Source organism: Protopterus annectens, chromosome 1.part1 (genome assembly GCF_019279795.1).
Source record: "Protopterus annectens isolate FY-2018-M chromosome 1.part1, PAN1.0, whole genome shotgun sequence".
Taxonomy (NCBI): Eukaryota; Metazoa; Chordata; order Ceratodontiformes; family Protopteridae; genus Protopterus; species Protopterus annectens.
In genome coordinates this window covers 1155418850-1155490938 of record NC_056726.1, presented here as the reverse complement: position 1 = coordinate 1155490938, position 72089 = coordinate 1155418850, and positions in this window count along the sequence as shown.

Below are 72089 nucleotides of genomic sequence, written 5' to 3'. Positions count from 1 at the left end.
CCTCTTTATTAAGGGAAGGAAGAATTTGTAAAACTTTACGTTTTGCTACATCTAAGAAGAACGTCTTTGCCTTTGTCTACAGTCATACTGCTCTTCTTCAAGAAGCATGGAAGACCTTTAGGATTCTGGTGAAAAAACAGTTAAATTGTCTCATAGTTTCATATTAAATGCATATGCCAGTAGGTTTCTCAGCCCATTAAAAACAGGCTAAAACACAGATGGTTGAAAACATCCTACTTCCCATAAATTCCTATAGTGTTTTCTGACAGATGTTAGCATTTTACTAGGTGTAATAAAACTTGGAAGTTTGTTCAAATATACAGGAATTCTCTGACTCATGCGATTATCTTGGGTGATAGCTCTTTTGACTTCTACTTTTAACTAACTATTGTGAAATCTCACTAAAGAGAGAGTTGATGTACATTCAGTGAAGAATTCTAGAAAGAGTAGGTTCTCGTCAGCTTTATACATAAGCCAAATGTCTTCTTATTTGTCCTTGAAGCAGTGACAGAGGCTCAAATCATAGTTAATAATGGAAGGATTAGAAAGCAGTAGGTTGTCTCCCTATACCATGCATTTAGATTCATACTCCAACACTGACGTAACAGTGCAACAAGGGAAATGAGAGAGCTAGGCTCCTCAGGCAGAAAACTGTGAGTCATTAAATCAAGGTCTAATTGTGAGGGGAGGCTGTTTGGTGGCTTAGTGGTACATTTCCAAGATCCAGGGTTTGACCCAGGCCTTGGCTCACTGTGTGGAATGTATATGTCCTTTCCCTGTCTGTGTGCAGATTAATAACAAACCACACACACACACACACACACACACACACACACACACACACACACACACACACAAATATACAGTTATATATTAATACACATATTGATATACACATATGTGTGTGTCTGTATATATATATAAGTATGTATACACACACACACACACACACACACACACATCTGTGGCAAGTGTTCAAACTATAAAAAGTTTAAATGTTAACACTTAGAAAAAAAAATGTTTCAATCACAAAGACTCATAGGTTTGTGGGTAAGTACTCTTGTAGGCCACTTTAAACCTCCAAGTTCCCTTTTTGTACTTGAGTTTACCTATCCTGTTTGTTTACAGAATAGCCTTACCCATTCCCATAGGTTCATAGGTTCATAGGTTCATACTAGGCTATCTGCCCTAGGGCATTTATAAGCCTAGCCAGAGTGTGTTTGGCTTTCGCCCCCCCTTGGAATGAGTATACTGTGCCCATTTTAAGGTTTAGTATACTGTACCTCTGTCTAACAGTGACACAGAAGTGACCCCCGGGGTAAACCTACGATCTCCCATCCACTCGTCAAGATTTCTCTTGAAGAGAGTCAGTGAGGGGCTCTGCCTAACATGGACTGGGATTTTATTCCAGAGTGAAGGGAGCCTCTGGGTTATGAATCTGTCCTTCCAGCATGTCCTATTTATTTCTGTGTTGAGGTTCAAATCTCTCGCTCGTGTAACTCTGGTGGATTTGGATTTTCTGAGGTGGAGCATGTCCATTAATTCCGGGTTGGACATGGCCTTGTACGTCAGGCATAGATCGCCTCTGAGTAGGTAGTATGCTACTGAGTAGAGCTGGAGTTCCTTTAGCTGGGCAGCATATGGCATATTTTTGAGTCCCTTGATCCTCTTGATGAGGTACTTTTGGGGTCTTTCCAATTGCTGCAGGTGTCGGGTAAGGTACGTCCCAAATGGGGCATTGTACTCAATTATGGGCCTGATGAGGGAAGAGTAAAGGGGCACAATGACCTCTCCCGATCTAGATGTTAATCCCTTCATGATAAGTTGGGCAATATAGAAGGTCTTTCTAACCACTTTGGCAATGTGAGTGTCAAACGAGAGGTTACTGTCAACTTGGGTCCCTAGGTCCCTAATTACTTCTTCCGTACTTAATGGATTACCACCTATGTGGTAATTTGTGGGCACTTTGTTTTTCCCAAAGGGTATGACTATACACCTTTTGGCGTTTAGTTTAAGGCCATGGCTCTGGCACCAGTTTTCCGTTTCTATGAGACCCTTTTGAAGGATGCTTGTGTCCGCTGGAGAATCAATTATGGCGCCCAGTTTGCAGTCATCTGCGAACTTGGTCAGCCACAATCCTCCCATGTTAGCATGTACCTCAGAAAAATAAATACCGAACAAGAGAGGTCCCAGGACCCAGCCCTGTGGGACGCCACTTGTGACTGGTTTAGAGTCTGACATGGCTCCAGCAGTTCTGACCTTGTGGGTTCTGTCCTTGAGCCAGTTTGCAACCCATCTTATGACATAGGGGTTTATATTTAAGCTGGAGAGCTTGTCTATGATGCTCGAGTGGGGTATTGTGTCGAAGGCTTTTGCAAGGTCAAGGTAGGCTGTGTGAACTACCTTACCCTCGTCAATGGCCTTGGTGACTGTTTCAAAGAAGTCGACCAGATTCAAGAGGCAGGATCTGCCCTTAACAAAGCCAAATTGGGTAGGATCCAGTGTCTGTAGGTCCCCAAAGTCTTTGTTAATGAGTTACATAATGATCCTCTCCATAGCTTTGCAGACCAGGCTCGTCAAGCTTATGGGGCGGTAGTTTCTAGGGTCCATAGAAGCACCTCCTTTGTGGAGTGGGGCCACTGTTGCTGTACACCATTCTTTGGGTACATATCCTATCCCCTATGTCATAAGATGGGTTGCAAACTGTAAAAACATGTCTCTTGTAATTTGTGTGTATACTGATCATGTCTAAATAACTAAATGTGTCTGTAATTTTTCTTTGTGGAGCTTTTCTCCCCGGGCCTCTGCTGAAAAAGGGCCTTTTCGGCTCAGTCAGACACCCCCAGTTAACAAATGTAAAATAAATAAATATCCTGTAGTAAGGCTGAGATTAAACAGCTGCCTTATGTGTGGGTTTAGCTCTTCTTGGAGTTCATGTAGTATGCAACCCGGGACACTGTCTGGTTCCATTGATGCTGTGTTTTTAGCTTTGGAGAGGGCGGCTCTCACCTGGGCATCTGAGATGTCAGGGAGGCAACACTCTGCTGGGATAGATATTTGTCCCTTTGGGGGGGGAGGGGGAGAAAACTTTGCACTGAACCTGTCTGCTAGTATGTTGCCAATGTCTGTGGGTTCAGTGTATTTTTTGTTATTTTGGACTAACTCTGAGCATATCTGGGAGTTTCCACTCAGGTTTTTAACATAACTAAAGAAAGCCTTGTGATTATCTTTAGTGTCTTGTGCAATTTTTCTCTCAAAGTTGGCCTTGGATGATTTTATGAGTGATCGTAGTTTTTTGCTAGTACTGCTCAGAGATGCGTTCGCTTTTATGGATTTTGCTCTATCATGTAGTAGCTTCCTCCTTCTGTTGTATAGCATATTAATGGCTGGGGTCCACAAGACAGGACGCCTGCCTTTGGGGGAATGGGTCTTGGTTTTATTTGGGATTGCATGATCCATGCATTCCTGTAGGTGTCCATAGAATGCGTTTATAAAGGATTCAGCAGAGTCGGCTGTGGTTTCCACTGGCCTGGGGGCCTTGAAGGATTCCATTTTGGTCTTAAGAAGTGTGAAGTCAGCTTTTGAGAAGTTCTTCACTGTGGTCTTCTGTGCTGGCGGTGGGGGCAGGATGTGGATTTCCAGGGAGATTAATTTATGGCCCGAGCTTACCAACGAGGGTATACTTCAGGTATGGAGCATTGTGTCCCCATGTTTGTGATGATCAGGTCTAATATGTTTTCCCCTCTTGTGGGAGAGGTGACTAGTTGTTCCATAACATTTGAGTTTATGAATTCTAGGAACCTTTGGGCTAGGGTACTGTGGCTTGAGTAATGCTCCCAGTCTATGTTTGAGTAGTTGAAGTCCCCCAATATGATGGTGTTTGGAGAGACCTTCATATTCTCCAGTGTCTTTAGGAAGGCCGAGTGGGGTTCCTGAGTTTGAGAGGGTGGTCTGTAGCATGCTACAAACTGGAGGGCGGTTTTGCCCACTGTTAGTTGCACATGGATGGTCTCCGATGCTTCGTGCATTGCCACTAACCTGGAGGTGTGGGTATCCTTGATGAATATGGATACTCCCCCTCCTTTTGTGGTTTGGTCCAAGTTCTGGAGCCAAAAAGCATGATATGAGGTATAACCTGGTAGTGCTGGGGTGCTCTCTGGAGCCTTGAATCAGGTTTCTGTCACTGCACAGACATCGATGTTCTCCATACTGAGGAGGGTTTCGAGAGCGTGCATCTTGAGGTTTAGACTTCTGGCGTTGAGCAGCATTACCCTTAGTTTCTTTTTACTCGTGTTTTTTAGGGAGGTGGGTTTGTCTTTTGAGCCTTGCCTAAAAAAGGCACTATGGGGGTGGCAGGAGCCTTTGCCAATATCCAAAAGCCCAGGGGTGACAGGTGCAAGCCGTCCCTTGCGAAGCAGCGTGGCTTGTCGAGCATGTCATCCCAAGCAGACAGACATTGGATCCCCTTAGAATGACACCAATACTTAAGCCAATTGTTAAAATTGATCATTTTGTCTTTGTACTGTGGCATCATTCTTGGTGAGGGTAAGATGCTGCTCAAGGTCAGGGTCATACCGGCCTGGGCTACATAATCAGAGAGCTCCTCTATGTCTCTTTTCATGTAGTCCAGGAAGGTACGTCTCAAGTCATTCACACCAGCATGGACAATGACTGAGTCATATCTGTACTTGCTTTGGAGTGAGCTGAGTGCTTGTGTTATGTGGCGGATTCTACTGCCCGACAGGCAGCTTACTGTGACCTTTTCCTTGTTCAGCCTGGTGAGTGGGACATCAGTGTGTCTGACTATAGAGTCACCTATTACAAGTGTGTTAGGTATGTTGTTTAGCCTTAAGGGCTGTGACTGTTTGGCATACTGACTTTGTGAATTTTGTGTTGCATGTGTTTTGGTTTGAGGTAGTGGTTGCTTGGATGTCTGCTTTGGAGGTCTCTGTTGCTTTGGTAGATTTTTATTTAGAGCCACCGAGTATGTTTTTGTGTGTTTATGTGTTTGGTTTGCAGTTGTGGTAGGTCTATGTGAGACTGGATTTGTGGTGTGTGTGGTTTCCTTCTCCTCCTGACTGGTTGTGCCAGTACTGAGTCGAGAGAGCTCAGCCTCCAGTTTGGGTATATGGTTGCATCTCTCACATATATTTGTATTTGTTGAGAGGAGGAGAGGGTTGTCTGTGTACTTGAGGCAGTTGTAACATTGCTTCAGGATTCCCAGATTCACCAGCTGAACTGGAGAGGAAGCCAGCAACTGTCCCTTCGACATGCCAGAATAGTATAAGGAACTGCTAAGAAACTGAATCAGAAAGGACCTATAGGGGATAGGGTACTCAAGGGGATTTTAGGAGGATGTAGTGCTTTTTTAGTTAAAAAGTGCTTACCTTATACAAAATGCCTATAGGAGCAAGTGCGGGGTTTTGAGACTGAGAATAGAATGCTTAGCTTGAGAGTTAGAGCAGTTCTAAGGGAAAAAATGAAGAGCAGACCTTGTGGAGCCGGGAATAGTTTAAACCTGATTAAACGGAGTTACCCGATGCTGCGCTATGCACAAATTCGCGCAAAAGCGCGCTAAAGCGGGCTTTATAGCAGGGGGTTAGAAAGAGCTAGGAAATGGCCCAAAATGGCCAATAAGCTACAAATTACTGGGCTGGAACCACTCCTTTAAGGACAGATAGGCTGCTCAGAGCTCCCCACTCCCACTGGTGAACAAAGAAGCTTCCTCTTATCCAAACAAGGATATGGGCAACACAGGAACTATGATACAGCCCAGAGATCAGCAATACCTGAAGACTGGACTATTCTAGTTCAGTAAAGGTGGGAAACAAGGATATTTTTTTGTTTTTTTTGTTTTTTTTTTACAAAGTAGCAGAAAATAGATACAGTAACAACAGTAAATGCTTTAAATCGGCAGAGGCACTTGAGTGTGTAGCCTACCACTTACATTAAGCAAAAACAAACTTTAAAGTGCAAAAAAGGTCAGGAAAACAAACAACAATGCAGTAAATCAACTTTGCAGAGCTTATTTAGTTGTAGAAACTCGCTTTTCGGCGAGAAAAAGCAGTCGGAAATAAGTAGCCAAAAAAATACTTATAAATCAATGGAAAGTCACTCTTCCACTCGCTGCTGCTTGTAGAACTCTGCAGGACACCACAAGGACCTGTGCTGAGTCAAATACAAGCGCAAAAGTGCTCCAAAGCGGGCTTTATAGCAGGGGGTTAGAAAGAGCTAGGAAATGGCCCAAAACAGCCAATAAGCTACAAGTTACTGGGCTGGAACCTATGGATGGGAAACATGGTTGATAATTATATATTACCCCTAATGAGAATAACTTTGATCATCCCATAAATAATTTGATGGAACCCAAACATGGGATAAAGCATTTAGCAGCTACCTCTGTCCATTAGTAGTACAGGGGCAGTCCTAGGGTAAGTTTTCTGTTTCCCATCCATAGATCCAAGCCGTTTTTTGTGGATGGGTAATCTGTTCCAGAACAGTGCTATTCTCCTGCCAAGTTGTTCTGTTGATGTTGCAGAAGAGGTTTAGATCTGTAGACTAAGCATTTCTGATGCAATTTAATTTGCTGGTGTGCAGTAACTCCATCAGTATTGGACTGAAACCAAAGCACTTCAAATCAAAAAGATTCAAATTAAAAGAAAAACTGTTTTTTTTTTTCACAGTGGAGCAAGCCCCCCCCCACCCTCGTGCATCCCCTCAACACTCCCTCCTTAAATTTATCAATGCTGAGATGACCCTACAGTGGTAAAAGGGGAAATTCCACAGTCCTCACTGTAAAACAATCTTGTGCTTCAAAACACCAGTAACAATAACAACATCTGTTTTTCTGCTCTTCAGATCAGCACTTCAAAGTTCTCTGTATATATCTATATCTATATCTATAGCTATATCTATATCTATATCTATATAGATAGATATAGATATATATATATATGCAGATAGATAGATATAGATATATAGTTGATCATGTTAAATGTCAACTATACCAAAATTAAAAAGAAGTACTTTTGCAGGAGTCCAAGCCTTTTTATTCCCCCAGTCCATCAAATATACTATCACAAAGATCATATAACTTTTGAAAAAAGATTAACTTTCTTTACCCATACAGTTCTGCAATCTTAGTATTAACATTGCCTTGGCTAAAGCACAGAACCCATATGGTGCATGCAGTATGACCCTTATGTGAAAATATGAACTTATGCTGGGGACCCTTTTGTTTGGCATTAACTTTTCTGATCTTCAGATTATGAACCAAAACCTTTGCCTAACTAAGGTTGCTGATGACAGTAAAATGGGAAGCAGATGCCATATTCTGACTGTCTAAAAAAACTCCAGCTGTACTCTATGGCATATCGTCTACTCAGAGGCGATCTCTGCTTAACATACAAGGCCATATCAAACCCTGAGCTGTTGGACATGCTCCACTTAAAGAAATCCCAATCCCTCAGAGCCACACACTCCAGGGATCTAAACCTTGTCATCACAATGAACAAAACATGCTGGAGGGATAGGTTCCTGACCCAGAGACTCCCCATACTCTGGAATAGACTGCCCATACATGTCAAGCAGAGCGCCTCATTGGCCCTCTTCAAAAGGAACCTTGATGATTGGATGGGAGATAGGAAATTCACCCCGGGGATCATGTCAGTCACCCTGTTAGACAGGGGTCCAGAGAAGTAAATATTGGTGGAAGAAATATCCAGGGAATTGTTATGGCTAGGCTTGCAGAGGCCCTAGGGCCAATAGCCTAGTACCAACCTATGAACCTATGTACCTAAGTCATCCCTTGATGCATAAGCCCTACAGCAATAACTTACATTTCTATATACATGCTGTGCTAATAATGAGCTCAAATGTTAAAAAATTCAGTTCTGTTGTATTTGGAGGCTGCTAACTTCTCGTCTACAACACAGACAACATCCCACTCAAAATGGAAAACACTGTTAGAGATCTTGGAACTTGCTTGATAACTCCCTTTCTTTTGATTATCATGGTCAGGAAGTCCTTCTGCTCAACACTGCTGACTGCCAAGAGGAAATTGGCTGCATATAATGAGGTCATTGTCCCTTTATCTTCAGCATTCATTGGGCTAATTATCGAATGCAAAGCCCTTTGACACATACCTCAACAGGCGCATCAAGCAGCTAGATATGCCTGAGAAATTCCTAACTAAGAAGATCACTGGATTAAAAACCCTGACTTATCAGGGTAGACTGGAATCTTTGTCCCTATTGTTATCATCATATGGACTCCAGAGAGAAGATCTGAGCCATTAGGGATCCAGTGTTGTGTGACCTCTTATACATCTGCAGATCAAATAGCTTCAAAAGTAACCAAACCAAGGATCTAAATCTCCACCAGAAGATAAAAAAGGATAGATAGGCTCATCACCCAGCATCTTCCTTACCTCTGGAATAGACTCCCACTGCATATTAAGCAGTGTAACACATTACCATCTATCAAGCAGGAACTGGATGATTGTATGGGTAGTCACAAAGTCATCCCTGGCTTGAGCAGCTTGGCCCTTTTTGAAAGAGGAGGTTAACACTTAGGGTGCTGACTGGCAAGGAGTAAATCGCATATGACTCAATTACATTGTGTTGCCTATGAACCTACAATCCTATTGGATACTCTTCAATTTAAATGGGAGTCAATTAAATTAGATTGATTAATCATATTTTGATAAAAAACTAGTGTGATTAAATCTACATAGGATCATAGGCCCTCCAGGGCAAATCAGTCCAAGGATCATTAAAATGCTGCCATCATCCACTCTCATTTTGCACATCTTTCCTCCAGAAGGGTGACATAAAATAGGCCCAGTGAGAATCTGAGGCTAGCCATCCTATTATCAAGGTTTGTCATAAAGGTGCTGAGAGTTTCATTATGTTTAATACAAGATGACTATGCATTTTAAGAGGGATCTGTCATGACAGAAAGTAGTTTATTGGTCAGTGAAGATTTAAATGCTCAGTATAGGTGTTTATGGCAGACAGCTTTGTGAATATATATAGAACATCAAGGGGACAGGGTCCATCATTGCCCAAAGTCCTAAATATAGGTCACCATGGAGGAGTCTGTAAGATACAAAGTATAGCAATGGGGATTCAAATCTGACTTTGTAGCTACTGGTCTACAGTCCCGAGATAAGTTCACCCCACCTCATAAAAATATACTGGTTGATTGTCTATTCTAAACTGTCCATACATTATTATTTTGATATATTGTTTTACAAAAATACCATTAAATCTGTGTTTGTGCAGAACCCATCCATGCTGAGTGGATGAGAGAAGGTTTTTATCTGTTAAATGTTTAATAATTGAGAGTGAATATTTTTCTTGGAAATTTTGAATAGAGGTGAAAGAACAGCAATAGAACTGTAGGTGGAAAAGTCATTGGAGTTACAACCTTTGCATAATGGCAAAATATTATCTTTCTTTCTATACAGAAGAGCTTATGGTGCTTCTAGTTAGCTATTTAGTAGGATGCAAACAGTGTTTACCAGTGCATCTGCAGTAATTCTGATATATTCTGCTTGAGGGCTGTCATTGATAGATATATTAGTACTAGGTTAACTGCCCTTATGAGCCATTTTAAGCCTAGTCAATTACCCCATGTGAGAATAAAACCCTGCACCTTCAGTGTATAAGGTAAGCACCTTAACCACTGTGCTAATCTCCCTTCTACCATGATAGAATAGTACTAGGCTAACTCTCCTTGTGGGCTATTTTAAGTCATGCTAATTATCTCTTTTGAGAATCAAACCCAAAACCTCATGCCTATAAGGGTAAACACCTTAACCATTACACCAACCTCCCAACCATTGCCAATCCCCCAACCCTTCACCTGTGATGTTTCTGATGATTGCTATTGAGAATGGCTTGAGAAAAACAGTGGATAGTTTATCAACAACTATGTTATAAGCATTAACAGTTATGGTCCAGTTTCCAAAACAATGTATATTTGATATAACATGCTGGCTAGAACTTGCAAGCTAGTCCACAGCAAAGGACATTCTTGAAGAAGCTTTGAGCATAGCATATGGAAATCAAGAAGTTTTCAAACCTCTGCTGACCCATATAATTCCAACAAGGTGTTCGGAGAAATTGCAGACTGATGCTAAGTTTTCTTACAATGCAATTAAATATTTGTGGCACGTGCTTTAGAATCCTGGTGTCTCACTGCAGTTGCCTTGCCAATACAGCTTAAAGCAGAATATTTGGACAGCAGACACAACAGCTGTACTGTACTAAATATGCAGTGCTGCTACAACAGCTTGTATAACCAAACAAAGCACCATTCCTACCATTATCTGCTGTGCAGTTGCCCCCCCCCCCCCAGGTATACATGAACAGGGGTATTCACATCTGCATTCTAACAATGCACCCTTCTCTAACTGAGATACGTGAAGAAATGTTGCATTTAACTTCTTTTCAGTATCAATCAGCTAAATTAAAATCATCCCAAAGAAATTTAAATATCCTTAGCTTCAGAAAACATACTGACCACCCATAAAGAACAGTTGACTCCATTCATTACTCTTTATCTGTCCTTATTGACAGATCCATTAAGAATCACTATATATCCATTATATATATATATATATATATATATATATATATATATATATATATATATATATATATATATATATATATATATATATATATATATAAAACAACCTATATATATATATATATATATATATATATATATATATATATATATATACATATATCTTAAGGAAGCAATTGTATATAATACTGCTATATATATATATATATATATATATATATATATATATATATGTGTGTGTGTGTGTGTGTGTGTGTGTGTGTGTGTGTGTGTGTGTGTGTGCGCGTGTGCATATATATACATATAGATATATATAGATATATATATATATATATATATATATATATATATATATATATATATATATATATATATATCCTAAGGAAGCAATCTTACATAATACTGCTTCATAAAGGGGCAGCTTGTGACCAATTGATGTGTCCAAGTCTATATCATAGCACATGTCAGCAATACTTTGCTAAGTTTGGGTAAACCTGGCTAGGCATAAAATGACTCTTGGGCAAATAGACTAGTAACCACCTATAAACCTACAAGGATGGAATAGTACAACTATGCAACTACAGACCTTTCAGAATTGTACCTCCACTCTCCAAATTCTTAGTGAAATGTACCCGTAAACAATACCTGGGATACTTAAACAAAAAAAAAAACCTTCAAGCAAAAACCCAACACAGCGGTAGACCTAATCATAATATCCTATCTGCTCTACTCACTTCTCTAGATCATATTTATAAATCTTAAATCAAAGTGACTAAGTAGGAGTCATATTTCTAGGTATTTCTAATACCTTAATCTCAAATAGACTCAGCTCTGTTAACTTGAGCAAGACATCAGTATTTTGCTAGTCATTTCAGCCAAAAGACAAAGTCTCCTTAATGGCAAAAGACAACATCTCCACATCTGCCTATCACTGTAAAATGCATCTATGGCTACCCTGGTGCAATATGCTGATGATTCCTTCTTAATTGACAAGTCCGAACCAAACTGCTCAGGGTTATGCAGTTTGCTTTCAATAGATTAGAGCAGTGGATAAATTTTCAGTTCCTACTAAGGCCAAAAAAAAGTAAATTAAACTTCTTCACAAATAATGAAACTTGAAATAAAAATGTGATTTTTCCAATAAAATCACTTAATAACACAAATATTGGTTCAGTCAATCATACTAAGCTCTTACTGTAATTATCACTAGTAATCTGAAGTTTGATAAACATATAGAACATGTCATTAGCAAAAATAACCAGAAAATTGGATGGTTACTTAGGTCTAAATCCCTTATTCTTCACCATGTTCTACCAACTATACTACAATCATTTATTTTATCAACCCCTATCCAAGCCTCTCCATACCTGGCAAATATGCATCTTACCTAAATAAATAAACTGTAAAATAGCAACCATGCAAGATTTGTACCTAATGCTCCTCATAAAATACATCACTTTCAAGCATTACAGAAAAGTCAATGGCTAAACCTATAAACACAATATTTCTATCACAACGAGAACTTGTATATGCCATACTAAACAATCGAGTATGTGTCCAGCCTTAATATATGTTAACAGCAGATGTTGCTCTAAAAGACCTTATATTCATTACACCTAACCTCACAAACCAGGCTACACTATATCAACCACTCTTTCTCCATCTTTGAGCATACAATATGAGAATCCCCCACCACCACCACCACCTAAAGGAACTATACGCCCCCTCCATCTTCAGAACTGAACTTAAAAAAAAATTATCTGTACCAAATCAAACTGTACTTGCAACCAAACAGGCCACATCATACCAGGGCCTCTCAGCTTCTAGCATTACTCTTTTATTTATTTATTTATTGACATTTGTTTACCGGGAAAGTCTGATTGGGTCCAGAGTCTGCACTTTTATTGGAAATCCAGGAAGAAAAGCTCCAAATACATCAGAAATAAGATCAAAATCTAGTCAAGCTCCAAATACATTAAAAATGATTAAGATAACATCATCAATTCTACCAGGATAAGAGTTTACAATTTCCACATCACAGCACAATCTCGGCCCTCCTGGCTTTCACCAATACCATAAACAACAACCGTAACAACAATTATATCTCTTCTGCCCTCTTCTTTGATCTGTCTAAGGCATTCAATATGGTTGATCACTAACTTTTGTTGCACACCCTGAAAACCTTCTATCTAGATTCCAAAGCCCTGCTTTGGTTTAAATCCTACCTCAGTGGGAGGCAGCAGGCTGTTCGCTGGAAAGACAAGCTCTCTAATCTTCTACCAAACACCCTTAGAGTGCCACAAGGCTCAGTATTATGGCCTCTACTGTTTTCCATCTTTATTAATGACTTATACACTGTCATCCCAAACGTCAGCTGTATCCAATACGTTGATTACTCTTACCTGATTTGCTCTTCTACATCTCCTTCGGAACTGAGGTCTGCTACCCAGTCCACCTTTAATACCACAGAAAACTGGGTCTCTGAATGTCACCTGTTATTAAATCCCCCCCCCCATAAAAATGCTGTTTTTTTCACCTACACAAAGGTCTGCTGCTTTTACCTTCTACATTAATGCAAAGGATGGCACTGTTATCTCCCCCGACCCCTCTACAAAACTACTAGGAGGCACTATTGATAATAACCTAAAATTTGACTTGCATGTCAAGCAATTAATCAAGAACATCAATAAAAAACTAGGATCACTGTAGAGAATAAAAGCCTTGCTAACCCCTCCAACCAGGATTGCCATAGCCCGCACCCACCTAATCTCAACTCTTCTATATGCCTCCCCCGTTTCTCTAATCTAAACAAGTCGGTCCTAAATAGATTGTCATCCTGTTACAATCACATTGACAGGTTTGCCACTGGCCTGCCATTTAGGACACACCACTGCATTAACCTCAAACAGCTTGGGTGGCTAGAACTTCCCAGTCTAATCCAATACAACCTTTTGACTATAGCTAACACAATTCTCTATAATCCAGATAATACACCATCCCTAAGAAATATTATCACCCCTCATAACAATCAGAGACTGCTTAGATCTTCAAACAAATTACTAATTCAGACAATCAAAATTAACAATACAGCCGGGGATTCCCTCTTTGCAAACTCTGTAGGCAGAGTTTGGAATCTCCTTCCAGCCAACATTACTTCGCTCTCCTCCCTTTGCCAATTTAAAACCAAACTCAGACAACATCTGGCACTAAACTGGCTTTGCCACTGTAACAAACCTGGTTAACCCGCCTCATAAATGTATATAATATATTACTTTCTGCCTACGTATTCCCCTGACTTAAACCAGGGATAACTATACCTGTGAACTTGCCTATCTCATTTTTTTTCATGTATTCTCTGTAAATAATTTACCTGTAATTATGTCTACATTGTTATATTTTTGACTCTGACTACCTTGGAGCTTTTCTCCCCGGGCCTCCTGGTCAACAAATGTAAAATAAATAAATAGTAACAGCTATAGATAAGAACATTACTTCACAGAAGAAAGAAAACACATTATTTAGGTAACAAATCTGGAGAAGTAGATGTGGCAAAATATACAAGAGATAAATATATGACTATATACTTCAATAGAGAAATTAGTTAGATGTCAGTAATAATATAAGATGATTATTGAAAGAAAGGTGGTATGATAAAGATACAGAGACAAGGAATACTAAAGTGCTTTGGAAGCAGTGAAAGTAGTGAGGTTGTTTTCAACAACTAACACTTCCTAACCATTCCCTCACCATCCACTGCCCTGACTCTCATTACCCCATAGCATTTCACCATCCCCTGCCCTGACTCCCATTACCCCACAGCATTCCCACCATGATATAAAACTGAAATCTAATCACATGACTGGTAAAATTTCCATTCCATTTCTCCCATAATTGCTGCTACATCTATTAATTTCTACTATACAGTATTTGATATACATTGCTAATATCTGTTCTGTTTTGATATGAACAACTTTGTATTCTTCTTTGTGAATTATTTCACCTGGTTATTACCTGTGAATGGTCAGCTGTGATGAGCGTAGCACCCCCGTAAACAAATGTAAACTAAACTAAAATAAAATAAAATAAATGAAGTTGTCAGTACTAAACTCAAAAAAAAGATTTGGAAAATAACTTTATTCCTTCACTATAGCCATTAAATGGAACAGGATTCCTAGAGAGGTAACAGTAACCATTACCACAAAGTTCATATTTCATTTCAAGCAACAGCACAAGCACATTGTCCTAACATTGACTAATCTTAGTTTCCACTCTTCCAGTATTATTTCACTAGCCCACTATGCTCACAACTTTAATCCAACCAATGACATCATTTACTCACCCTCTTTACTCATTATACTCATAAATATATTCTGATTTTATTTTTATTTATTTTTTTATTTTACATTTGTTGACCGGGCTAGTCCAGCTGGATATATGTCCATTTTCAGTGGAGGCCCGGGGAGAAAAGCTCCACAAGTTAAACAACAAATACATAAGGACAATGATATTTACAAAGACATTAGAACTATTAATTAGAAAGTCACACAAAAAAATGTCAAAAAATGAAAAATGTCGTGAATGTACATTATAAGCAGTATGTGAACACACTCATTCTATAAAAATTACACACAAGGTTTAAAAAAGTAGTCTGGTTTAGTTGATAAAGACTGACACTATATACATAGGTACATGCCCTAAATAAGATAAGTCATGAGAATCATGCTATAATGGGAAGGGTTAGTTGTTTAATCTGGGTTAGCACAGGGGCATAGCCAGTGTGATTTGAGGTAAGGTTTAAGTTTACTTTTAAATAGGTTATCTGAGGATAGTGAAGTTAGGTGATTGGGGAGACTGTTCCAGGTTTTACCCACTGTATTACAGAACAGAGTATCCCCTGCTGAGTTATTAGATTTAGATATTTGTACTAGTAGTTTGTTAGATGAGCGCAGGGTTTTGAGATTATTATAGGGGCTGACCAGGTAAGTGAGTATAGGAGTATTTTGTGGGTGGTACAGGATCTTGTGGGCTACAATTACTTGGTTGAATAATATTAGGTTTGGCAATTCAAGCCAGCCTAGTTGATTCAAATTGATACAATGATGGTTTCTATAGAAGGACCCTGCAGCAAATCTGGCAATATTGTTGTAAGAGGTAGACAGCTTATTCAGAGCACTTTTACATAATTTGGTATAGATAAGAAAGGCATAAAGCAAAGTAGATATAAGGTGGGTGCGGGCAATGGTTATTCTGGCTAATGGAGTTAGAAAGGGTTTGATCCTGTAGAGGGAACGTAATTTCTTATTAACTGTTTTTATAGTGTTATTGATGTGAGGCTCGTAAGAGAGGTTATTATCAATTAGAACCCCAAGTCGTTTAGTGGTAGTATCAGGAGATATAATAGTTCCATTACTAGAGGTTATGGTAAAGTTAAGCGGGAAGGTTCTACGGGTGGGTGTGAATAGTAGCATTTTTGTTTTCTTTGGGTTTAAGATAAGATATCTATGCAGGAGCCACTTTTCAACTGTATTAAAGGTTTTTTGGGTTAGGGATTGAAGTTCTGATGGGGAAGTGGCAGAGCATATAAGTGTGGAGTCATCTGCGTATTGGATGCAGGTGGCTTGTGGGATTACAGAATGGAGGTCATTAGTAAAGATGGAGAAAAGTAAAGGTCCCAATATGGATCCTTGTGGGACTCCTAGGGTAACTAGAAGGTGGGAAGATAAGGTATTTGCCCATAGTACAGCCTGGTTTCTATTATTTAAGTAGGATGGAACCACTGAATTGCAAGATCATCCAATGACAGGTTTCTGAGAGTGTTTATGAGGAGGTGATGGTTGACCATGTCAAAGGCTTTCAACAGATCAATAAAGAGGGCTGAGGATAGAGTGTCGTTATTACGATTTCTATTCATATGGTCAGAAAAGGATAAAAGAGCAGAGGTGGTGCTATGAAATGGTCTAAAACCATGTTGACAGTTGGCTAGTAGATTTTTTTCAAGTAGGTGGTTTAACAGTTGCCTGTGAATACATTTCTCCATTATCTTTGCAGCAGGGAATAATATGGCTATGGGCCTGTAGTTGGAAAAGTCCTTGGAAGCACCACCTTTATGCAGGGGGATAATGTGGAAGACTTTCCAGATGGATGGGATGTATCCTTCAGAAATGGTTCTATTAATGAGGATGGATATGGGGTAAGCAATTGCTTTAGCTGATTTTTGCAGGTATCCTGCAGGTAGTTGATCTGCAGAAAGTGTGGCGGGTTTAAGCTGCTGGATAAGTTTACAGACAAGGGATGTGGGAACTGGTTGAAAATGAAATAGTAGAGAGTTATTGATCATGGCAGTAGTAGAGCATGTGATGCTAGGAGATAGTTGGTTGGCCAGGGATTGAGCGGTTTCTGTAAAGAAAGTATTAAATGAGTTGGCTATTTGGGTAGGATTATTATGATTAGAGCCAGAGGCAGTGGGAGTGCAAGAGTGTCCTGGGTGTAGGAGGTTATTTATGCCTTGCCAGAATTTTTGTGGATTTTTTTGGTGGGTTTGTTGAAGATGGCAGTAGTAGTTCTTTTTATCAGACACTATTGCTTTTTTTGTTTCATTTCTTAGCTGCCTAAACTTTAGGTGATCTGTTTTAATTTCTACTACAAATTTCTGTTTGTCTGTTGCTTTTTTTGTTTCATTTCTTAGCTGCCTAAACTTTAGGTGATCTGTTTTAATTTCTACTACAAATTTCTGTTTGTCTCCTTGAAATTTTATATTTCACTTATTAACAGTCTAACTTAGTTTACAACATGCATAACAAATGTTGAATTAAATGTATGTTCTGCAATTACTTTTCTATTTCAAACTAATCCGTTCACCAAATGTTGGATTATCTGTCTGCTATCTAGTATAGTAGAGATTTTCTAACTAGCCCTCTACTGAATAAGGGTTTTAAAGCTCATCTGGATTATCCCAGTCAATAAATGGAAAAAATAAATAATCTGCACTACATATGAGTAATCTAAAAGCATGAAAAATGCACATTTGTACAAATGTCTATCAAAAGATAATTGAGCACCCGTAAATGGGCAGCTACTAGCTGTAACACAACCACACTGCACATTGAATCTCACATGACTTTTAAGAGAATTAGAGTGAATGATGTGAAAAGTGTTATGTAGAGCATTGTATATCATACACAACATATTTGCATATGCCCAGGATTAACAAATTGGTCATTGTAGGGGACAAATGTACAGCAGAGAACATCATTCCCTGAAGGTTGAAAACCTTACCCATGGAATTGCAAGAGTATCTGTCCCTTAAATATCAATTCATGTTGCACAAGCCAGGTCATGTGCTGTGTTACCTGGTTTCCAACATCTGTGCCAGAACAGGCAACTCCTGATTGAGCATTAAAAATTATTGCGTAACTATAATTATATGTTGATATGTTCAGCACAAATGGACCTAGTAAATTTAAAGAATGTATATCTGATTACCGCATAGATGAACCCTCATGCGTTATATGGGTTCACTTTAAAATCCCAAAATCCTAAAATATTGAATTTCAGAATCTCGAGTTCATAAAGCCGAAACCTTAAATTCCCGAAACCCCTGAAGCGAGAATTTTAAAATCGCGAATCCTACACTAACCTTACACCACACACATACACATACAAACACCTTCCCCCCACTCACAAACACACAAACCTACACTACATGCAAGCATGGGGGCAAGCCCCCCTGCACCCCCCATGTGGGGGGCTGCTCCCCCTACACCCCCTACTTAAATATACTAACTCCAAGGTTGCACTACACAAACACACAAAAACACTACCATACAAGCTACATTCCCCTTGCACACACACATATCACAGTAACAAAACACACTGACACACACTAAAGCCCCTAATCAAAACCCTGAAACATAAATACTTACCTGAATCTCCAGCTATCCATTCACACAGCGCAACACCAGAAGCGCTAATTCAACATCTCCGGACTTCACGATTTTGAAATTCGTGCTTCTGGGGATTTGGAGTTTTGAGATTTCAGCTTTATAATCTCTGGATTTATTTATTTTATTTTATTTATTTTACATTTGTTAACCTGGCTAGTCTAACTGGATACATGTCCATTTTCAGTAGAAGCCTGGGGAGATAAGCTCCAAGACAGAACAATGAAAAACAACAACAGAACAAATAGGTAACATCAAACAAAAAATCATAATTACAATGCATATTACAGGTTAATACAGTAACTTCGTCAGTGCTGAGTACAGGCATAATATAGCATACTGGTACACTATGTGGTGTTCTAGAAGGAGATAGTATTGTGGTCAGTAAGGAAGGAATCATAGTTTATGAGTAGAAAGGGTAGGTAGAGCAAAGTATGAAGAGACACATAACTAGTCAGGGTTAGTACAGGGGCATAACCAGTGTGTTCTGAGGAACACTTTCAATTTGTTTTTGAAGAGTGATAGCGAGGGAAGTGAGGAAAGTTCATTAGGGAGGAGAGTCCAGGCTTTTCCAACAGTATTAGAGAAGAGGGAGTCACCAGCCTTGTTGTTTGGTTTAGAGGTAAGTACTAGAAGTTTGTGAGAAGACCTTAATGATTTCAGATTTTTGTAGGGAGTGATGAGTGTGGATAGAATAGGAGTTTTAAAAGGTTTGTAAAGAGTGTTGTGGACTATAGATAGTAGATGGAATTTTAATCAGGTTTTGTAGTTCCAGCCATCCCAGCTTCTTTAAATTAATGCAATGGTGGGTTCTAAATGAGTTGCCTGTAGCAAATCTGGCAATGTTATTGTAGGACATTTCCAATTTGCTCAGATAATGAAGCAGCTAGCGAAAAACAATCAGCTGGACTAATTCCGGGTGGTAGGATGGAATAGTATAGAGGCTAGAAAGGTATCTGTGGACAGTAGAAGTGGAGGGAAAAAAGAGAGGACTAAATAGCACTTCGGGGACTACTGATCTGAAGAAATTGGGGTAAGTAGCTGGTCATGAGAGAAGGGTAAGAGGAGATTATGGCTGGAATAAGGGTGCCACCTAGTGAACAGTTCAAGTATTGCAGACTTGTATGAGAAGGAGTAAGTTGGTAGACAGCAAGGAACAGTATGTGTAAGACAAGAGGAGTATCTATGCAGGTAGGAGGAGAGAGGTAGTGGAGATACGGAAGAGGGGGGATTAGAGGCTGTTGGCTGTCCTAGCTCAGGACTGGCTTTAACACTTGTGCTAGTGGTACAATAAATAGAAAGTTTTTCTTGTAGGAATTATTCAGCAGACATACTTTACTGGGTTCCTTGAAAGAGGGATTGTAGGGTAGTTATGCAATGAGGTGACACGCTGATATTTGGAGAGGGTTCTTTAGCTTCCTGCTGACTAGCACTGGAAGCACAGGATGAGTAGGGTAACTTTTGGAGGCAAAAGAGACAAGGTAGAAATGAGAAACAAGAGATATCACAAAGCAGAGGTATAAATACTCAGAATAACACTAACCATTCCCAGAGACAAATATTTCAATATCCTGTATACATTTCCAAAAACCTAAGAATATTAAATTAAATAATCATTCACATGGGAGATTAGTTCTGGTTAGCAGTGAAGCATTTGGGTTGGGAGAGTGGCCTAATGGTTACAGTGTTTGCCTTGCAAACACAAAGTGCAGCATTTGAGTCTCACAAGGGACAACAGGCTAGGCTTAAAATGAATTGCAAGAGCAGTTAGCCTAGTACTAACCTATGAACCTATTATCAAATCTTTGGTAGCAGCAATGCAAAACTTTATAATGCAATAGGTATGTGCCCCCCCCCCCTTTTTTATAGCAGTATAAATAAAGAAAGCAGTTAAAAACAAATTCCACTTCTGAAATTCTGAGATTCTGAAATTCGATATTTCAGAATTTTGGGATTATAAAGTGTTCCCACGTTATATAGCCAGTCATCTATATCATACACTGAAACCTTTAATATTTGCATATTGCATGCTTCAGTACCCGCAACGGTCTCTTAGTTATTGCGAAATGTATTCCTCAGTCAGGAATGAATGGAATGCGAATAAAAAGAATTTCTAACTTGTTGTTATTATTGTTATTATTATTATTTATTAGTTAAAAATTGCTAAATAGATGGTGGACTGAATAACACGAAACCTGATTTTCTTTTTGTCATTATTATATGTTTCTATCTATAAAGACAATTGTTTGGGGGATTAATGAAGCCTCAGTTTCATATTATTTTATTCTGCAGTTATGACATTTTCATCTGCAGCATCTCTCTGCCATGAGCAATATATTTGTGTCAGCATGTATACTATATCCTTATGTGCTGGGACCTTTATATCCTGTATATGTGACTCAGTATCTTCACCAGCTTTACATGTTGCCCTACACCATACTAATTCCTTTGAACACAGAGACTGATAGGAAGATATTATCCCATTGCATAAGTAATGTAATTTATCTGCGTGCCATATTGTGAAATGTCATGATTTCATTACACCATTTCTTGGATGCTTGGGACAGCATCTATAAGAACACATAGACATGCTGTTTGATTATGTATTAGGCAGTTAAGTGTACATTGCACTGAAGAATTTATAAACATTTGATAGTCTCATTTATACACGTCACTAGCACTATCAAAGGCCTGGGTCAGCTGTTCCTCCTTGGCAGGACACTTATGCTGTGCAACCCCAAATTTTTCAGACTTGAGTACGTATGTCAGGGAACTGCCTTTTACCAGCTGCTCAGATAGATTGTTATATGGAATGGAGGTCCACCTTTCAATCATAGCATAAACACTTAAGAGAACCATGCCAAGGTTGGGTTGTAGGCTCTAGTATATTTATCAAAATCTTTAACCTTCCAAATGTAAAAACTTGTTTTTTTTTAATGACCACGTCCAAGAGGTAACATAAAAAAATAATTAATGCTAAACAGGTTGCATTGTTTTGGCAGAAAAAAATAAAATTATACTGTTTTAGTATATAATAAAAGCTTTTATTGTTGGCACAAAGAAGCTTAGTCACAAGGCAGATGAGCACTGTCTGAATGTAACATGTAATACCATGTGCTTTTATGCACTTGCTAGCAAAAACAAAAAATTTTTTTTTACAAAAACAAAAAATCTACATCTTTAGAATAGTTAAATGAAAAATCACAATAAGTTACGGCTGTAACTCCATTGGTTCATTTGTGTGGGAGATCAAATGTTATTGGACAAAGAATGCATAACAACTATTCATACCTGGATCACTGACCTTCCCAGCTGCAGGCTGATTTTGAGCACTGCATATATATCATGGACAGTACAAGAGTCATAGTAGTCTCTGACTTTCCTGAGTATCTCCCCTGTAGTCCAGGGTTTGATTCTCTCAGCTTCCAGCTGTACTGTATGACTTTCAACAAGTCACTGAACCAGACAGTGCACTCAGATTGCATATCTAAAAAGTGATGACATGGAGATTTTTTTCTGTTTTGTAAATGGAATGCCTAACATTTAGAGAAATTGTTGCGGCATGGGTGGAAAACATAACATGTTTAGATCAGCATCAGTTTAAGTCTAGGTTATGTTTAGACTGCCAAAATCATAAATACTTATAAACATCTTATAAAATAAGTATGGATAATGCATTTGAATATTCTGCATCACGTGTGGATTACTGATATGATCTTTATACCTTACTGGAAGTAAGATACTTAGTAGAGTATATCCAAAAACTACAAAAAAATGAGGTGTAATTTATTATAAATAACAAAACTGCAAAACATGTTATATGTTAAAAGCATTTTCCAGTGTTAAATCACCTGCACCCCCTACCACCCCTACACCATTATTTTTATATATGTTAACCCAATTATCCAAGACAAAGCAGTTTCAGACCTAATATATATATTTTTCTTAAATGCCTTTAGATTGCTGCACTTCTAAGGATCACACTAACAGTCCCTAAATGTACAACAAGAATCAATTATTTTTTCATGTTTCAAATAAAAAAATAATTGGTAAGTAAGGTGATTATATATGTAACCACTCAGAGTAAGTGGATGCCATCTCTGTTTACATCCATGGAAGTTGTCTATCAAACTTAGGGTGGGTTTGGCATAATGGTAAGGATCTGTAGTTCATAGGTATACAGTACAGTGTTCAATTCTGACCTCATGTAATTAGCTAGCCTTTGAATGGCCCTTCAGGGCAGTTAGCCTACCATTCACCTAAGAAACAGACTAAGCTTTTAGGGTGTCTGTAATTTCCTTCTAACTATAGTCTACATAATTCAGCATTTGTAAACCATTTATTATTTAGCTTCAAAGTATGAATGGGAGATAGGAAATTCACCCCGGGGATCACGTCAGTCACCCTGCTAGACAGGGGTCCAGGGAAGTAAATATTGTGGGAAGAAATAGCTAGGGAATTATTATGGCTAGGCTTGTATAGGTCCTAGGGCCGATAGCCTAGTACCAACTTATGAACATATGAATTTAAAGATTGTTTGTGTAATATCTGATGCAATTAAACAGTCAGACAAATTTCAGCATTTGAGTAAATATTTAGTCCAATTTATCATGAATTTGCAAAATATACAGACTGGATCTCTAAATGAATAGCTTATGAATAGCTTCAACAATATTTGTTTGGTTTGATTGCTGATTATGCTAAGAAAAAAAAACTGAGGTCAATACGTCTTTTTATCTTTTAGAAATGGGTTTAAAGACATAGAAATTCAATGAAAATCATTACTAGACCATGCCTTCCTTATGTGGAAGTGAACTGACCTCCAGTGTTAAGGTCGGGGATGATATGTGATGCGGTTCAGTAGCACATCATCACATATGTTAACAGAACAAGGCTGGAGGTCAACTTATTTTGCCTCTGTCACACAGGTGGCAGGACTATGTCAGCTATGAGTGTCATAGGATTAAGGGTTCAGAAGCAGAAAAATAGGTAAGAGAATCCACCTTAATGGAGAATGAGGTGTATCAATCCATGAACTACATAGCATGAGAAACTTTCATGGTTATTCTGTGGGAAGCTTATACACTGCATGCCTATTAATCAGCTGTTTATTGGCCAGTAACATCTTCTCTTAGGTGCTACTCTTGACATGCATTCATTTCATCTTACTACTGGCAAATTAAGTTCAAGTCCATCTGTAATCTACAGTCAGGGAGAACTATGAACAGAGATCGTATTTGTTAAACACAGCACTGGAAGTCTGGCTGGCCATTCTTAGTTTCAGACTGTTGAATCAGTGGTCTGTCTCTACATTCTATTTATTTACTTGGAATTGTTCCTTCCACGCTGATGTTACAGGGTGGCAGACAGGAGCAGGATCTACGTGGATATAGCTGCGGCCTTTTATATATATGCAGTGGGATGTTTATTAGCCTGCCTGCTTCTTACTATACAGTAGGCTGTGCAGAGAATAGACAGCTGTACCACACACCAGGATTTCAGTTTATAGATTGTGAGTTTATAATTGTACAGCCACTCTGTTCACCATTTCTTAGAGCTTTTTTATAATTCATGCCATGATGGCTTGCTTACTACCTCATTTGCATGTACGGTTTTGCAAGCCTTCTTTGGAATTGCTCTTTTTACAGTCCTACTGCAGCTGTGAGGAAGCACCTCTTCCCAAGCATAAACTATTTTAGAATGCAGCCCTTTACCTGTATATCCCATCTGCATAAACCCTTCCATTCTGTTTCACAGATGTTAATAATTTCTGTTTAATGTGCTACTTAACATGCAGAATCTCTTAACCCTTCAAACAGATTATCCGTAGAGATTATTCTGCACATATAAAATGCTTATGATTTTATTTTGCCTGTGTTTCTTTCCATGCTGCAAGACATCTGTTTTTTTTTCTTGTGTTACTTTCTCCTTCTCATTATCACCCATAACTTTTCTGTGCCATCGCCACTTTAAAATCCCTTTCTTTACATTCCATATTGATTTTATACTTCTCAATTCCTAATACTCTTTCAATCAGACATTCCTATAGCATAACCAGCTTCACTAACAATCTTTCTAACTACAAAAAAGTTGTTCTTCCTACAATAATTATTTAGAAGTATCATGCACTCTGCTTCAGTACTGCAGTGGTGGAGCTGCGGTAGCGTTGTCGCCTCACAGTAAGACGTTGTCCTGTTTGATTCTCAGTTAGAGTGTCTTCTGGGCGGCACAGTGGTGCAGCGGTTAATGCTGTCACCTCACAGCAAGAGGTTCTCTGGTTCGATTCTCGGCTGGGGTGCCTTCTGTGTGGAGTTTGCATGTTCTCCCTGCATTCGCGTGGGTTTCCTCTGGGTACTCCAGTTTCCTCCCACATTCTAAAGACCTGCTTCTAGAGCATTTCTCCCCAGGCCTCCACTGAAAACAGGATCTGTGGAACCTAGTCAGACTTTCCCGGTCAACAAATGTTAAATAAATAAAATGAAAAATTCTGTGTGGAGACATGTGTGAATGGGTGTACCTTTGTTGAAGGTTGTGCGTCAGAGCTGGCAACTCGGCACGTAAAAATCTACTGCCAATCATTAGCGGACCGGACTTCCGCTGTGGCGACCCCTAACTGGGAAAAGCCGAAAGACACACATGCACTCTGCTTCAGTAGCTCTCGAGCACCACAATTATTAACATGTCAAAATCAGGAACTAATTCATCATATCTTCTTAAATACTGGAAAAGGTAAATTCTGACAGAAAATCCACCACTGTTTTGCATATGTGATGAACACATATTTTAAGGCAGTGGCTTTATTAACTTTCTTTCCCACTGCCATATAATCTTTATTTAAATCATAATTAAAATCCCTTAAACATAGTACTTCCCAATCAAATCAACTTCTACACACACCATTTATGTAGCAAGGTCACGTTTAGTGTAATTGTCATTACACACCAGGAAGAGCCAAAATGTGTTGCATTTTGTCTCACTTCTCTTTCTTCTCCAAGTTTGGGTAACAATGGATGTTTATTTTATTGATTTATTTTATTTTACATTTGTTAACCAGGATAGTCTGACTGGACACAGGTCCATTTTCAGCAGAGGCCCGGGGAGAAAAGCTCCACATGTGGATAGTTAAATAAGAGTTAAACAGTAGCAGTTTTATACAGTCACATACAGATTCCAGTACAGAATTATAGGATTATATGCATACTTGGAATACATGCATACTTAAACTTAACATTGTAGTTTTCTTGTTCGAACTTAGACATGTTTAGTGGTACAAGGCTGAAAAAGGTAGCATGTCATTCAGTAGTACAATACATATGAAAATGAGACTAAGTCTGAAACATTGACTATTTTATAGATAGCCAGGTAGTGAAGAGAGTGGTGAGCTGGTTAGTCAGAGTTGGTACAGGGGCACAGCCAGTGACTTTTTAGGAATTTTTTGAGTGATGTTTTAAATTGGTTAATAGTCTGGTTTGCTGTAAATTCGGCAGGGAGCCGATTCCAGATTGTTCTAACAGAGTTGCAAAACAATGAGTCACCTGCTGAGTTTTTAGATTTAACAGTTTGTGCCAGTATTTTGTCAGAAGACCAGAGAGTTTTTAGGTTACTGTAACGGTTAATTATATTTTTTGAGTGTGGGTGTTATTATAAATATCTATCTGTCTATCTATGTGTGTGTGTGTGTGTGTGTGTGTGTGTGTGTGTGTGTGTGTGTGTGTGTGTGTGTGTGTGTGTGTGTGTGTGTGTGTGTGTGTGTGTGTGTGTGCGTGTGTGCGTGTGTGCGTGTGCGTGTGTGTGTGTGTGTGTGTGTGTGTGTGTGTGTGTGTGTGTGTGTGTGTGTGTGTGTGTGTGTGTGTGTGTGTGTTTATATATACAAGAAAATTAGTTACCCTGCCTTTTTTTCAAACATTGCTTGGTTCAACAAATGCTAGGAGTGTTTGAGATTGTCGAACATTCAGATAGTTGAACGTTCAATATCTGAAATTGTTGTTTCTTCTAAACTGGTGACTGGGGATTGGGAGGAGATTAGAGTGTGTACGTGCATGTTTGGGAGTTAGGATTGTGGTAAGGGTACAGGTATTGTATATTTGCATATGAGTGTGTGCATTTTAGAGTTAGGGTCAGAGTCAGGTAAGGGATTACATTTTATGTTTGTAGTGCATGTTTGTGGGTGTTTGTGTACCTGAGTGTGTCTTGTGTAGTGGCAGCATTACTGTATTTTTCTTAAGGTACAGTGTCGGGTCAGGGTTTGGGTGGGGACAGGGTTAACTTTAGCCCACATTACTGAGGTGATGCAGTGGGGCAAAGTTGTATGCCATAAAAGAGACAGACAGTTCCACACAAAAAAATAAGAAATTGAATTTCTAAGCATTCTAAGCATTCTTTCCCCAACTTCTTTCCTATCTTTAATGTTCTACTTCTTGTCTCCATCACTGCAGGATTTCTGTGTTCTCCCTATTTCTTCTTAATTCAGCACTATGTCCGCCCTTTCATCTTACCCTTTCCTGAACTCTCATTTAGCATCTTTGCTAATTGTTGCTAGGGTAGATCTCCTCCTTCCCCCTTATTTTACTTTGTTCCACTTACTGTCTTCTGCTGCCACCTGACAGTTGACCTGGATTTTGGGTAAACAGATGTCATGAATTTGCACCTTTTATATAACTGTTGTCATTCTTGTAGGGTATTTTTCCCAACTTCCTATGTTTCATCTCCTTTATTATTTTTCTTGAGGTATTCATATTGTTGATTTTGCTATCTGATTTTGCTTACTTTTTCTACTTCAGACCATTGTAGTAGGATTTGTCCTTTGGTTTTGGTCACTGTTCCTTTGGTGGGTTTCTCTTTTGAGGCTGACCACACAGTTGGTGCTACTGTACAATTGGAGGTAAATGAAGAGGTTCCTCTGAACTGAAATGTTTAAATTCTGGACCATCCTCCTCAAGGATTATTCTAAGAGATGATGCATTTGATACTCAAGCATTCTCATAATGTAGAGTAAAACTATGAAACTTATAATTTCCACCATTAAGACACAATAACAACCTATCCCCTTTGAATGGTCAATGAAAAGACCATCTCAGTGGCTTCTGGTTATGCTCTTTCTCTACTCAAGGTTACCTCTAACATAAATAACCCTCTACCCAACCACCACTTTCCCATATTTTTCTCACCCACAAAAGTCAAAGTCAAGTTAAAGTCAAAGTAAACTTTATTATCATTTAGATCTGAATATAGTGCAGCTAAACAAAATTACATTGCCTCATTCCCAGTGCAAAAAACATGCATACATACAGTTACTATTTAGTAATACTCAAGAAACATACATACATACCTTTATTATTTAGTAATACTAGGAGACACACTTAAAGACATTACATGTATAAAAATGTGCCATTTAGGGTAGTGCACAAGTAGATACTGGATGAACTTAAATTTTCATGTTACCTGTGAAGCAAAAATATTGCACAGATTACAGCATTTGGGCCTTAGTAATAAACAGCGAATACTCAATGGTAAATAAAATATATGTAGCCTAAGTGTCATGTAACAACTGCTATACAATTAGCTCATAGGATCATAGGATCATAAACAGTTGTTAACTCTACAGTCCACAACTAACATTCTCATCCTTATAACTTACTACTTTCTGCTCTACCCTGTAAAGAATACATTACCCTAAAGCAACCTAAATAAGTTGTCTAACTCCCACTTTAATGCAGGCATCTATATGCTTGCTCATGCATATGCACATTTACAGTACCAATGCTTGCATATTCTATCTCAACACAGCATTGTAATTGCACCAGTGTGACTGTACTGTACCAGTATAAGTGAACCACTGTTAAAGTATTCTTTTATTCTATGTGCTTTTATGTAATGTGAACCAGTCCGATGTGTTACTGTTCATAATTTTCTAACACTGCACACTAATGAGACTAATGTTTCATTTACCTGTGCTAGTTTCCATTTCATCTTGTATTATAAATGATATTGTAACAATGGAGCTTTTCTGCATGGACGTCTGCTGACATGGGGTTCCTGACCCAGTCAGACTCCTCTGGTCAACAAATGAAAAATAAAAGCAATAAATAAAATAAATAAAATAAATAAATAAATAAAATAAATAAATAACAATGACATTTAAGAGTGTGCATCATGAATCCTATGTTTTTGTAATAAAATAAAAGTACAAAACTGAACTGTGTTTTTGAAGTTTGTCATCCAAGATGTCACTAGAAAACAATCATAAGAGTTATGAGGAAGTAGAGTTATGAGAATTATAGCGTTATGAGGGAGAAATTATGAGAGAAAATCTTATTTTATATATTGTATATGTCTTCCTCTTTTTGTATTTAGAACTTTTCTCCTCGGGTCTCCTCTGAAAATGGGCTTTAGCTCAATGGGACCAACCAGGTTAACAAATGTCAAATAAATAAATAAATTATGACCATAGATGAGAATACGCATCAACATGATGAACAAATTGAATATTGCTCATGTATTTGTACATTTGTTACCCACATATTCAGTGTGACAACACGTTCAAGACAAAGTAAATGTTACATTTCTAAAGTATTTAGTAAGTAGTTACAGTGACAGTGGCCATTGCTGTATAAAGAAAACTTGGAAATTATGGAGAACACTGGAACATGACCCACACTTATACAAGGTCTGATGTTCTGCATAAATGCCCCTTTTATGCTGACACACAACAATATGGTCACTGTCACAAGTAACTCCTGCGTAAATGCTCCAGAATCAAGCCAAAACTTTAAAATGTGAGAAATAATTGTAAAGAGGAGACACTAAGTAACAGAAACATTCTTAACGTTCTTTGTGTTTCCTATACAGGCCATACCCAGACAGTTTAAAACAAATGTTTTTATGGTTGGGGCATAAAATAAGCAAGGCAGTGGGTTAATAATTAACTTGGACATATACACAATGGGGCAGATTCAATAAACCCTACATGGTCTGCTAAGAACATATGCTCATCATAGCATGACACACACATGATAGGGCATTGTTTTGGATTCAGTAAGTGACACTACACATCCTGTAGAGCTGCACAAGCACAGCAAACACTGTGGTATGCTAATTACAGCATAAGCAGCTGAAATGTATGCTAATCAACCAATCCAAGATGGAGGAGCTATTCAACAAGCTATAAAAGCAACCATGTAGAATCAGTGCTGGTCTTCCCTGTGAATTCCAGAACCTACTGAAATACAGCCGCAGAAAAGAGTCTCCATAGAAAGAATGTTAGGGGCTGTTGTTGCTTTAATACATGTCGATGTGCAACAGGTTGAAGTCTATGCTGATGCTGTTAACAGACCACAGCCAAGAAGGAGAATAGTTGTCAGAACCCATTTAACTTATCACAATCTGCATGAGGAGGAAATTGTAGAGTGCTAAAGGGTGGATAGAGGCACAATACAGGAACTCTGCAACCTCAACTCAGACCAAGGGCAAGCCAAGGAGAACCAATCACGGTAGAGACAAAGGTATGTGTAGCACTTAGAATTTTAGCTACGGAACATTTCAGAGACCAACAGGGGGCATGCTGGGGGTGTCACAGGCATCAGAATCCAGAATCCTCCATCAATTCCTGAATGCTATGCTCCAACATACCAGTGACTGCATATATTTTTCCCATACACCTAAGGAGAGGGCCACAAATATGCTGGAGTTCTACCCTATAGCATACTACCCTTAAGTACTGGGTGCCATAGACTGTACACATATAGAAGTCAAAGCACCACCTGGGAAACAGGAAAGGGTGTACATAAATAGAAAGGGCTTCAACTCTATTAACTGCCAAGTTGTGTGGAATGCTAGGAGAATCATCTTGAATGTATGTACTGGCAACCCAGGCAGTTACCATGACTCACATATCTGGCACAACTCCCAACTGTATGGGATGTATGATGTCCTCACTCTGGACCATTAATCAAGGAGCCTGAATCCTCACCACTGGCACAGGAAAGGGACATTCACTTGGAACAAAAATGGTTATACCCAGTATTTCCAGATACAGCTCTCTACAGCAATCACAATTTCCCTTATAAGTACACAGGAACACAGTCAGTCCAGGGTCTGGGTCATCTCTTTCTCTCTCTCTCTCTCTCTCTCTCTCTCTCTCTCTCTCTCTCTCTCCAGATCCTCAGTGAGCCTCTCCACTGGCACAGCTGTAGAGTTGAGTCCTTAATCGAGTATCCAAACCAAAACCTCCAGCACCCTTTCTGTGAAAGCAGCTCTTTGTGTCCCTGCTCCAAGTCTCTGACACACACACTCTTTAAGATTTTATTTTCACACACACACACACACACAAACACACACACACACACACACACACACCTGGGAAAGGCTGGCACAGATTTACTAGCTATGCCCCCTTCTGCTCAGACTATAAGGTAGTTACACCACCACCAGACTCTCCAAAGCCAGCTACTCTAAGGCTCTTGCAAGGGTACCCAATTATACAGAGTGAATTTAATATTAATATAAATGGTAGTATTGCCAACTGCAAGGCTTTCAGGAGAGACCAGAGCTGTTACCAAATATATATAAATACTCTCAGAGATTAAAATATTCTCTAAAAAGACCAGTCGCAATGAAAGGTTTAAATATATTTAATAATAAATAATAAAAGAGCATGAAAATACTAAATATCTGTTTATAACAGACACCAGAATTTTAATAATAGGGAATATTAAAAATAAGACAGGTGGACAAGTTCACACAGTTACATAAAAACAATACTTAACTAATCTCACTATATTTTCCTGACTGATCTAAAGAATTATTATTCCCTGGTTACTTACTAGAGCAAGGCAAGATGAAGTAGGTGAGGGGTACTTCTTTATCAGGTTGCAAGAATAGAGTGCTCTGAGACTTTGGTCTCACCTAGTATTAACATATTATTTTTACTGATGGATTACAAAATGACATAACATACATCTGATCATCTGATGTCTGGTTCCCATGCTTCCCCCTTGGCTAGAAGCTGTCAGGATTTAGCACATAATGTGTCAATAATACACATACACAAAGCCCTTGCTATGATCTGCTGCAGCTTGTGAATGTCATAAAACAATTTCAAACCTCCACCCTTCCAGATAGTTTACCCCAAAGTCAATGCAGGAAGCTTCCTAGTACAGACATTTTGTCTCTGGCTGCATTGAGACCTATAAGATACAATCTTTATGGCCTAAACCAGGTAATTTAGTTTCCAACTATTTTCAGTGTTTGAGATTAAGCTCTTCTCTTTCAGTATCCTCTGTTAAAACATATACATTTAAACAGTTACAATAGTGCACATCATTGGTACACTTTTCAACACAAGCATCTGTACAAATCAGTTTGATATGTATGAATGACATGCATTTTTCACAAAATTCCAGCTAGCTGTGGTGGCATATGTACACATCCACTGCCCTACTTCTTCTGGCATAGCTGGCACTACTTCACATCATCACAAGATGTTTACTAGGGGTGATATCCCACATTGTCATTTACCGGGGGATACAGGTTATGCATTGGGACCACAGCTGATGATGCCCATCAGGAATGCACACACGCCAACTGAATAATGATATAATGAGGTACATGGTCAAACCAGAAATATCATAGAGTTTGTGTTTGGGCAGCTGAAATCCCAGTTCTGGTGCCCAGATACATCTGGGAGAGCCCTGCAGTAAAATCCGCGTACATGTACTGAAATCTTCACTGTCTATGCTATACTTCACAACATCATGCTGAGAAAACAGCTTCGGCAAAATCAACAGTGGGGGGCACACATCCCACCACCACTGGCAAGGTGAGGAGTCAGAGAGGGAACCAGCAGCTGTTCTGGGTGTAGGCAGATGTAGGTATGCTCAGTATGCCCTTGCATTGGCTACAGGCAACACATAACACACTCCACTCACCACCTAAGGGGCTAAAACCTTCATCCTATGCACATATGTACAGTAACATTGATACCAGGCAACACTCACAACTTTTACCTAACCATGTAATGGCTGTGTACTAGCATCAGACAGACTCAGCCCTGAACTAAAACTGTAGGAACTGCTGGATTTACAAGGTAAGTGCTGTACCTGGAGTATTAAAAAATGTGTAAAGTCTTATGGCTTTTCCCAGTTAGAGGTCACCACAGCGGAACTCTGGTCCGCTTATGATTGGCAGTGGATTTTTACGGTGTCGGGTTGCCAGCCTGACACCCAACCTTCAAAGAAGGCACGCCCATTCACACTCGCACCTACCTGCATGTCCTTAGCATCACTCGACCGCGGGGAGGATATGCAGATTCCACACAGAAGGTTCTCCAGCCGACAATCGAATGGGAGAACCTCTTGCTGTGAGGCGACAAGCTAACCGCTGCACCACCACGGCAATTATTAAAAAATGTGTAATAAATTAAAATGAATGGCATATCCTTGCACACTTTTACTTGGAAGTACTGGTGGAGATGGAGATGTTATCACCTGCCAGGAGATGCCATGGTTGATGTGTAGGGTCATACACACCACCATTGATGCATGCCTATGCCAGATGGAGAGGCTGCTCTTCCTCATGGTCCATTGGAGAAGATACCAAGCACTCCAACAGCCAGCAGAGTAATGGAAAGTGATGGCAGTGCCATGGGAAAGAACTAGATTCTCACTGTCCCCATATGCGATGGGCATGGGCCTCTGTTGTCCCCTCCCTAACCCCAGTCATAGTGTACCACAACCTTCTGTATCTCTCACCGTCCTTGTATCTTACCTTGCTTGTCCTATTTGTTTGCATCTGCTTCCTTACCTACCATACTTAACTGACCCAGAAATACCAACGTCCCTTACTGAACATTCCTCTCTTACTGAAGTAAAATAAAAAAAAATGGCACCTATCCCACAAACAAAATCATCCCATACATAACTCTCTACTTCACACACGTCTTCTTGACACACTTGAGTTGGTCTAATTGGCTATATAACATGATCGCTTTGTCACCTTTCTTTGTTGAGGTGACAGTCCAAATTCAGCTAATATTCTGTAGATATTTTTATTTTACATTTCATTTTACACTGTTGAAGAAGTGGATAGTTTTGATTCTTTCCTACCTCCCTCCTGCACATTCCTATATTGCTTTCTCTTTGTTCTTAATCCTATTTGCCCCCATTTCACCACTTTCCTATCTACCCCATTTTAACAGCTTTAATCTGGTCAAAAAATAGAATCATGCACAACAAACATAAGTAAAAAAAAGCAATGGAGCCCTTCACTTTTTGTCTTCTGAGTTTGGATGGAGTTTGGCATCATGCACTAATGCCAAGCAACTGTGAATGTCTTTTCAATGGTGCAGTTACCTCCACACAATGCCGATTAAACACACTGTGCAGAGGTAATACACAGCGAATGTAGACTAAAGAATTATTTAATTGCATTATAAGTACACTTTTACAACTATTACATACACCTGGATTCAAACACTATATCATCTGGACTCCAAAAGAAATCTGTCAATGCATTTACACCTACTGCCATAGAGTCAGCTAAGAAGCAGGTGTGTTTCATTCACTTAGTACTTAGAGCTCTCATTCACCATTTAATTATGTGCAACAGAAAAAGCAGTAGAAATGTGCATCTCACATGTGCAAACACTTTTTCATCAATTGTCCAACCCAGCTGCTTATCAGTGCAGTATGGAAAGTGTACTATAGCATATATTACTTATGTTTGCTATCCATGTAGTCTTCATCCCATGAAAGTACATGTAAAAACACAACCAAAGGGAAGGCACTTTTTAAGAAAAGAACACATACTTACACTGCAGCCATCAATAACTCCCCATGCATTGCAAACTTGGTCTCTCAGTACTTCTTCACAAATACATCAAATATACTACAGAAATAAATAACAAATGCTTTCTTATATACTATGCACATCAGATTTTCCAATAGTTGTAGTAATGAAGACAGTTGTTTGCATATAGTTTGTAAAGCTGTCTCTTAAAGTATACCTCCACATTGGAAACACAACAGCAAATACTACACACTGCACACTCATCAATCTCATAGCATGCAGAACTTTAAGATCCCATTGACAGTTCTACATGGCTAGTTATCCATTTCAGACAGCCCTCCCAACATCTTCTATCACACAATGATGATGTCATTCACTATAAATTGTCCTGCAGCCTTGTAAAAGTCAGACTTGTGCAGTGGCACTTGTTTAAAGTACTGGGATTTGTAGTCTATGTACTTAGATTGGTGTGGGTTCTGTTCTCACTGAAGTCAACAGGTGTGTATGCATCTGTCTAGTTAGAAGGACTTAATTGTGTATACTGCAGTCCACCACTATAATCCCATGGACTGTGACGATGTCACCCACTATAAATTGTCCTGTAGTGTTGTAAATGTCATACATGTGCTGTGGCACTTACATAACATTCTGAGTTTTGTAATCCATGAACTTAGATAGGTAGGGGTCTGTTCACACAGCAGTCAACTGGTGTGAGTATGTGATCTGTGTGTGTGTTTGTGTGTGTGTGTGTGTGTGTGTGTGTGTGTGTGTGTGTGTCTGTCTGTCTGTCTAGTCAGAAGAACATAATTGTGTATCCTGCAGTCCACCACTACAATCACATGGAGTGCCAGTGTTTTCAGTTGGGAATGTCTACACATACACTTTATGCAGGCCTCCCAACATCTTCTCTGAAACATCCAATGATGATGTCTGTGATGTCCCCTCTCAGGGCAAGTAATCAAGGAGCATGAATCCTCACCACTGACACTGGAGAGGTATGTTAACCTGTTAAACAAAAATGTATACACACAGTATTTCCAGATGCAGCTCTCTCTGCATATGGAAACAATTTTCCTTAAGAGCACTCAGCCAGGGTCTGGGTTTCTCTCTCTCCCAGGGCCTCAGTAAGGCTGCCCACTGGCACAGCTGCAGAGTTAAGTCCTCACCTGAGTGTCCAAGCCAAGTCATCCACCACTCTCTCTGTGAAACCAGTGCTTCATGTCCCCACCCCAAGTAGCTGACACACAAACTCTTTGAGATTTAATTTTCACACACACACCTGGGAAAGGCTGGCACAGATTACCTGCTCTAACAACTTTTCCTAGACCATAAGGTAGATTCACTGCCACCTGTCAGTTACTATAAGGCTCTTAAAAGGGTATCCAATTATACTGAGTGAAATTAATATTGATACAAATGCTAATGTTGATGATACAGCCAGGCTTTCAGTAGTGGCCAGAGTTATCATCAAAAATTATACTCAAATACTCTCAAAATTCAAATATTTTCTAAAGCAGACCAGCCACAATGAAAAGTTTAAATATATTTAATAATAAATAATAAAAGAACATATCAATGTGAAATATCTATCTACAGTAAATATTAGAGTTTAACCACAGGAAACATTAAAAATAACACAGCTGGAAAGATTCACACAGTTACAGAAAAACAGTACTTACCTAATCTCATTATATTTTCCTGATAAATCTAAAGAATACTATTCCCTGATCCACGTATTGAACAAGGAAAGATGAAGTAGGTGAGGTATCCTTCTATGTCAGGTTCCAAGAAACAGAATGATCAGTCTCACTGAGAGTATTCTCAATATAATATCTAAATATTATTGATGGGATAGCTTACAGAATAACATCACATCTGGTCATCTGACTCTGTTTCCCACACTATCACCATTGCTAGAAACTGTCAGGAGTTATCACATAGGTGTTAATAATATACAGATACAGCCTTGCTAAGATCTGTTGCAGCTCCTGGAAGTCATAATTTCAAATTGCCACCATTTCAGAGTAGCAATTAGTTCACCACACTGACAATGCAGAAAGCTTCCTAGTACAGACTTTTTGTCTCTGGCTGCATTCAAAAATGTGAGACAACATCTTTATGGCCTAGCCCCAATATTTCTCAAAGTCATGTGGATTGGGATTAAGCTCTTCTCTTTGAGTACCCTTTGTTACAATATATGCATTTAAACAGTTACAATAATGCATAAACATTCATTTTCTTTGCATCAGGGCACATTGTTGATACATTTTAACACAAGCAACTTTACAAATACATTTTCAACACAAACATCTGTACAAATCAGTATGATATTCAAATAACATCTTATTCTTTACTAAATTCCAGCTAGCTGTGCTGGCATATGTTACACATCCACTGCACTACTTCTCCTGATATGGCTGGCAATACCTCAAATTGTCACAATGTCATACACTATAAATTATCCTGCAGCCTTGTAAAAGCCAGACTTGTGCTGTGGTGTTTATGTAAATTACTGAGTTCTGCAGTCTGTATAATTAGGTAGAGGTTCTGTTCTCACTGCAGTCAACTGGTGTGTTTGTGTGTTTGTGCACTTGCTTGACATTCAAGAGAGCATTTTACAACAGCATGTTAGACACTGCTATTATCATCTTCCTCTCACCAGACACTGCTGATTTCATCACTTATAAACTGCTGTCTAACAATCTCCAAGTCAGACTTGTGCTGTGGAGCTTGCATTAAATACAGATGTCTCTAGTTGGTTTACTTAGATAGTTAGGGGTTCTGTTCTCACTGCAGTCAACTGCTGTGTGTGTGTGTGTGTGTGTGTGTGTGTGTGTGTGTGTGTGTGTGTGTGTGTGTCTTTGTGAACCTGCTTGACATTAGAGAGAGCATTTTACATCAGCATGTAGAACACTGTTATTACCATTCTCTCCTCACCAGATACTGCTGATGTCATCACCTATAAGCTGCTGTCCAACACTCTCCATGTCAGACTACTGCTGTGGGATTAGTATAAGACAGACGGTATCAGCACACACCAAAGATTGCTGCCACAGCCATGAAGATACATGAAGACACATGAGATGAAACAGAACATGGGGGTATTTATTATATTATGAAAACAAACAGAAAACCCAATGATAATGTAGACATCACACCCCTATGAGCAGACCATGTAGTATGTGACCTGTGAACTGAGGTAGATGGTATGTGGAATGTCTACCAACATGTGCCTGCAGTAGTGACTACTTCCGTGTATGTAACAAAACACCTGAGCATGTGCAGGAAATCCACATCAAAGGCTATAATACCTCCATAGTTCACAGCCTTCATCACACCAATAACTGAGGAAAATGTACCCTTCTTCATGTGCCTCCCTACACATTTTTCAAAGATGCGTAACTCGAGTGTAACAACTTTGGCACAATGAGCTCCTATACATCTTATTGGCCATACCCAGATATTCTTTTTGTTGCATAAACATTACTGTCTGATGGTGTGGAACACCCATCATGGTAATATAACAGATTCATGTGTGATACCTGTTCAGGTGATGAACACAGTACATACATATCTGTTTGACAACATTGATGGCATGGTTTACATTTGTGAAAGTGTAGATTGTCCCATATATATATGCCATTTACACCTATCAACTATCCTGGATTCATCATAATGTCACACACAGGTATAACAGTGTCCCTCCTAACACCTCCAGCAAATGTTACAGTTTCAGGACGGAGTGCTTGGTTACCCTCATAGATTTCCAACATCTCATAATGGTTGTACAAGTGTGTTCATTCAGAACCATCTGTGGTCACTTACAGTCACATATGTTATGTCATAGACATGGAATTGTTGGTGGTATTATTCTGATATTCTCCATGATTGTGTGCGCTTCTGTTTACTGTTGTCTGTGAGCCTGTTACTATGTGTTCCACTTGGTTGAGTCCTCTGTTGACATTACAGTCATATTCAGACAACTCATTTTGCACATATTCACAATATGCACCTAACCTCTATTGTATACAGCATCCTTAATAGATATCTTCTCCATTGTTCATATCAGGATGCTTATATCACAAAGACATCTCTTCTCTACTGTTATGTCACCTTGTGTGACAGTCACACAATATACATTTTCACTTTGTAGTCTGTACTATATCATGTTGATATGTTATCAATGTTCCTGCTACAGCTGTCTTCATGTATGTGTCTTCATCTGCGGTACATTAAGATGTTTGACCTGTCCTCTTTCACTGTGTTCATTCCTACAATTCACATATGTATCCCTATTCATTACATATACTTCACTTGACTTTTTATTTTAAACATCAGTCCATGTACCATTATGGATCATTTGCACAACGTTTGCTCAGAATGCCTGAAATGTGACTCCACAATTCTCTGCACTGTATACATTGCCCTGTTATGTGTTTGGACCATATACATTGCTATATTATTAACCCTGGCAATTATTGTGGCATTCGACCCAATCCTGCAGACCTAGTTTGCTTGTAGGTAAACAAGTCTACATGTTTGCTGCTATCCATGTTACTTTAAACAGTTTCCTGGCTGGCAACACTGTTGCTAGCCATGAAACTGCACTTGTTTATGTTTAAACAAGGTGAGTGGCATGAATATGTAATTAGCATTGCGCAAATGCATAAACATTGTACAGGCTTTACTCAAAGCATTTACAGAGTTTATTAAATTCCTAGATATCAGTATTTATCTCTTCTTTCTATATACATCTTTAGGTGTGATGTACTGTCACGTGCAACTCTTTAATATAAGCATATACAAATGGGAATACATTACTTGAGACATATGTCCTTAGATTATATGAAGAGGGATATGATTGAGCTCTTTGAATATGTGTCTGGGGTTGATATGGAACTACTTTCACTAGCAACCCACTCTCACCAAGAATAATTCCACAATATTAACAAAAGATAATTGAATTCTACAATTGGCTTAACTTTTAGTGTTATTCCAAGGGTGTCCAATATGTGTCATCCTGGATGGAAATGATTGACAGTCCTTCCTGTTTCACCAGTGATGGCCTACTCCTCTCACTTCCTGGTTCACCAGTGATGGTCTACTCCTCACATTTCTGGGCTTTCTTATATTTGACAAAACTTTCTGTAGCTTCATAGCTTCTTTTTCTAGGGAAAGTCAGACTCTTCCACCTACCAGCTTTGTTGGACAACACCAAGACTGTATAAAATTAGGGATGCTCAATGCTAGAATCTTAAATATCAAGCAGCACTCTCTGCAAGCAATCCTAGCACAGGATCTTACTGAAACATGGTTCCAACATAGTGATAACACCCCCTCATCAGAACACTAGCTAGCTGTTGTGGCATCTGGTGCCCTAAAAGCAAGTCTTCTCAACTCAAGTTGAGGAACAAACAAAACAAAATAGCCTCCATCTTTCAGTCATTCAGTTGGAGCATTGCTGCAAACCTCTTGCATGATAGAATTGTAACATGCATAGCTTGTGACATTCACACAGAATATTGAAAGTTATTTTTATAGTGCCAATAAGATATCTTCATGAACTATATTGATTTCATTGATTTTCCTTAAGTGCATCTTTTATGCAATGTATTTTTTCAAAACTAAAGGTGACACGTTATTAAATTTTTTTTCATCCTAAAAAAAATATTGAACAGAGATCACCTATGTATTGAAAATCATGCAGGGCACAAGATATAATTGATCTACCACTGCTATGAGGTCAGACACGAGTGCTTACGTAAAGCATGTTATATTAGTCATTTAGATGATGATAACCCATTATTGAGATGCAGAGTGTGTGGGGAATTTGGGCAGAACAAAGATATGTACAACAGGAAATGTACAAGAAGAGTTTTTAAAAACAAAACAAAAAAAAAACATCATTGTCCAGAGAGATTAGACAAAGTAAAAGTATATAGTCAAGAGAGAGTAAAAAAAGTGAAAAAAAATAGAATAACAAAGAATACTTTTTCAGTTGTAAAGAGAATAGATGAAACTCAAAATGAAAGATTAAAGTGACTGAGCAAAAATAAATTCATGGCACTGCAAATACAAGTGAGCACATAAAAATAGAAAATTAAGCCAGTAGAGGGAAAATGACTATTGATCAGATATTAAAATTAGAAAAAAAAAACAGAAAAATAATGCATGCTATTTCAAGAGCCTCCACAAAATAGAATATGAAAGGAAGGGGGTGGGCCTTAGTGAAAATTAAGAAAGGTTGGAGATAAATGAATGATGGAGATTGAAGAGGTCATTTTGTTTAAGATGCGAGATTGTGAAAGTAAACTCAGAAGCATATGAAATCAATATTGTCAGAGATGTGTCTTTGATCATTAGAGGAAGAACAATGCACTCTATATATATTAAAGTCTAATAGCTGTTTAATGTAATGAATGTTATTAGCATTTTCCTAGCAGATATTTATGCATGGAATAGCCAAAGTAAATATAAAATATAACTGTATAATGCATATCCACCAGTGGAAAGTAAGGGAGGACAAGAGTTATTTAACAGTATCATCCCTTTTCATAATGTGCAGAATGTGAGTTATATTTGCGACTTGATTAGAATGATTTTACATTTCTTTTTTTTTTTAGTATTTACTTATTAAATTTCATATTGCAACCATTCAGTCATCACTGTCTGCTAACAATGAATTACAGCACACTCATGACATGAATCTCTGACACTCTGTATCTCTATGCACATACTGGAATGATTTTAATTTTCCTAAATGATGTTAAAAAGAAATGGCAAAACATGAGGTAAGTAAAGTTAGGATGTAAGAACAGGCAAATAAGTATTTGCAAGGTTAAATGTGAGTAATATATTTAAAAAAATGAAGCACACACTAGAAGTAAAAAAAACAGAGGTTACAATAGATTTTATGTTTGAAAATGAAATAAATAATCATGACTCCAATCAAGTCACTCAGCCAACAGTCCTCCTGGGATGAGTCTGAAGCAGATCTATGTGGATCAGTGATCTACCCTGGTAAATAAATACTAAAACAAAAAATACAACTATAATAGGAATCATCATCATCATCATCATCACCATCCCCCTTTTCCCCATTTTCTGCATAGGGTGTCATGTCAACTGTCACCATCTTTCTCAATTCAATGCCACTCTCTCACCTTCTTTAACAGTTATGCCTGATGGTCATCGTTCTTTTCTCACACAATTCATCTACCTTATTGTTTGATACCCTTTTTTTCCTCTTGCATTCTTCCAGTCTGTCTCATACCTTCATCACCAGATTGGCTTCTGCTTTCCTACACATATGCCTGAACCACTGTAATATGTTGTCTTTTATCTTCTCTGCAACTGGAGTTGCTTGGGCTTCTGCTCTAATGTCCTTGTTTCCTCATCTGTCAGTGTACCCATATCAGGCATTTCATCTCCCACATCTCCAGCTTCCTCAGCTGCTCTGCTTTTACTGCTCAGCTTTCTGTATCATACAGAAGTAGTGGTCATACCACTGTTCTGTACACCTTACTTTTCAGCTTCTTTGATATTCTTCTGTCATACATTACCCTGGCGCTCTTTGCCAGCTGGCTACAGCCCCTCTAATTCTTGCTTCATCTATCATTAAATACACTTACCTTCTCCTCAGCCACCCTCCTCTGAGACACTTGAAGATGTTAATCTATTCCACTATTGTCTTTTTTATCTCCTTTTTCAGTTTTGTCTGATTTTCCCCTTTTGCTGCCCTTACGACCATCTTGTTTGTATTCAGTTTCATCTCATGTAAATTGAATTTTGCGTTGCATTCCCCTATCATTTGCCGAAGTTCTTGTTCAAAGTCTGCATGTAATTTCATATAATTTGCATACAACAGATTTGTTGATCAGCCCTCCCACCAACATGTTTGATAATGTGGTCTATCACCAGTATGACTAGCAGTGGACTCAGAGCTGAACCCTGATGCAGACCAATTCCCACTGGAAACTACTTTGAAAGACCAAACACTATTCGTACTTGTAGCATTTGGTCCTTGTACATATTTTGCACTAATACCACTTCAGACTACTGCAGGAATATTCAAATTATCTTTATGGCACCTTGTTATATGCCCAAAGTTGTAAATGTCTCTTTTGTTCTTGTACACTGGCACTAGAATGCTTATTCTCCAATCATCTGGGATGCACATTTTTTTCCATAGTGTTATAAGTACCTTCAGTAGCCATTTCTTCTTTTACTCTCCAATATCTTGATCATATCTGATGTGACCTAATCTGAGCCTGCTGCTTTCTCTGACTTTGTTTTCTTCGTGTCATTCTTACTTCTTCTAGGCTGGGCCTCTCTTCTTCTTTCACCGTAGGTAGTACCTAGTGTAGTATATCTTCTTTAGGGTTTTCTTCATTCAGAGGCTACAGAAAACACTCCTTCCATCTGTCTTTGATAGCTTGTGGACTGGTGAGTAGGGTGTTGCTGACATCCCTTATGAAGGGTGACTAATAGTCATCAGACTCTTATGAAAGGTGTCTGGTGACTGCCTTCTTTATATTTCTGTTTTTGCCTTGCAACCTGAAATAGTTTATTCCATCTGCTGCCTTGTCCTTTGCCATTGCAGTTACTCTCTAAACCTCTTTGTTAGCCAATCAGTATTCCTTCTTAACCTGGTCCATGTTTTTATCTCATTTTTTCCTGCATTCCTACTTTCTTTTGATGACTCCCTGGATGCCAGCATTCCACTACCAGCTTAATATATATACTTTATTGCTATATCTGGCTTGACTGCATTTTCATATCTATCCTGTAGTCTGCACACATGCTGTTTTGAAACATTGCCATTCTTCATCATCTCCATCTACTTCCCCTTCTTCCTGGTGTGCTATATCCCTGAGTATTTCCTTGAACTGTTGTGCATTGTTGAAAGTCAATTTCCAGGTCTTCAGCCTAATCTCTGTTGAACTTTAGTTTGTCTGATTACCTCTCTAATAATCCCTAATCTAAAATGATTCTCCTTACTCTCTTATCACTAACACTCTTCTGCTTCTCTTCACTGTTGTCATATCTGATCCCCATCCAACCTGTTCTAATCTTCCCTACAGACACTTCTTCTTACACCAGTAACACACATCAGTACTTCCTAGCCATCACCACTCATCTGTTTCACACAGACAATATCCTGTTCCTTAAACCCAGACTGTTTCACATGCAGCTGTACCTGTTTAACATCACACGTACTGACAGTTTAACAAAAATGAAATCCTGTCTTTACTACATAATCTTGAAATTCCTCCTGCACTTTGGTGACATCCACCCTAACCCTTGTCGCAACACCTCACAATCCACATCTTCAACCCATATTCCAAGTACACAAAATATGCTTAAATTTATCTCAGTAAATGGACATAGCATGTGCAACAAAATTGTGAGTTGCATGCTAGGGTAACTGCACAATCTCCTGATATTCTAGTAATCACTAAAACCTGGCTTAAACCACACATAAAGGATACCGAAGTACTTCCTCCAGGTTTTAATATGTTTAGAGCTGACTGGCTTAGAAGAAAAGGAGGCAGTTTTGCAGTAATATATCCTACTTCTATTTCCCTAACCCCTCTCAACCAATCCATACCCTTGTTTGACAAAGCTGAACTATTGATCACCTACCTTATTAAACAATAATAAAAGTATCTGCATTATAGCTTTATACATACCCCCTGGCAATAACCTATTAATTCTGGAAGGTATCCTGTCTTGGGTATCACAAAATATCTCTCTAGAAACAGTAATATTAGGTGATGTTAACATTGACTGGCAGAAACTTAACTTACAATTTCCCGCAGATAGCATAATCCTATTTGAATTTTCTAAAGTAATTACTCGCCCAACCTTTACCAGTGCCGCAAACCAAAATGAATCAATAATCGACTGGATTTTGGTTTCCCATCCTAACAATTTCTCTCAGTCTAAACCACTTCCAGCCTCTATTAGTGATCACCACCCTATCTATACAACTAGACTTGTTTCACATTCATGTAGACAACACACCTAGAAGACAATATGACCAGCAGGCCTTTACACATTTACTAAACTCGATCAATTGGTCCTTCCTTAAATACTTACCACTAGATGATGCAGTTGAACAATTTAATTCTTTCTCTAGCCCAGAATTTGACTGAAATATATTATCTAGTTCTCCTGACAGAAAAAGTACATGGCTTTTACGGCATGCACATTAGGAACTCTCTTCCTACATTGTATATAATGTATGGTCAACTTTATTGCTTGACTTTATATTTTGCTTATTTTGTATTTCACATATTGTACTACTTTATTATTGTCTTAATATTTGTAACTATTCTCTGTGTACTGTGAAGCTTTTCTCCCCGGGCCTCCTCTGAAAATGGGTTCATACCCAGTCAAACTTCCTGGTAAATAAATGTCAAATAAATAAATAAAAACTTAGAGCCTTTTCTGACCATTGCTTTCATATGGTTATGGCAACCGGTGGCTTATGATGTGGGCCAACTGTTGCACTGCAGATGACTTTGCAGTCTCTGATTCTACCACAATCTCCTTTTCTTATTAGGGAGAACTCTACCTGAGCTGCATGTTGGCTACTCTTGTAAGTGATTTTGTGACTGCATCGTTTGCTGAATCATGTATTGGCCACCATCAAGCCATTTGCCAGATCAAAGTTTAGAATAGCTTCTCCATCTTTATTCTTTTTCCCCCATCCATCATGTGATCACAGGCAGTTATCATATCCTGTTCTGTTTGTCCCAATATGTACATTCAGGTCCCATTATAGTATAATATAATATACCTTTGCATAATCTCTGAATCCTGAGGTATTTGAAGATGCTACTGGTTTCAGTCTTATGGAGAATGTGACTGATTATTGATTCAGTTTGACATAAGAAGATGTTTCAACTGGTGGGGAGCACAGCTGTCCCATATTGGTGAGAACCAAGTCTGAGACAGTAAGTCCCATAATATGCAATTCCCTCACTAGTTCTTCCTTCATACAGCTTTGTTGTTCTGTTACAACTACTGCTTTTTAGTTGCATCTTTTGAACCATCCCATCCATCCCATATATTTACTTTAGCTAAAATGCTATTGTTGATTTCTAAAATCAGACTGCTTTAATAAGTAGTAAATGTTCTGTTACATCTTCATCCTATTACTCTAAGGGAAGCCATTATATGGACAGTAATATACTTTGGGCCGGATTCACGAAGGCTTGCACAGAGTCTAAGAGTAGAGTAAGACTCCATGCAGCCAACATGTCCGCTGAGCGATCCAGGAACAATCGGTAGGGGCGTGCAACAGAGCTCCCAAAATGAGTCCTACACGGACAGGGCTTGGATATGCAAATTACCTCAGTTGCAGGCGAAAGCTATACAAATGAGGTAAATTTGTGATCCAGGAAACCCGAACCTGTCCGAGTAAGAGTAGTGTTATTTGCAGAAATGTACTCAGTTGACAACTGAGTGCAGTTCTGCAAATAGCAAAATGGAGCCGTGACAGCTCCAAAAAAAGGATGCATCCAGTGGAGGAAGCATGCCAATGGCCAAAAATAGGGCCATTGGCAATGTTCACTGATGCAAAATAAAAGTAAAAAAATTTTTTTTCATCCCGATCCCCAGGGTTTAAGCGTAGCACAGCGCCACGCAAACGCGCTGCTCTCTAAAAACAGAAAATCAATAATTAAGATCCACAAATGTGGATTTTATTGCTATTCTGAATTTACAATGCAAGGGAATGGCAGGCTGAAGACAACATGGCCACCGAGTACAGGTTGCTAAGGGGGGAAGCTCAGTCAAAGAGATGTAACCAAGCATTAGTAGGCAATCCTATGCAAATGAGGGTTAGGATAGTGAATCGCAAGTTTACATAGCAAATGAGCACAGTCAGTGGAGTGTAGGAGTAGGATAAGTGGAGTAACAGAGTAGAAGATAGGTGACATCAAGAGGGGGGTATGTATGAAAGAAGTGAAGCTCACTGGAGCAGAGTTGCATGTGTCAGCTGTCATTTACACATCATTGGAAAAGGTGTGTCAACAGGTAGGCTAGGTAAAGGCAAGAAATTGAAGGTGTATGCCATGGATAACACTAAAGTTTCTTGCTGAACGTGTATGTGCACGGGTGCGTGCCTGTAAACCTGCGTAAGACTGTGTGCGTGTGTGTAAGCGTGTGTGCGCACATTTAAGTTGGAGTAAGCATGTATCAGGCTGTTTAAAGTTGTGTAAGCGCGTTTGCACCGGTGTGCATGCGTTTTACCATGAATAAGCAAGTTTTAGTCAGTGTAAGCATGTGTGCATGTGTGTGAGCTGGTGTGCGTGTGTTTGCGCTTGTGTGCGCGGCGCTGCCCCCCTGAGGAAAGAGAAAGGAAAAAGGAAGCACAACAAATAGTAGGAAGTTAACCAGGGAGTACTAGCAGAACTAGCAGGTGAAAACAATCAGAATCAGGCAATTATACAGGCAGTACACTAGCCCAGCCCAGCCCAGCACTTAAAACTCTGCAACATTCCACTATGTTTCTCTCAAGAGACACTGCAACACTGCAGTAAGCTAATAGAAGTGAAAACTGAAAAAGCTTTACTGAGACAAAGAAATGTTAGGGGCTGCCATTGCTGTTATAAGGCGACATATGCAACATGCTGAGGGTGGTGACAATGCGAATGCTGCTGGACAACCCACAGTGAGGAGACGGAGAAGAGTGTACAGGCCCAGGGTAACCTACTAGGAGCTACATGAGCTGGAGATAGTGGAGCGCTATAGAGTGGACAGAGACCTCTTGCAGCAAATTATTGAGCTGTGCAGGCCACGCCTCACACACAGAACCAACAGAGGGGAACCCATCCCAGTGGAAACCAAGGTATGTGTTGGCCTAAGAATATTAGCAACAGGTACCTTCCAGAGACCAACTGGTGATATAATGGGGATATCACAGGCATCAGCATCCAGGGTACTACACCAGTTCCTGGATGCCATGTCAGCACATGTTGGTGATCATGTATATTTCCCCAATTCCCGTGAGGTATTGGCCAGCAATATGTGTCTCTTCCAGCAAATAGCGGAATACCCTGAGGTAGTGGGTGCAATAAACTGCATTCACATATGCATCAAAGCACCAGCCGGTGAGCGGGGTAGGGTCTACTTCAACCACAAGAGCTTCCCCTCCATCAACTGCCAGGTCATGTGTGATGCCCAGGGCATAATACTGAATGTGTGTGCTGGCTGCCCTGGAAGCTACCATGATTCTCATATCTGGCATCTGACGCAGCTGTACCAGACATTTGCCAATGGGGACATCCCTCATTGTCACCTAGTGGGGGATGCTGGCTATGCACTGGAGCCGTGGCTGATGACACCTATCAGAAACGCACACACACCTGAACAGGAACGCCATAATGAGGCACATGCGCAAACACGAAATGTAATCGAGCGTGTGTCTGGCCTGCTCAAGTCACGGTTCCAGTGCCTGGACACATCTGGTGGAGCCTTGCAGTACTCACCAACTACATGTACCCAAATTGTCATGGTATGTGCTATGCTACATAGTATGATCCTGCAAAAACAGCTGCAGCAGGAGCAGCATAGGCCTGGGCCAAACAGCCCCCCACCATTGCCAAGGCCATCACAGGCAGAGCGTGACTCGGAGGAGGAACAACCTGAGCCTGCCCCAGTAGGCAGAAGGAGGCATTCCCAGTATGCTTTGGCCTTGGCAAAGAGGCAACGCATAGCACATACACTGGCTCAGTAGGAACCCTGGAAATGATACTTCTCTCTGACTCGCACAAATAGTAAAAGGGATGCCTAACTTGACACTACCTGTTTTCAAACATGTATAGGGAGTGCAGTATGTGCATCCGACATAGGCAGCCCTGCAGCACCACCTGAGGCATGATTGCCATGTGTTAAGCAATATAAAGCAGTGCTAAACAGCTTTCACCACCATTTAGTATATGTAAAGCAATTGCACACACTAACACTAGCACAACTGTGGTCAGTGTTGAGCAATATTTATTTATTTATTATTTATTTGCATTTGTTAACCGGGTTGGTCCAGCTGGGTAAGAATTACCCTTTATGGTTAACGTTGAGCAATGTTGGACAAGCCTGGTCTATGTTGGGCATAGCTGAACAAAAGCCAACATGCTCATATTTGCTCTACTGGCCCTTAAGCAGTCTGGTCTGCTCAGTATGAAAATATAAAGCTGTGACAGGCCTCGAACCAAGGATACTGTGCACTACAGTCATAGTACTGAACCACTAAACCATGACAGTATTGCACTGGTCAGCCTATTTGAAGAAATGTTGATAAGTCTATGCAACGTATCTCATGGAAACCCTGCAGGCACAGCATAATCCCTGTCAAGTTATGACACAAAGGTGAGCCCTGCAGTAAGAATAGAACGTGATTTTCAACACACATATAGTATAATTGTTAATATTGGTCATGTTCACACACATCAACAAATGTACTGGACTTCAGACAGCAACATACTGAAAGGTCACACTGGGCATGCTCACACAATAAATGAGACAAATGTCAGGCAACAAAACACTGAAAGGACAGACTGGACATGCTCACACACGAATAAATGAGACAAATGTCAGGCAACAAAGCACTGAAAGGGCAGACTGGGCATGCTCACACACTTAGGCCATGTCTGAGTATAGCAGTGGACCACACATATCTGGCATTTGCATGTGTTAACACAGGAACCTCTCAGTATTCACCAATCTGCCATGTGCACACAGTTATATGACAACAGACACATACATAATATATTGGAACCCTGTCATAATAAAATATGTTCTGCAGATACTTAGGTTGTTCGTAGAAAGTGTGAAAGCAAAGAAGAGAAAAATCCTGCAATCAGTATCATCAATAAACAATGTGCATCCCGAACATTACCATAGGTGCATAGGTTGATACTAGCCTATCTGCCCTAGGGCATGTATAAGCCTAGCCAGAGTGTGTTTGGCTTTTGCAGCCCTGTTAGATTAGTAGACTGTGCTTGTGAATAGTAGGACACACAAGATAGGCCTTTTACGTTTGCTTTATTGTGCCTCTGTCCAGCAGGGACCCAGAAGAGATTCCAGAGGTAAACATACGATCACCCATCCACTCATCAATATGTCTCCTGTAGGGGGTCAGTGGGGGGCTCAGCCTATGCAGGACTGGTATCCCATACCAGAGTGAGGGGAGCATCTGGGATAGAAATGTGTCCCTCCAGCATGTCCTATAAATATCTGTGCTGAGGTGTAAGTCCCTGGAGCCTGTAGCTCTAAGGGATCCAGATATCCTGACGTGGAGCATGTCCATTAATTCTGTGTTGGACATGGCTGTAAACAACAGACATAGATTGCATCCGAGTAGGTGGTAAGTGACTGAGTAGAGCTGGAGTTACTTTAGCCGAACTGCACAGGGCATTTGTGTGAGTCCCTAGATTCACTTGTTGAGGTACTTTTGTGGCCAATACAGTTGCTGCAGGTTTTGGGTAAGGTACATCCCAAATGGAGCATTGTATCCAATCATGGGCCTCATGAGTATAGGGGCACAATGAATTTACTTGATCTAGATGTGAATCCTGTTGGGATAGGGAGGGCTATATAGAATGTCTGTCTAACCACTATGGCAATGCGATTGTCAAAGGCAAGATTACAAACTACACATGTCCCCATATCCCTAACAACTTCTACCATACTTAATGTATTAACACCTATGTGGTAATGTGTGGGCACTATGTGATTCCCAAAGGAGATGACTATGCATTTAATGGCATTCAGCTGTAGGCCATGGCTCTGGCACCAGTTATCCATCTCTGTGAGACCCTTTTGGAGTATGCTTATGCCAGCTGGAGAGTCAAATATGGCACTCAGTTTGCAGTCATCTGCGAACATGGTCAGCCATATTCCTCCTGTGTTAGCCTGTATGTCAGAGGAATATATACTGAACAAGACAGGTCCCAGGACTGAGCCTTCTGGGATGCCACATGTAACTGGTGTAGAGTCAGACATGGCACCTGCAATACATACCATGTGGGTGCTATCCCTGATCCACGTAGCAATCCATCTTGTGACATATGTGTCAATATCTAAGCTGGTGAGCTTATGTATGATGCCTGAGTGGGGTATTGTTGTGAAGGTTTTTGCGAGGTCCAGGTAGGCTGTGTGGACTACCTTCCCTATGACTATGGACCTGGTAACTGTTTACAGACATTGACCATGTTCAAGAGGCAAGATCTGCCCACAACAAAGCTGAATTGTGTAGGATCCAGTGCCTGTAGGTTCCCGATGTCTGTGTGCATGAGTACCATTATGATACGCTCCATAGCTTTGCAGACCAGGCTAGATAGGCTTATAGGGCGATAGTGTCCGGGGTCTATTGTGGCACCACCTTTGTTGAGCGGGACCACTGCTGCTGTACGCCATTCCTTGGGTACATATCCTGTAGTAAGTCTGATATTGAACAGTGACTTCATGTGAGGGTTACGTTCATCATGAAGCTTGTGTAAGATGCAGGCTGGGACACTGTCCGGTCCCATTGATGCTGTGTTGTCTGCTTTGGAGAGGGCAGCACTCACCTGATCATCTGTGATGTCAGGGAGGCTACACTCTGTTGGGATGGACATTTGCTCATTAGGGGGGATGGGGGGTGACATTTGCACTGAACCTGTTTGCCAGGATGATGGCAATGTCTGTGGGTTCAGTGTATGTATTGTCATTTTGCAGTAACACACAGCATATCTGGGAGTTGGCACCCAGGTTCATGACATAACGAAAGAAGGCCTTGTGATTGTTCTCAGTGTGTGGTGCAATTTACCTTTCAAAGTGGGTCTTAGATGAATTCATGAGTGAACGTAGCTTCTTGCTAGTACTGATCAGAGATGCCTTCCCTTATTGTGATTGTGCTCTATCATGTAGTAGCCCCCTCTTTTTGTTGTATAGCTTATTTATGGCCATGGTCCACCAGACAGGTCCCCTGCCTTTGGAGGAGTGAGTCTTTTTCTTATTTGGGATAGCACGATCTATGCATTCCAGTAGGTGTCAATAGAATGTGTTTGTAAAGGATTCAGCAGTCTGGACCATACTTACCTCTGTCCCAGGGTCTTTGAAGGATACCACCTTGGTTTAGAGAAGTGTGATGTTTGCTGTTGGTAAGTACTTCACCGAGAGAACCTAGGATGGGGATGTGGACGGGATATGGATGTCCAGTGAGATAAATGTATGGTCTGACCTTACCAATGAGGGGCATACCTCTGGTGTGGAAGATGGAGTCCCCATGTTGGTGATGATCAGGTCCAATATATTTTCCCCTCATGTGGGTGTGGTGACCAGTTGTGACATAGCATTTGTGTTTAGAAATTCTAGCAACCGTTGAGTGAGGGTGTTGTGGCTTGAGTAGTATTCGCAGTCAATGTTTCTGTAGGTAAAGTCACCCCATATAATGACATTTGTAGAGACTGTCATATCCTCCAGTGTTCCCAGGAAAGCTGAGTGGGGTTCCTGAGTTTGGGAGGGTGGTCTGTAGCAGGCTACAAACTGAAAGGCAGTTTTGCCCACTGTTAGTTGCACATGTATGGTCTCTGATGCTTCCTGCAGTGCTACTAACCTGGAGGTGTGTGTATCTGTGATGTATACGGATACTCCCCCTAAATTTGTTGGTCGGTCCAAGTCTTGTGGCCGAAAAGCATGGTATGAAGTATAACCTGGTAGTACTGGTGTGCATTTGGGAGCCTGAACCAGGTGTCTGTTACTGCACAGATATCGACATTCACCATACTGAGGAGAGTCTTGAGTGCATGCATTCTGGGGTCTAGACATCTGGTGTAGAGCAGCATTACCCGTACTTTCTTTTACCTTGTATTGTCCATGGAGGTGGGTTCGTCATTTGAGCTTTGCCCAAAAAAGGCACTGTGGGGGTGGCAACAGCCTTAGCCAGTATTTGAAAATCCAGGGGTGACAGGTGCAAGCTGTCCATAGCGAAGCTATGTGGTATGTCGAGCATGTCATCCCAGGCTGACAGACACTGGATCCCCTTTGAATGACACCATTATGTTAGCCAACTGTTACAATTGATCAGCTTGTCTGTATACTGTGCCATCATTCTTGGTGAGGGTAAGATGCTACACAAGGTCAGGGTCATACTGGCCTGGGTTACATGATCAGAGAGCTTCTCTATGTCCCTTGTCATGTAGTCCAGGGAGGAACGTCTTAGGTAATTCACACCAGCATGGACAATGATGGAGCCATATTTGTACTTGCTTTGGAGTGACCTGAGTGCATTTTTAATGTGGCAGAACCTGCCACCCGACAAACAGCTCAAAGTGTCCTTCTCCATGTTCAGCCTGGTGAGTATGATGTCAGTGTTTCTGACAATAGAGTCATCTATTACAAGTGTATTAGGTGTGTTTTTAGCCCTAATGGCAGTGACTGTGTGGCACACTGACTTTGTGAACCATGTGATATATGGGTAATGTCGTGGGGTAGCAGTTGTCTGGGTGTCTGCTTAGGAGGTCTCTGCTGCTTAGGCAGATATTATGTAGAGCCTCTGAGTATGTATTTGTGTGGTAATGTAGTTTGTTTGCTGTTGCTATAGATCTATGTGTGATGGAGTTGTGGTGTGTGTGGTTACCTTCACCGCCTGATAGACTGTGCCAGTCATGGTTCGAGAGAGCTCAGTCTCCCGTTTGTCTATATAGTTGCATCTCCCACATATATCTGAGTTAGTTGGGAGGAGGTGAGGGTTGTCTGTGTACATAAGGCAGTTGCAACATTGCCTCAAAAGTCCCATATTCACCAGCTGGACTGGAGAGTACACACGAAACCAACCGTTGGACATGCCAGGATATTATGATGGCATATTCTCTGTTGACTGATCAAAAGGGATCAGTAGGGTGTTAAGTGTGTAAAAGAGTATAACAGGGGTTTAGTGCTCAGGTATGTTGGTGTTTTTGAAAGATTATCTGCGAAGGAGTCCAGACAGAACCATGACACTTACTTCAGCTATGTCATACACAGCACTGTACACACATATATGTCCTGATTTAGGGCCAACTGTACCTGACTGACAATGCCGACATCCTGTCAGACAGGCCCATACATACCCACCTCCCACTGACAAATGATATCACATGTAGAATGGGTAAACAGCTCCTTCCAAAGCCGAAAACATGGCATCACTTTGATGACATTGTTTCCCAATATGTGTCATAAATGAACTACAGAACAAACAGACCCTGCACCTGAACAGTCTGTTGAGCCACACCCTCTCTACAGGATCTGACACTGTTGAATGTGTTACAGCAACATATGGCACACCCCACAAGTGTTGGTGGACAACAGACCATGGGAACTATAGTCCTATAAGCCTATGATGTCTGATCTGTAAGGCCATTGAGTCCATCATGAATGAAGTCATGAACAGAGCTATTGGAAGCCGACAAACACACAGCCCTAACAACTGTGGTATGATCATGGGCAGATCATGGTTCCCAAACCTGCTAGACTGTTTGCAAGGCAGCCACCCAGGACACACATCACTGATGGGAGCTACACATGTCCCACATAGACTCTGAGTAGCCCTTTATCAACATCACAGACACATGTTGTATCCACAAATTCAACAACCTGTGCATAAATATGTATTGTCCTATGAAGGAATGGAAATTTGTCCACAGAGAGATCACACAAGCTAATAATTGTGGAGTCCTGTTCAAGCTGTTAACACCTGCTGACCCACGTGGTTCATTTCTGGGATTGCATAAAACAAAGTGCACACACATTACCATGTCCAGTCTGATGATATCAGCATCCTACAAATATAGCAGGAGAAAATAAAACACCCAGTAAAACATATAGCGTGTCATGTTAATGCGTACCTCTGTAGTATCATAACATAGTTAGGTAGGGGTTTGAATTCAGCAATTGCTCTGTGTGTGTGTGTGGGGGGGGTGAATATGTGTGTGATTTCTTGTGAGAGGAGTTCCCTTTTTGTAGACTAGGAAAACACATGAAAAGAGGTAGATTATTCCTTGGCAAGTCTGATGATGTCAGCATCCTAGAAATATAGCAGGGGAAAAGAAATCACCCAGTAAAGCATATAGTGCGTTGTGTTAATGCGTGTCTCTATAGTATCATAGCATAGTTAGGTAGGGGTTTGAATCCTGCAATTGCTTAGTGTGTGTATGTGACACTGTTGGTTAATGTGGTGTGGGTTTTGCTTTTACAACTGTACGACATATCAGTAAAACAACAGTATGTGCATTGCACACTTCCGGTATCTGTGTGGCACATACATATATATACACGTGATCTCAGTTGTTATCTGTGTGGCAAATACATATATGTACATGCAATCTCAATGAGTTCATAGGTGTGAAGCCTGCTTTCTTCACGAATACATCTGTTACCATTGACAGTCTGTGCTGCTGCTTCTCAGACCTTCGGTCACATATGTATGTATGTGTCAAGGCCAGCCACTGTAGTGATCTGTGGCCTAGGTCATCTGTGTCACACACACCCATGACAGTTTCTATAGAATAGTGTGAGTGAGGGTTCATGCCTGGGTATATGTCAGACATGTTCAAACACAACACAGTCTGTCAATAATGGCCATTCATTACAGGTGTACAACACCTCTGTGGATATGCATACAGACCCCTTCATGCTTATGTGATGCACTGAGGGACATCAGCATACCTTTGGAAATGTGAATACCAAAGGACAGATGACATAACATGTGGCTGTATGTACACATTGGTACCCCTGCTACATGTTGTAGGCTACTAACAATGTGGTACTGTCATGATACTATGTATTGTAAATGTTGATGATTAGGCTATAGTTGGCTTATAGCTTTACAGCATGTGTTGGTCAACAGGTATCTGTCTGTATGATACCCTTGTGGAGGATACGTGTCTCATCTGGAGAATGCATTGTAGGCCACTGTATGCATTACCAGATCTGGATGGAGATATCCCTAGTGTGTTTGCTTCTACCTGGGACGTCTACATGCCAAACAGGAGTGGTCCCAGGAATGGGTGCCGGCCAATACCACTGGTTACTGTTATAGTATAGTACTGGAAGGACTGAAATGCTACTGTGTATTCTACATCTGTGTGTCAGTTGTCAAGACATCAGCTAACGATTGGGTAAAGTCAGGCTTTTGAGGTTATGTATACTACAGTATGCAAAACAATGACCAATATAAACAGTATCACCCACAGCATAGTGTCAAACCATGTTATACACACATGTGTACCCAAGTTGTAACATATGTGTAGTAAAATGCATACTGGCCACCAACAGGAAATATGAAGTGTTAACAATGTGTAATACAGGGCATGTCACCCTTCCCATGTGTCCACTATGCACATACATGCAGATGGTGCACCTCCACCATGTTCACAAATGTACACCTGCAAATCTGTACTGCACACATCACACACATACCATCCACTCACCAACACATGCTGCCAGTACAGCACACATCAGCCAAGTGGCACATGGGTGGACAATACAGTATTGGAATTAACACTGGTGTAAACAATACTACATTGATAATCATAGCTTTAATGCATCATGCCTGCTCAGATATACCTACAAGGATATCAGTACACCTTGAGTCAACAACTATTGGCAAAAAACAATAAAATAAACCAAGAACAAAAATTGCAACGAACTCCGTTGTATGGTACATTAAAGGCTGTCCTCCACTTGATATATTCCAAAAATTAGGCACACTGAGTGTAAACGAATACACTTTTATTCACAAAATAATCTGTATGTTTTTATTTTGTGAATAAAAGTGTATTCGTTTTTGCTCAGTTTGCCTAAACAGAATATATCAAGTGGAGGACAGCCTTTATTGTACCATACAGCGGAGTTCGTTGCAATATCAGTACACCTTGCTGTTGACAGCATGCTAACATTGTTACACTGCTATTAGGTCACCCTGTGCATCAGCACCATGTAAGCCTGTTCCTGCATCATTGTCACAGATGACAGGAGGTGGCACAGTTTCATCATATGCACAGGGTGTGTTATTGGTTTGCCAGAGCCCAACAATGACCCATCCAATCGACATGTATGTATGTATGTGTGTGTGTGTGTGTGTGTGTGTGTGTGTGTGTGTGTGTGTGTGTGTGTGTGTGTGTGTGTGTGAGGGACAACAGTACAGTATGGGTCAATGTTGGTGTAATGTGTGTGTGTATGTGTTAGCCCTAGGTGTTTGGTTTATGTGTGTGTGTGTGTGTGTCTGCATGCACACAGTTCCACCTTGTGGCTGCCACATATGGGTGATTGTGGGACAGCCACAGACTGTACCTGCCAAGCTGTACAGATCACTGTTTCCGGCCATGGACACAGTACCTGTGCCTGCCAGGGGTGCCACGGACAGTATCGGGTACCAAGCCAGACTGGGTACTATTGTCAGAGGCAGAGGGATGTCGACTGGACCCATGTCCCTGCTGGGACTGGCCAGAGCCATGTGCATGTGGTCATCTAGGACAGTCTATTGACAGCCCAGCCCCAACATTGCTGGGGCTGGTACTGCCACTACGGGAGCGGCTGGGACTTGTGTGTCTTCCGCGATGAGTGCCAACTGATGATGTTGCTGGCATACCTCCACATCAACGTCTCAGCCATCCTGCACTGTCCTGGCACATGGACATTACATTGCGGAAGACATCTAGTGTCTCCCCCCAACATCCATCAATGACCTCGGTGTAATTACGGATGGCACTGGCAAGGTCACAGATACTGTCATTGATAGCAGTGTTGTGAGCCCTCTGCACCCTTAGTCCCTGCCTGGTGTACCGTTCCATATGTGCCTGTGCCTGCATTGCAGACCAGAACATAGCTGAGGTTGTGAGACCTGTGGGGCACGTCTGCCAGGGGCATTACAACCAGCAGTGCTCCCACGAGCACCCCTGGACATATGCCTATGTGGTATCATTCCAGCTGTCTGGGTATGGCTGCTGTGTGGGGTTGCATGTACCATAGATGCCACACTATCCTGGTCGATGCCTGCTGTATGCTGTTCCCCCGCTAAGGCCATTGGTGTTGAGGGATGTATCGGCAGTATGAATGCGCATAGATGGGGTGGACAGCTGTGTACTGTCGATTGGCAGACCAACGACAGACCTTGACAAACCTGCCTGTGCCACTACACATGTATCATCATGCCCACTATTTGTGGCAGTGACCTCAGGTTCCCTGCTGCACTCATCCAATACCTCAGCACCTGTGAGAGGAAGACAGAAAACACACTTCACAATCTGTACAGGATGTTAGCACACATGAACACATGCACACATGCACACTTGCACACATGCACATATGAACACATGCACATATGAACACATGCACACATGCACACATGAACACATGCACACATGTACACATGAACACATGAACACATGCACACATGCACTCATGAACACATGCACACATGCACACATGAACACATGCACACATGCACACATGCACACATACACTACTCAGTCAAGTTGACACACACACACACCATCAGCAATACGGAACATATCCATTAGTGATTGATGGTGCAGTACAGTATCACAAGCCAAAGAGTCCTATCACACATGTCAGCATGCAGGATGTGTGTTGCTCAACAGCATGCAGTGCAAGCGTGGAGAGTCCTTGTTGATAACAGTATACATGTCTTTGATGCATGTGTGTTGTTCAATGATTGGCCGCACCTTGGAACACAACGTGTACATGGACACAACATTGCTGTGCAAGTCTGGAATGCTTTCCAATGTCCTGTGCACCATTATTCATAGGTATACATACCATGGCTGGATGCACACAACTGTCAGGTGTATAGCAATGAATGCTATGTGTAGTACTGTAGTTACTGTAACTGGATGTAGTGTAGTACCATGAGCCATCATCAGGCAGCATCATGTGGTCACTCAAGGCCACTAATGTATGTCATACTGGCAACTATCTTGCTGTACCTGACCTGCACCACTTTGGCTACATTAACCATTTCACAGCCAGTTGTTACATGGGTATGTAAGGTGTTCAATAGGGAGCATTGCCTCACATGAATGTGTTGTGTGTTGAAGCATGTCACACTGGCCCATGGTATTCCTCTACCCCCAGGTATAGTATGTGTGCTGTGTTGTTGACATTTGGGATACTGGAGTATGACCTTACAGCAGGTGTCTACATATGCCATGTGTATCAAATTAACACTAACTGCATATGACAAAGTGGTGTATGTTGTGTGCATGTGTATTGACTCTGCCTATACAATGTCCACTACAGTGTACCACAATTGGTTGGGATGCGCTGTGTATTGCATGTGTTTGAGGAGGATACTCATGTTACTGGGATGTGCATAGTCCCACAAAGAACATGCAGATCATGCATTATGTGTAGGTGTTTTACATGTGTATATGGCCTACAAGTCTCCTATGACATGCACATGTTATATGCTATATAAAATGTAGAACACTCACCAGCATGGCTGTGCTGTCTTGCTATCACACCAGAGGGACCTACAAGGATATGAGACAGTTTGTCATCAACAACTATGGCATTGCTGCTGTGTGTTTCCAATTCCACAGTAGTACAAGAGGTGACAGTCACAGGCATACAAATTATGTTCAAAATTATCAGTATTGCATGACACCAAGCTCCACATCTTCTGAATACACAGTACACATCTGGTAAATATATATTCTAACAACTGATCTAACAGTAGTCTACAGATATGCCATGTTACCTGCACGCTCTGTATCTATGTGCTGGGTGACTCAGGCCTCCATGATGACGCATGTCTGTTGTACTGGTTGGCCAGGAGCCACCACGCCGAGGAGCAGCTCTTCCACTCTGGTGAGGGGGGATGTGTTGATGCACCACCACCTGTGGCAAGCTGTTGTCTGTGGACATCGGAGGCATGCTGCTGGACATGTCTGATTAAATCACTGCAGTGATGGCTTACCTGCTCATAAGTCTGGTTATGCATGCCTACATCATTCACCTAACGGACAACATCCTGCCACAGTGCAGTGCGTCCATGCTGGTCCTGGCTAGATCTGGAGAACAGCAGGTTGTAATGCTGTACCAGGGCATCAAAGATGACCTCCTCCTCCTCAGGGGAATAGGCAGGCTTCCTGTTGAGAAACATATTCCTGTAAGACAATAAAACAGTAATTGTGAGCAAGTCATGTGGCACACTTAACATGCTAAAGTACAGACATCAATGAAATGCCATATATAGCAACCTATTGGCTGTCAGTAGATACACACCTTTAATACCACATAGGACTGCTCAGCCCACAACTGCCTGACAGTGCCTGGCACATGCTATATTCCAAAACATGTTCTGCACAGCAGCAAAGTGGAACCAGTATGTAAGACTATACAACAGTATATGCCACACTCTATGTGACACAATGCACCACATAGCCACAGGGGGTGTGTATGAAGCTAATGCATGCAGACATTTGTCATCCATTGAAATGAATGTTAAGTACAGTTTAAGTACTATCAGTACACCACGCTACTTGTTGATAGCAAACCCCTCATTAACAAATGCGCACATTCATCACTATATGTGGCATACTGCTGTAATACACTACACATGTTGCTAGATATGCACATATATCCTGTGACACACATACCACCAAGGCCATGTTACAGGCATACCCACACACACATCAGACATACGTACAGGACACAAAGGTATGGCAACCCATATCAGTTTTACCTGTGTAACATACAGTACTGTGTGTCAGCACCTACAAAACCTCATGCCTGAGGTTTGTAATGTGTGAGGACTACAGGTAACAAACAAAACAGTGTGTCCAAGCAATGTGGATATAAACCATACTGTGCTGTTTAGGCCTACAGCTTCAGGCAGTACTACTGTTCATACAGGATTTGTATTCACTAGTGTTACCAATCAATAAGCATACATGTACTGCTTAAGCCTATAATGGCACACTCGGTCAACACCATGGGACTACGTCACACCATATGCCTTACTGCTTTTCCTGCCTAGCAATAGCATACATATCATATGCTGGGATTTGAGCTACAACACTACATACCATGATATACACAGTTTTTCACTAGGCTATCACACATATACACAACTTTGACACATTCGCCTACACATTCACCATCACACCCAGTCAACCTCACATAGCAAGTAATGCAACAAGTACATGCGTGTGTGTATCGGGTCCTAGGTAGCTAATAGGCTATTATCCATAGGACCTATGGAAGCCTAGCCATATGGTACCCTGCCCTTCCACACCCATGTAATGTAGGTTCATGTGCCCCTGTCATGCAGAGCCACAGTGGTGACTCGTGGGTTGTGTTTCCTATCTCACACCCACTCATCATGATTATTCATGACAACTGCTAATGAGGACCTTCATTTGCTATTGATAAGTGGTTAGTTCCAGAGTATGGTATGTGTCTGAGATGATAATGTACCACTCCAGTATGTTCTGCTTGTTCACGTTACAGGGTTTAGATCAGTACAGTGTGTAGCTTGGATGGAGTTTAATCTGTATATATGAAGCATGTCCAACACCTGTGGGTTTGGCATAGCTTTGTATGTTAGGCAGAGGTTGCCTCTGGGTAGGCGGTATGTGACACAGTGTAGCTGTGGCTTTGTAAGACAGTCTGCATAGGGCATCTGTTTGAGTCTGGTAATACTCTTTGTGAAATATGTGTCTGGCGTCTACTGTCACTGTGGATGTCTTCTGAGGTACATACTGACAGGGCCAATGTACTCTATGATGGGTGTTATGACTGATGAGTACAGTGGAACACTGACCTCTTATCCTATGGATGACACACCTTTTCTGATGATATGTGGACTGTGCTCAGTTTACATGACTAGTGTGGCACTGTGGTTATCAATAGGGACACTACTGTCCACCTTTGTCCCATAGTCTCTCATCACACTTTCGGTGTTGAGTAGATTACCACCTATGTGGTAGTTCATGGGTACAGGGTTTTTAACAAGAGGGATGGCAATCGTTTACAACATTGAGCTTGGCGTACATATGAACATCCATTGGTGTACATATAGATATACATATAGGCACATATACAGTCCACCTTTCATGGTGGGAATATCAATTATGCAAAGGTTGAGGGGGATGTAGTTATGTAATGATATTGTACAGTCTTGCACAGAATGCATGGAAGGTAGTCTCAGCCCATGTACCTTTAGCATGACCCCCTATATGGAAGTCTAAAACCTGAGGAATCATACCCACAGCGTTTAAATGCCACATGTCATATGCCAGCACTGTATGCTGTCTTGTTTGCCACACACTACCACCTACATATGAAAATGCACATAACAACCTGCAACAACATATAATTGTCCACCCTTCACAAACAGTTGCAGTATGTCCCTTGCTCTATGCACATGTTCAGATGCTAATTTATCAGACACATACATATCTCTCCATATGTGTGTGCCATACACACACAGGGTTCACAGTGTTGTAAGTCCGTACACCTCACAGATGACCTGTTGGGCTTTGCTACAGCATGGACAGTTGTCATATGTGTGCATACAGTAATAGTACAGGGAGTATATATAGCTGAAAATGCTAACATTACTATACTAGCCTTGTACAGCAGTTGCCAATGCTAAGCTACAAATTATGTTACTATCATACATGCCATACTCTGTCACATCCAAGTTTATATAGGTGTTTGCACTACTCCCCAAACTGCCATTATACGCAGTACTGTACAGACCATAGATAACATGTTCAGATGTTCGACATATAATGCTGAGATACATATGTCACAGTTATGTCCCACTGCACACAGCTACACACTAATTTGTCATGGCAGTAGTTATGCATGGCATCACTGCATACATACCTACTGCTACCACTTATGCATGTTTCTGAGTATGTACAGTACTATTCATAAACATCTACTACTTGCCGGTAACTACAAATCTGTTACATACCTGTTACTCACTGTCAAGTCCGTCTGTGTATGCTTTTCAATGTTTTGTTTTATTTATTGAGTAAAGTTTTTAGTTATTTGTTATTATTGGTTATTAATTAAGTTTTTTCTTAATTAATATATTTCGTTTTTCAGGAGTAAGTATAATATTTACTTAAGTAAGGTTTCTTTATTAAGTAATAAAGTTTGTCAGTAGTTGCTGACACATGCAATGTAATGATTGCATGTGGGGCTAACAAGTACAATCTGCTTTTATAGGTATATGGGCATGTGCATGTGATGCCCTCTGCACCAATTGGTGCCCAGCATTTGGTAAATGCATACAGCCTGCTGTGTGGTAATTGCAGTACTCACTGTCATAGCAACCCAATGCTATAAATTGCTAAGGTATGTAGGCGTAGCCCTTTCAGATTTCTGAGTGGGGCCCATGCTTGTTTGCTGTGGACACTGTTGTGTAAGTCAGAAGGTTGGTATACTTCTTATATCTGAAGCTAGAGGTGTAGACAGTGATGTACATGTTGTACTCAGGCCTGACTGTTGCCACTTGCAGTACAGAGCTATCAGTGTAGAGTTTAACTCACCCTACAAATGCATACACAACATTTATGTGACTATGTAGTTTCTTTTCTACTCATATAATTAACTGCCATACAAATGTAGTTATTGAGAAGTATTCTTTTAGCACATGAACTGTTTGTGAACTGTTATACTGTGAATATTAATGTACTCACTTCTGCAGGGTCTGTGGTTTTATTCTTGACATTAGCACAGGGTTCACAGGACAACTGGACAATTCCAGTACTGTGTATGCCTACATACATCCTTGGTAGACCCTAAACACACAAGTGTATTTAAAATGTGGGGGGTTGCTGACATACAGAGAGCATTTTGTATTATTGTGTGAATGTTATCTTGCTGGACTTAAAGGATTGGTGTGTACCTGTTGGTTTATCAGGGCAGGTGGTCTATCTGCATAGTTCCCAACTGTGAACCTATCCAGATGGTAGTCAAATGTTACACTGTTATTCTTTGTCTGTGCAACCCACAGGTGTTTTCATCACTAGTACAATGGCATTGTTACAGTCAGTTGCTACCAGTACATGGCTACATCCTTTGGTATTTCTGTGTTGTACTCCTACATAAGGGTATGCTTGTGGAAGTCCTACCACAGCTATTTGCAGAGTCTGTAACAGCAGGATAGCTGCTATGCCTGTGTGTTTGTGCCTCTGCCAGGCCTATGAAACACTCAGATACATATTTGCATGGAGTCAGGGATAGGTAATTAAATGTGAAGTACACCTTACACATAATAGAGACAGTAAAGGTCTAGACTTGTGTGAAGCAGTGCATATGGATTTGTACTCCTTTTATGAAGTACAAGCAGTGTCTACTGTTATTATTGTCAGTATTCATTGTGTAATACCCCACCTTTCTGACTGACGTCAGTAATTTTCAGAGGGATTCAGAGGGACACAGCTTAAATGTATTTCACAATCAGGGACATCCCTATAAAGTAGTCACAGTTAGGTAGTATGGCCTCTGCCCTAATCAGATTTGCCACTGTTTGTCCTGCTATGATACTGTATGGCGGTTGTAAAGTGCCTCTGTAACTTTATTTCCTGCTAGAATGGCTGCTTCATATCACACCCATGTAATGCATTTCACAACAATTGCTGGTAAAGATCCACAAAACAAGCTTTGTGTTATGGCCGTTCTATTTTTCCTTTACAGTCAGTCATTGAAATGCATGATATATTTATTTGAGCACCAGGTTATTGTATATGTGCTGTGGCTTAGTGGTAATTCATGCAGTCTATTGTGTCAATGGTCTGGGGTTCGAGTCTGGCAGAGGTATTTTCTTTTGCTGCTGAGCAGAACAAGGGCCCTGACATAGAGTGACTAAGGCACTTTTAAGCAGTTGTAAGCAAGTTTGCGTGACACTTAGCGATGCTTAGCTAAGCGCACACATTCGCACACTCACTTAAACCCGCTTAATACTGTTTAAAAGTGCTTACTCCCACTAACCCCTGTGCTAATTTCTTTGAAAGAAAAGAAAATGGGGAGATAGGAAAGTGGTGAAAGGGGGACACAAAGAGGGAAAGACTGTAGGAAAATAAGCTCGGGATGTGCAGGACGGGTGTAGGGAAGGTCTATAGCTGCCCATTTCTTTACTAGCAACAGCTGTGCATATGCAATAAATTTGGAGTGACATTTGAAACCTTCCACCCCTGGGAGAGGGTTGAGGACAACAAAGTATGTTGTACTGCCAATTATAATTATCAGTTTACATGTCCAGCGGACATGTGTGCGAAATGGGCAGCTATGTATAGGGCGTAATTTTTTTGTAGGTACAGACTGCCCCTTTTTTTTTTTTTCAGGTGAGAGTGGAAAGTGAGGTAGAGGAAGTAGGTATGTTTGGAGAGGTAGGTTGGGGAGGTAAACAGACAAGACAAACAAGACGCATACAGGGGCGGTGTATGACACATGGGGTGGGTGAACACAATTGACGGGACGGATGTTTGGAAATGGCAAGCCCATGAGCCCACAGATGGTAACAGTAGAACTGAGATCCCCACCCATGGGCAGTCACCACTGCACCTTCACAGCCCCGAGGGTGGCTGTGCTGGAGGCTGCGTAGGACAGGCAGGCTCACCCGTGAGACACGCCACTCTCACTTCGAGCTGGCATAGGGGATCAGCGACTGAACTCTGGATCTCCCTATACACCACAACCCAGACCCTTCAAAGGGTGACAGGTGGCCCTTCTCCGCCCACGCTTGCATGGGGGGATGAGCCCCATCCCCTGCAGTGCTTCCACCCAAAGGTAGCACAGGACCAACGGAGGAGGTGAGCCCGGGCTGGGCACCGGACCTGCTGGCGCCAGGTGCACTTGCCAGCTGAGGAGGGACAGGTGGGTCCACTGGGACCGGCCTTCCCATACATTCTGTGATTAAGTTTGTTTAATTACAACATAAACAACAGCATTCCAAATTAGTATTAACAGCATGCAGTAATATTCCCATTAACCCAACACACCAAGGTTCCAACAGTTGAACAGCAAGCATAACACATGCATATATTGAACGACAGTGGACATTCCAACAGCATGCAGGGATGATTGGTAGCAACAGGCCACCATGATTGTGATGTTTGAACAGGGCACATGCATCAAAGTGAATGCAGATATTTATAGAACAATAGGACATATGCCCCAACAAATGTTTGAGATTACACATACCCATTGAGGTGTGGAATTGCATGGTTTATGCACATACAGTAGGGTGTAGAAAGAAACCTCAATTAACATCTTATAAGTACTTTTAGTCTACACTACATTCCTAGTGACTGCAGGTGTATATCCCTACATGTATTATTGCACTTGCCAACATGCATTAGGTTGTGTAATGGGTTTGGCTAGTTCATTATATACCTGACCTATATTTGACATACTAACTGTCCAATATGTAGATGTTACTGCTACATATTTCTTGATTTTATTTATATTTCTTTGTCTACATATCTGGATGTGTTCACATGACATTTTCAGTTCAGTTTGTACAGAGCCCTGCATTTCTTTTAGCACACTCACATTTCTGGGGAACAAATTAACAAGCTACTTGTGTGCCAGATTTACTTATGCATGCCAGCCAGTAACTGACTGTTGAGGACTGTATATATGCTTCACAGCTACTAGCACTTTAGATGGGACTGCCCAACTGTGGGTTGCCAGCACTTATTAAAACAGTATTATTTGTATAATGCAAGGGTACAACAACATTTCAAAGTAAGTGACACAGACACACTCCAGGTTTTATACCTTTATTAATTACATTACACACTTTTCCACAGGCTTGCTCCTTTATTTGATATTACAGTGCATATGGAAGACATATTCAAGACATATTATACCTTTATTAATAGGTTAGAATGCTCTTTTTCAGGCTCGCTCACTTATTTTATATGACAGTACCTGCAGGGATATTATTCCGGACATATTTTACCTTTCTTAATGGGTTACTATGCTCTTTTTCTGGCTCTCTGACTTATTTCATATAACAGTACATGCAGATGACTTATTCAGGGCATTTTATGGCTGTATTATTGGACTACAACACTTTCTTTCAGGCTCTCTCCCCTATTTTATATAACAATACATGCAGAATAATCATTAACCTGCCTGGTGGCGCAGCCTTAGCAGCCTATCTGCATAGGCTTGCTGATTCGCAGCACAGTCACCTGCAGCTGTGAAGTAAATGAAGGGATATTGAGACATACCTATCCATTATACAGAATCAATTATCATTTCTTACATACTGCATTCCATGGCTACCTATTCAGTTGTGGGGCATCTTACATCCCACGGGCCTCCTGTATCCATTGGTTCAGTAGGTCCTGCTTCTGTCTCTTCAGGTCTGCATGGTGGTGATGGACCTGCTCACCAGTCCGAGGAACGCCTGTGACACTGGTGAGGTCATGAGCTAACCGGTTCCAAACCTCTGCCTTGTACTCTGTCCCTTGGAACTGGCCCTGCCGGAGTCTTGACTCATGATGGTGGACAAGGAGCCAAACCATGTATTTCACCTCCTCGATGCCCCAACGTTGCGCTCAGCAGCGTGTACCCTCTCCAGCACCAGCCATTCTAACTGCAGATGGGAACTACAATCAGTTATGATGAGTATTTCTGCCTATGGGGCTTAAATATGCTGCATTTCCCGCACTTTTTTGTGATTGGCCATTTTTGAAAATTCTCGGCTGACTGCAGACCTGCTTAGTAATGGTTAATCTACCATTTATAAGTATATGTATGTTAACAGTGGCTGTTTATCCTAAGCTGTCATGGCTTAGTACTTTAATTATGGTGCACAGAGTCATGGGTTTGAACCTTGTCATTACATTTTATTTTACTACTGCCCAGACAGGCTAGGGGGTGTGACTGTGTTTAGGCAACTTTGCTCTACGTTGCTCCACGTTGCCCTACGATGTGCTGGTTGGCACGATGCGCACTTCCACGCAAACTGATTGCACTGGGTAAAGCGCTATTTAGCTATGGGCAACTACATTGCACTGGGTAAAGCGCTATTTAGCTATGGGCAACTCTATTGTGCTGGGTAAAGCGCTGCTTAACTGTGGGCAATTATATATCAGGATCCTTTATATATTTTTTGTTCACTGATACATAGGCCATTTCACTGCTTTTTAGTAAAATTGTAATCATATATGTCGGGTATTATTTCATATACTAATTTAAAACATAAATAGGAAGGGGCGTGGTGGGACTTGAACCGTGAATGCCTCCTCTTTGTGTGAATGCTCTACCATTACACTATTGCTATTTGGTATAGTTTGCATAAACATTCCTTCTTATGCTCTTCCATGTCAGAATTGCTAACTGCAGCTAAGCAATGGGCACACCCGCGCACACACATGCAAATACGGGCAGCTATTTCGGAAATTAGAAAAAAATAAAATTAATGTTTTACTTTTTATAACTGTGCTGGGGGTTTACAATGTCAGGGAGTGTGGTGTTGGGTACATGGACATTTGAGAGGACTCGCTCTTGTGTGTTTACATTTTGCATTTCGGACACTTGCAGGGGCGTGGACATTTAGACTGGTCAGCAGTCGACATGCCCCCTGATTTCCTGCACGGTATGTGTTAGACTTGCAGTTGGGTCAGCGTTCCCTCATGACTCTGACGTCATACCGTTCAACTGCAGCCTCCGAGTAAGACATATTTAGTCTTACATGGAGGGTTCGTGAATCCGGGGGTTAATCTTATATTACTTTTACTTCCTTATCATATTCTCTGTTGAAAATTATATTACCTTGTCTGAAGGCTGAGCCTTTGTAGAATATGACTGGAAGGTGTTATCTGCTCATTTGGTAAACACTCTTATAACTGCTGCTGAAACAAGGTTGTACTGAAACTGGCGAGTAGAGAATTCTTGATTTGCAGTGTTACACCAATGCACAATTACTGTATATGTTGTTACATTAACAGTGTAATTAATGGTGTAATTCTTAACATTACAGAATATTAATAATTATAAAGATGATTCTCTAAAGAATATTAACAAGCAGCAGACTTTTTAGTTTTTGTACTAATGCCTGCAGCAATGGGGTGATGTGCACTTTCTCATGTGCATTCACACTGAGGGACATAAACATTGGAAAAAAAACAATTGCTTGCACAAAACTATTAAAACAACACAAAAGGTTATCCCCATATGAGCTGATACAAAATACAAGGAAACACTTGTTTCTGATGAGCTGGTTTTGTGTTATGCCATTGAACATAACCATATGCAAAGAACTGTTGTTTTCCAACAGTAATGTACTATCCTTCAAAACTGTATCACAGATGCTTAATGCCCAAAACTGATATGGATATTCATACCAAATAACAGAGTACAGCCCTGGATTCAATGAGTTCAGTCAGTGCATGTCTTGTGGATCTCAGCAAGTAACTTAAATCATCTGTAAGCTCCTCATTCACTCATTGTGGTTAGTTAGTTACATAAAAGCTGTAAACAATGATTATAAATAAGGGAGGCTGTTGGTGTGTGCATAGGTAAGTACTAGGCTAGCTGCCTTTGTGCCAAGCCAGTTTCTCTCAATGGTGAGAATTATACCCTGTACTTTGTGTCTGTGAGGTAAACACCTTAGCCATCCCCCATCCCCCATCCCCCATCCCCTTCAGTCACTTTAATGAATGCCACTCACGTTTTCCAAGCAAATGTTCAGATTCACATATTGAAAAAGATAAATCCCAGATGCATCTTCAGAGTGTGTTGTGTGAGCTGTTTATAAGGCACCTAGAATTTTCCCAGAGTACTTAAGATAAATGTATAAGCGAATGAGAGGACCTTGCACAGTACATTCTTTTAACTAAATATAAACATTTGAATGTACCATATGTCTACGTATAGCTGGGAAATGACTTCTTATGGAAAAGAACTAGATTTTTGGACATTTTGTGTGTGTCACATACTTGTTATAGATACAGTATACCTGTAAGAGTACTTTAATGTTGGGTTGTCAGTCATGTTATTGGAACCGCTTTAAGGCTAAGCAGCTGCCTGTGTGTCACGTGCTTCACTAAGTAAATCTGCTGTAAGTGCTAGCATGCTTGTAGCTCAAAACTTATCTTGTTCACAACCACTTGCTTGAAATAGCAGCTCCCACAAGCCCAATCCTCCTTAATTACCTAGCATTACCACCACCCAACACAACTAAACTGTAAAGCCTTAAAGAGTTCTAACTGTAACATTAAAGCTTTCACCTGGTCCCACCCCAAACTTGAATCCTTGTTCTCAGGTCAGGAGGGTAGCCTAATGTTTAAGGTGCTTGCCTTATAAACACAAGGTGCAGGGTTTGAGTCTCACAAGGGATAATTGGCTAGGCTTACAATGGCTCACAAGGTCAGTTATCCTAGTACTAACCTATGAACCTAACTCTAACCTTAAGACTCGTCTACTGCTCCTTAAACATAAAGTCTCCTAAAACTATAGCCCCTCTACCTAATCCTAAAGTATTCACTTGCTCTAAAGTATCTAATCACTTCCTAAACCTAAATTTCCCTTTTTCTGTAAATTACAAACTTCCCTTTCATTTCCTAAACCTAAAACTACCTTTGCCACTCTATACTTACTCATGCAAAAAAACAGACATAACTGGAGAGCATGAGGCATGTCTATTCAGCAATTAAATGATATTATATGTTCATAGAGGAATTATCCCACATTCAATGTTTCTTATTCAAGGTGATAAAGTCATCATTCTATCATATCTGGGAATGACAATATGTGAAGAAACAACCAGAGATATGCATGGGGACAAAATGATAATGTAAATACAATAGATGTTGCAAGACCGTAATTTTCATGGCATATATAGACAACAAAGCGAGGGGAGGAATTAACTCAGGGTATAATTCACAAATTGAAATGATTAAAACTGATAACTAAATAATATTTAATAATATTAATTATTCCAGTATAAAAACCTTAAATTTCTAGTAACGCTTTTTTAATGCCTGATTCTTGCAACTATAATTCCACAAAAAACAAGAAAGAATTTGTTTAATTGTGGAATTTATAGGCTAAGCTCAAGACTACTATGCCTCAGAGTAATGCCATTTTTCTGATCTGCAGTGATTTGGAATTAGTATATATAGGTTCATACATGTTTACTAGGCTAATGACTTCAGGGGCCTTTTTAAGCCTAGCCATGCATCCCAAATCTGTGACAAGTTCTGGTACCTTTGATAAGTGTAATCAGGGGCATGGGAGATGAAACATTTACAAGCAGGGGCCTGGGAGATGAACCCTATACACATTTCCTGTGTCATTGGAGACATAGGTGCTAAGCCAGGGGTGAATTTCCTGTTCCCCATCCAACTGTCCAAGTTACACTTGAATTGGGTTAGGAAGGCACTCAGATTCACATTGATAGGGAGTCTGTTCCAGAGAGGGCTAGTCTCTGGGATACATACCTGTATCTCCAGCAGGTCCTATTTATACCACAGGCAAAGGTTAAGTCTTTAGAATGGGTAATTCTGGAGCTCTATAATTTGCTGATATGCAAGAGGTCCATCAGAGTGGGATCTGACAACGCCCTGTATTCCAGGCATAGATCTCCCTTCAACAGTCTGTAGGAGACAGAATACAGGGATAGGGCCTTGAGCTGGTTTGCATAGGACATTTTACTTATTACTTACTGCCTGTATTCTTTTAGTGAGGAACCTCTGTGGACATTCCATTTGTTGGATATTCCTGGTTAGGTACATACCAAAGGGGGCATTGTACTCAATGATAGTTCTGATGAATGCTGAATACAAGGATATCAGTACACCTTGAGTCAACAACTATTGGCAAAAAACAATAAAATAAACCAAGAACAAAAATTGCAACGAACTCCGTTGTATGGTACATTAAAGGCTGTCCTCCACTTGATATATTCCAAAAATTAGGCACACTGAGTGTAAACGAATACACTTTTATTCACAAAATAATCTGTATGTTTTTATTTTGTGAATAAAAGTGTATTCGTTTTTGCTCAGTTTGCCTAATTTTTGGAATATATCAAGTGGAGGACAGCCTTTATTGTACCATACAGCGGAGTTCGTTGCAATATCAGTACACCTTGCTGTTGACAGCATGCTAACATTGTTACACTGCTATTAGGTCACCCTGTGCATCAGCACCATGTAAGCCTGTTCCTGCATCATTGTCACAGATGACAGGAGGTGGCACAGTTTCATCATATGCACAGGGTGTGTTATTGGTTTGCCAGAGCCCAACAATGACCCATCCAATCGACATGTATGTATGTATGTGTGTGTGTGTGTGTGTGTGTGTGTGTGTGTGTGTGTGTGTGTGTGTGTGTGTGTGTGTGTGTGTGAGGGACAACAGTACAGTATGGGTCAATGTTGGTGTAATGTGTGTGTGTATGTGTTAGCCCTAGGTGTTTGGTTTATGTGTGTGTGTGTGTCTGCATGCACACAGTTCCACCTTGTGGCTGCCACATATGGGTGATTGTGGGACAGCCACAGACTGTACCTGCCAAGCTGTACAGATCACTGTCTCTGGCCATGGACATAGTACCTGCACCTGCCAGGGTGCCACGGACAGTATCGGGTACCAAGTCAGACTGGGTACTATTGTCAGAGGCAGAGGGATGTTGACTGGACCCATGTCCCTGCTGGGACTGGCCAGAGCCATGTGCATGTGGTCATCTAGGACAGTCTATTGACAGCCCAGCCCCAACATTGCTGGGGCTGGTACTGCCACTACGGG